The sequence below is a fragment of the Lolium perenne genome, chromosome 7 (assembly GCF_019359855.2).
Source record: "Lolium perenne isolate Kyuss_39 chromosome 7, Kyuss_2.0, whole genome shotgun sequence".
Lineage (NCBI taxonomy): Eukaryota > Viridiplantae > Streptophyta > Magnoliopsida > Poales > Poaceae > Lolium > Lolium perenne.
In genome coordinates this window covers 272,810,135-272,882,223 of record NC_067250.2, presented here as the reverse complement: position 1 = coordinate 272,882,223, position 72,089 = coordinate 272,810,135, and the positions used below count along the sequence as shown (strand labels likewise).

Genomic DNA, 72,089 nt, shown 5'->3' with positions numbered 1-72,089 from the left:
CATGAACTGCGACACCAGGCACGGGCTGGGATCGAGCGACACGCCGTTCATCTGCAATGCCTACTATTCATCGGGGGAGGACAACATCGACATCATCACCCAAGGAGACACCCGAAGAGCGGCACCCCTCCAAGTTTATGTTGCTAACAGGGGAGACGGAGATCGCACCCCCCGTTCTAGCAGGCAAGCTAGTTTTGAGAACAGCGCGAGCAACATCAACATCGACCACACCATCGCAGAGGAGGAGTGGGCAGCAGCCAAGGCAGCCGTGCTTAACAACACACCACTTCCGGCAGGAACCACGGTTGGCACTCTCAACGCTTACCGCTCCATATTGGAGAAAAATCGGGAGCGACTATCCAAGGAACAAGCCACCCTCGATAGACGCCTATCTGCGGCAGACCGATCCAGCGAGCGACGAAGGACCTCGCAAGGAAGCGCCTCTCGAAGTACTCACGGGGGAGGCAAACATCGATCAAGAATATCCAGGCTCTCGGAAGACGATGCTAGAGAAATAACATCAAATCTGACCAAGTCCTTCAGGACCATAGACACCGCAGGCATGCCACGACCAAAGACCGTCGCGGGAGCAACCGCCAATCTCGCTGCATACCTCATCAATCAGCGTCCTGAAGGTTCCATGGCTCAAGCCCACCGAGGTGCCCTAGAAAGTCTCGCGATATTGGGAGACAATCTGGTCCCAAGAAAGGACAAGACCACGTTGCAAGCTAGCGGCTCAAAACACCATGCGAGAGATGCTCGGGATGAAATTACTCAGACCAGGATCGACAAAGCAAGGCGGCGACGCGCCGCCAGAGAGGAACACGACAGTGATTCTTCGGATGAAACCAGCTCAAGAAGCTGGCGTGCACATCTAACGGCTGACGCTTTGAAGGTGCTCAAATCGACCAACCGCCCATCCTCCTCCTTCGGCAGCTCCTTGGACATTTATTCAATATCGGCCTTAAAGCCGTGACCCATCATAAGTTGGAAGGCAAGGACGGCGCCATAGGTACGTGAAGTGCGTTTGAATACCTCGATAACCTCCTTGGTGTCAATCGCGAAGGCGTCGATCAACTGCCCCAGGGTTTTATCTTGACTGATCTTGGGGAATATCATCGAGTGTATCCGCGCCATGGCACCCTTTCCCTTCTCAAGAAGCTCCCGTGTGAGCTGATGGGAAGCAAGGGTCATCGACAAGCTGTTAGATGGAGAGTTGTTTGGAACCTTGTCCAGGGCGTCGGCAGGAATGTTGGCGGCTTCTGCAGAATGAGAAGAAATCATTGATAAAAGGCTGAGCCCATAAGTGCGATGATTGACAGAGGAAAACAAAAGAGATTACCAAGTAAAGCCAAGGAAGATTGTCGAAGGATTTCATCCTTTTCAGCTGCCCGAGCTTCGGCAGCTAGTCTGGTCGCCTCTTCCTCCCTCAACTTCTCTTTCAGCTTGCCCAGCTCCTGCTTGATAGCGTGTATGCACACGTCCGTTGGGAACCCCAAGAGGAAGGTGTGATGCGTATAGAAGCAAGTTTTCCCTCAGTAAGAAACCAAGGTTATCGAACCAGTAGGAGCCAAGAAGCACGTTGAAGGTTGATGGCGGCGGAGTGTAGTGCGGCGCAACACCAGGGATTCCGGCGCCAACGTGGAACCTGCACAACACAACCAAATTACTTTGCCCCAACGTGACAGTGAGGTTGTCAATCTCACCGGCTTGCTGTAACAAAGGATTAGATGTATAGTGTGGAAGATGATTGTTTGCAGAAAACAGTAGAAACAAGTATTGCAGTAGATTGTATTCGATGTAAAAGAATGGACCGGGGTCCACATTTCACTAGAGGCGTCTCTCCCATAAGATAAATAGCATGTTGGGTGAACAAATTACAGTTGGGCAATTAACAAATAAAGAGAGCATAACAATGCACATACATGTTATGATGAGTAGTGTGAGATTTAATTGGGCATTACGACAAAGTACATAGACCGCTATCCAGCATGCATCTATGCCTAAAAAGTCCACCTTAGGTTATCATCCGAACCCCTTCCAGTATTAAGTTGCAAACAACAGACAATTGCATTAAGTATGGTGCGTAATGTAATCAACAAATACATCCTTAGATATAGTATTGATGTTTTATCCCTAGTGGCAACAACACATCCACAACCTTAGAGGTTGCTGTCACTCCCCCAGATTTAATGGAGGCATGAACCCACTATCGAGCATAAGTACTCCCTCTTGGAGTTACAAGCAATGACTTGGCCAGAGCCTCTACTAGCAACGGAGAGCATGCAAGATCATAAACAACACATAGATAATAGATTGATAATCAACATAGCATAGTATTCATTATTCATCAGATCCCAACAAACGCAACATGTAGCATTACAGATAGATGATCTTGATCATGTTAGGAAGCTCACAAGATCCAACAATGATAGCAAAATGAGGAGAAGACGACCATCTAGCTACTGCTATGGACCCATAGTCCAGGGGTGAACTACTCACTCATCAATCCGGAGGCGACCATGGTGGTGTAGAGTCCTCCGGGAGATGATTCCCCTCTCCGGCAGGGTGCCGGAGGCGATCTCCTGAATCCCCCGAGATGGGATTGGCGGCGGCGGCGTCTCTGGAAGGTTTTCCGTATCGTGGCTCTCGGTACTGGAACTATCATCGATGAAGGCTTAAGTAGGCGGAAGGGCGGAGTCGGAGGAGTCACGGGGGCCCCACATGCTAGGGCCGCGCGAGCCCCCCTTGGGCCGCTCCGCCCTGGTGTGGCGGCACCCCGTGGCCCCACTTCGTCTCTCCCTAGGTCTTCTGGAAGCTTCGTGGAAAAATAGGACCCTGGGCGTTGATTTCGTCCAATTCCGAGAATATTTCCTTACTAGGATTTCTGAAACCAAAAACAGCAGAAAACAGCAACTGGCTCTTCGGCATCTCGTTAATAGGTTAGTGCCGGAAAATGCATAATAATGACATATAATGTGTATAAAACATGTGAGTATCATCATAAAAGTAGCATGGAATATAAGAAATTATAGATACGTTTGAGACGTATCAAGCATCCCCAAGCTTAGTTCCTACTCGTCCCGAGTAGGTAAACGATAACAAAGATAATTTCTTAAGTGACAATGCTACCAACATAATCTTGATCAATACTATTGTAAGCACATGTAATGAATGCAGCGATTTGAAACAATGGTAAATGTAATGAGTAAACAACTGAATCATATAGCAAAGACTTTTCATGAATAGTACTTTCAAGACAAGCATCAATAAGTCTTGCATAAGAGTTAACTCATAAAGCAATAGTTTCATAGTAAAGGTATTGAAACAACACAAAGGAAGATTAAGTTTCAGCGGTTGCTTTCAACTTATAACATGTATATCTCGTGGATATTATCAACATAAAGTAATATAATAAGTGCAATATGCAAGTATGTAGGAATCAATGCATAGTTAACACAAGTGTTTGCTTCTTGAGATAGAAGGAAATGGGTAAACTTACTCAACAATAAAAGTAGAAGAAAGGCCCTTCACAGAGGGAAGCATGGATTGCTATATTTGTGCTAGAGCTTTTGTTTTGAAAACAAGAAACAATTTTGTCAACGGTAGTAATAAAGCATATGTGTTATGTAAATTATATCCTACAAGTTGCAAGCCTCATGCATAGTATACCAATAGTGCCCGCACCTTGTCCTAATTAGCTTGGATTTACATGGATTATCATAGCATAGCATATGTTTTAACCAAGTGTCACAATGGGGTACCTCTATGCCGCCTGTACAAAGGTCTAAGGAGAAAGCTCGCATTGGATTTCTCGCTTTTGATTATTCTCAACTTAGACATCCATACCGGGACAACATAGACAACAGAAAATGGACTCCTCTTTAATGCATAAGCATTCAACAACAGATAATATTCTCATAAGAGATTGAGGTTTGTTGTCCAAACTGAAACTTCCACCATGGATCATGGCTTTAGTTAGCGGCCCAATGTTCTTCTCTAACAATATGCATACTCAAACCATTTGATCATGATAAATCACCCTTACTTCAGACAAGACGAACATGCATAGCAACTCACATGATATTCAACAAAGAAATAGTTGATGGCGTCCCCAGGAACATGGTTATCGCTCAACCAGCAACTTATAAGAGATAAGATGCATAAGTACATATTCAATACCACGATAGTTTTTAAGCTATTTGTCCCATGAGATATATATTGCAAAGATAAAGAATGGAAATTTTAAAGGTAGCACTCAAGCAATTTACTTTGGAATGGCGGAGAAATACCATGTAGTAGGTAGGTATGGTGGACACAAGTGGCATAGTGTTTGGCTCAAGGATTTTGGATGCATGAGAAGTATTTCCTCTCGATACAAGGTTTAGGCTAGGAAGGTTGTTTGAAGCAAACACAAGTATGAACCGGTACAGCAAAACTCACATAAAAGACATATTGTAAGCATCATAAGACTCTATACCTTCTTCCTTGTTGTTCGACTCTTACTAGAAAATATCAAGACCTTAGAGAGACCAATTATGCAAACCAAATTTTAGCAAGCTCTATGTATTTCTTCACTAATAGGTGCAAAGTATATGATGCAAGAGATTAAACATGAGCACAACAATTGCCAAGTATCACATTATTCAAGATATTATACCAATTACCGCATGTAGCATTTCCCGTATCCAACCATATAACAATTTAATGAAGCAATTCAACCTTCGCCATGAATATTATGAGTAAAGCCTAAGGACATATGTGTCCATACGCAACAGCGGAGCGTGTCTCTCTCCCACACAATGAATGCTAGGATCCAACTTTATTCAAACAAAACAAAAAAAACAAAAACAAATAAACGCTCCAAGTAAAGCACATAAGATGTGATGGAATAAAAATATAGTTTCACTAGAGGAACCTGATAATGTTGTCGATGAAGAAGGGGATGCCTTGGGCATCCCCAAGCTTAGACGCTTGAGTCTTCTTGAAATATGCAGGGGTGAACCACCGGGGCATCCCCAAGCTTAGAGCTTTCACTCTCCTTGATCATATTGTATCATCCTCCTCTCTTGATCCTTGAAAACTTCCTCCACACCAAACTCGAAACAGACTCATTAGAGGGTTAGTGCATAACCAAAAATTTCACATGTTCAGAGGTGACACAATCATTTTTAACACTTCTGGACATTGCACAAAGCTACTGAAAGTTAATGGAACAAAGAAATCCATCTAACATAGCAAAACAGGCAATGTGAAATAAAAGGCAGAATCTGTCAAAACAGAACAGTACGTAAAGACGTATTTTTTAGAAACACCAGACTTGCTCAAATGAGAAAACTCAAAACTAATGAAAGTTGCGTACATATTTAAGGATCACGCACGTAAATTGGCATAATTTTCTGAGTTACCTACAGAGAATTCAACCCAAATCCGTGACATCAAGAAAATCTGTTTCTGCGCAGTAATCCAAATCTAGTATCATCCTTCGATTAGAGACTTTACTTGGCACAACAATGCAATAAAACTAAGATAAGGAGAGGTTGCTACAGTAGTAACAACTTCCAAGACTCAAATATAAAATAAAAATACTGTAGTAAAATGATGGGTTGTCTCCCATAAGCGCTTTTCTTTAACGCCTTTCAGCTAGGCGCAGAAAGTGTGTATCAAGTGTAATCAAGAGATGAAGCATCAACATCATAATTCGTTCTAATGATAGAATAAAAAGGTAACTTCATTCTCTTTCTAGGGAAGTGTTCCATACCTTTCTTGAGAGGAAATTGATATTTAATATTACCTTCCTTGATATCAATGGTAGCACCAACAGTTCGAAGAAAAGGTCTTCCCAATATGATGGGACAAGATGCATTGCATTCAATATACAAGATAACAAAATCAACGGGGATAAGGTTATTGTTAACCGTAATGCGAACATTATCAATCCTCCCCAAAGGTTTCTTTGTAGAATTATCAGCAAGATTAACATCCAAATAACAATTTTTCAATGGTGGCAAGTCAAGCATATCATAAATTTTCTTAGGCATAACAGAAATACTTGCACCAAGATCACATAAAGCATTACAATTAAAATCATTGACCCTCATCTTAATGATGGGCTCCCAACCATCTTCTAACTTCCTAGGCATAGAAGTTTCAAGTTTTAGTTTCTCTTCTCTAGCTTTTATGAGAGCATTTGTAATATGTTTTGTAAATGCCAAATTTATAGCACTAGCATTAGGACTCTTAGCAAGTTTTTGTAAGAACTTTATAACTTCAGAGATGTGGCAATCATCAAAATCTAAACCATTATGATCTAAAGCAATGGGATCATTGTTCCCAATGTTGGAAAAAATTTCAGCAGTTTTATCACAGGCAGTTTAGTAGTTTTAGCAGTTTCAGGCAGTTTTGCTCGCTTTGCATTAGGAGTGGAAACATTGCTAACACCAATTATTTTACCATTGATAGTAGGAGGTGCAGCAACATGTGGAGCATTAGCATTACTAGTGGTGGTAATAGTCCAAACTTTAGCTACATTATTCTCTTTAGCTAGTTTTTCATTTTCTTCTCTTTCCCACCTAGCATGCAATTCAGCCATTAATCTTATATTCTCATTAATTCTAACTTGAATGGCATTTGCTGTAGTAAATTTTTTATTTTCAATATCCATATTAGGCATAACTTTCAATTTCAAAAGATCAACATCAGCAGCAAGACTATCAACTTTAGAAGCAAGTACATCAATTTTCCCAAGCTTTTCTTCAACAGATTTGTTAAAAGCAGTTTGTGTACTAATAAATTCTTTAAGCATGGCTTGAAGTCCAGGGGGTGTATTCCTATTATTGTTGTAAGAATTCCCATAAGAATTACCATAACCGTTACCATTATTATAAGGATATGGCATATAGTTGTTACTAGAATTGTTCCGATAAGCATTGTTGTTGAAATTATTATTTTTAATGAAGTTCACGTCAACATGTTCTTCTTGGGCAACCAATGAAGCTAACGGAACATTATTAGGATCAACATTTGTCCTACCACTCACAAGCATAGACATAATAGCATCAATCTTATCACTCAAGGAAGAGGTTTCTTCGACATAATTTACCTTCTTACCTTGTGGAGCTCTTTCCGTGTGCCATTCAGAGTAATTTATCATCATATCATCAAGAAGCTTTGTTGCTGCCCCCAAAGTGATGGACATAAAGGTACCTCCAGCAGCTGAATCCAATAGGTTCCGCGAAGAAAAATTCAATCCTGCATAAAAGGTTTGGATGATCTTCCAAGTAGTTAGTCCATGGGTTGGGCAGTTTTTAACCAAAGACTTCATTCTTTCCCATGCTTGTGCAACATGCTCAGTATCTAATTGCTTAAAATTCATTATGCTACTTCTCAAAGAGATAATTTTAGCAGGAGGATAATATCTACCAATGAAAGCATCCTTACATTTAGTCCATGAATCAATACTATTCTTAGGTAAAGATAGCAACCAATCTTTAGCTCTTCCTCTTAATGAGAAAGGAAACAATTTTAACTTTATAATGTCACCATCTACATCCTTATACTTTTGCATTTCACATAGTTCAACAAAATTATTAAGATGGGCAGCAGCATCATCAGAACTAACACCAGAAAATTGCTCTCTCATAACAAGATTTAGTAAAGCGGGTTTAATTTCAAAGAATTCTGCTGTAGTATCAGGTGGAGCAATAGGTGTGCATAAGAAATCATTATTATTTGTGCTAGTGAAGTCACACAACTTATTATTTTCAGGAGTACCCATTTTAGCAATAGTAAATAAAGCAAACTAGATAAACTAAATGCAAGTAACTAATTTTTTGTGTGTTTTTAATATAGCAAACAAGACAGTAAATAAAGTAAAACTAGCAACTAATTTTTTTGTGTTTTGTTTTAGTGCAGCAAACAAAGTATTAAATAAAAGTAAAGCAAGACAAAAACAAAGTAAAGAGATTGGAGGTGGAGACTCCCCTTGCAGCGTGTCTTGATCTCCCCGGCAACGGCGCCAGAAAAAGTATTGCTTGATAGCGTGTATGCACACGTCCGTTGGGAACCCCAAGAGGAAGGTGTGATGTGTATAGAAGCAAGTTTTCCCTCAGTAAGAAACCAAGGTTATCGAACCAGTAGGAGCCAAGAAGCACGTTGAAGGTTGATGGCGGCGGAGTGTAGTGCGGCGCAACACCAGGGATTCCTGCGCCAACGTGGAACCTGCACAACACAACCAAATTACTTTGCCCCAACGTGACAGTGAGATTGTCAATCTCACCGGCTTGCTGTAACAAAGGATTAGATGTATAGTGTGGAAGATGATTGTTTGCAGAAAACAGTAGAAACAAGTATTGCAGTAGATTGTATTCGATGTAAAAGAATGGACCGGGGTCCACAGTTCACTAGAGGCGTCTCTCCCATAAGATAAATAGCATGTTGGGTGAACAAATTACAGTTGGGCAATTGACAAATAAAGAGAGCATAACAATGCACATACATGTTATGATGAGTAGTGTGAGATTTAATTGGGCATTACGACAAAGTACATAGACCGCTATCCAGCATGCATCTATGCCTAAAAAGTCCACCTTCAGGTTATCATCCGAACCCCTTCCAGTATTAAGTTGCAAACAATACTCCCTCTCTCACAGTTTATAAGGCACGCGCGTACCCCTAGGTCGCAAATTTGATCAAGTTAGCATTAGTTATATGTTATAAAAATTATATCATTGGAAAGTTCAGATGTTCTATTTTCTAATGATATAATTTTTATATTATATAATTTAAATTATATAGGTTAAATTAGTGACCTAGGGGTACGCGCGCGCCTAATAAACTGTGAAGGAGGGAGTAGACAATTGCATTAAGTATGGTGCGTAATGTAATCAATAAATACATCCTTAGATATAGTATTGATGTTTTATCCCTAGTGGCAACAACACATCCACAACCTTAGAGGTTGCTATCACTCCCCCAGATTTAATGGAGGCATGAACCCACTATCGAGCATAAGTACTCCCTCTTGGAGTTACAAGCAATGACTTGACCAGAGCCTCTACTAGCAGTGGAGAGCATGCAAGATCATAAACAACACATAGATAATAGATTGATAATCAACATAGCATAGTATTCATTATTCATTAGATCCCAACAAACGCAACATGTAGCATTACAGATAGATGATCTTGATCATGTTAGGCAGCTCACAAGATCCAACAATGATAGCACAATGAGAAGACGACCATCTAGCTACTGCTATGGACCCATAGTCCAGGGGTGAACTACTCACTCATCAATCCGGAGGCGACCATGGCGGTGTAGAGTCCTCCGGGAGATAATTCCCCTCTCCGGCAGGGTGCCGAAGGCGATCTCCTGAATCCCCCGAGATGGGATTGGCGGCGGCGGCGTCTCTGGAAGGTTTTCCGTATCGTGGCTCTCGGTACTGGAACTATCATCGACGAAGGCTTAAGTAGGCGGAAGGGCGGAGTCGGAGGAGTCACGGGGGCCCCACACGCTAGGGCCGCGCGGGCCCCCCTTGGGCCGCGCCGCCCTAGTGTGGCGGCGCCCCGTGGCCCCACTTCGTCTCTCCCTAGGTCTTCTGGAAGCTTCGTGGAAAAATAGGACCCTGGGCGTTGATTTCGTCCAATTCCGAGAATATTTCCTTACTAGGATTTCTGAAACCAAAAACAGCAGAAAACAACAACTGGCTCTTCGGCATCTCGTTAATAGGTTAGTGCCGGAAAATGCATAATAATGACATATAATGTGTATAAAACATGTGAGTATCATCATAAAAGTAGCATGGAACATAAGAAATTATAGATACGTTTGAGACGTATCAGCTCCTCCTTCAAGGAGTCGACTTCTTGGCGGGCCTCGGCAGCTATCTTGACCGCACCATCTAACTTCGAGGAGGAAGATTTAATCTCCTTCTGGAGCCGTACTTTCTCTGCTTCCAGAGAAGTGAATTGGGAAGCGAAGGCCTCCAAAGAGGAGATAACTCCTCACAGGTCCTAAAGAAAAAAAGGGGGTTATTCAATGAAAAATCATTAAGCAAGATACACACCCGAGAGGTTCATGCTGCAATCAAAAGGGACTTACAGAAGGAGGAGTCCTAGTAGCGGCAGTTGAAGGAGCATCCTTCCCTTTAGAAAGGGAGGAAGCGGTCGATATCTGAGCTGCGGGGGCTGCTTTAGGAACCGATGCTTCAGAAGCAGCGACGTCCTGCGGGGTGGCTCCGGGTTTGGCCTTCTTGGTCGGCGGCTCGACGAAACCTTCATCGCTGAGAAGGGAATTGATAAAAAAAAGTTATGAATAGAATGCAAGAGGTAAAAGGATGAAATACGGCTTCAAGGAAAAAGACACTTACATGTCGAAGAGGTCATCATCATCGGCGAAGCCGCCGGTCGATCTCTTTGCTGGTGAAGACCTGGCCCCCTCCACAGCTGCATCAACAAAGGCATCATGATCAGCGTCATCATCACGCACTGATCCTTCTGTGTTGCAAGTATCATCGGCTGGGGGAGGAAGGTTGGCATAGGCAGCTTCCAAATCTATTGGGTTGTCACATTCACCCTCTGGATCTACATGTTCGGCAGTGCGAAAATCAGCAGGGACTGAGGAACCTCTTCCTTCGGAATTGTCATTTGGCGAATCCTGCAAGTTTCCAGAAATTATGGGAACCTGCCGAAGAATGGAGTGAATAAGAACAATGGAAACATGTCGACTAAACGAACATTGTCGAATAAGCAAAAATAGCATATTATGGGTATGAGAAAGCAAGTTACCTCTGGCAGCGGATGGTTGGCGTCAAGAGGAGCATAGGAAGATAACAATGGGATCGAGTCCTCCTGACTAAAGAGAGTAAGGCGACGAACTTCATCAAGCAGCTCCTTTTCCGACAGTTCAGCGACATTAATTCTGGTTTCGTCTTTTGAACCCGTATACATCCACATGGGGCGAACCCTCGCCATGACTGGTTGAATTCGACGCCTCAGAAACACCGCTGCTACCTCCGTGCCAATCATGGTTTGACCATCGGTTTCCTTGATCCGAAGAAATTTGGTGAATAACTCGTCGGCTACTGCCTTTTCGTCAGAGGAAAGAATGTTCCTCCAGGAATCCTTTGGCTTAGCCTCAAGACCATCGACAAAGCAAGGGAGCTGGGACTCGGTTGTCACAGAATCTTTGACATAAAACCACTTCAGTCTCCATCCTTGCACGGATTCTCTCATCGGGAAACTAAAGTAATTAACCTCCGAGCGACACACGAACCCCACACCTCCAATGACAAAGGACCCATTGCTACAGCTGTACCTCTTAACGTAGAAGATTTTCTTCCACAATCCGAAATGGGGCTCGATGCCCAAAAATGCCTCACAAAGGGTGATAAACACAGCAACGTGAAGGATTGAGTTGGGAGTAAGTTGCCACAGTTGGATTTCATAAGTCCGAAGAAGGCAAAGGAGGAATTCATGAGCAGGAAGCGAAAGGCCCCGATGTAGGAATGATAAGAACACCACGGTAAAACCAGCAGGAGGATTAGGCCGAGAGATCGCACCTGGAAGAATCACGTCCCCCTCGTCGGGGGAGATCAACCCAAGCCTTCGAGCCCTCTTCTCATCGCGTTTGGTAATGGAGGATGCCAGCCAATCTCCTGGCTTGGCCGAAGAGCCTGGCGCTGCCGGCAGCGTAGGAGCCGTAGGAGGAGCATCTGAAGGATTCTTCCTTGAGAGGGCGGAGGAAGATTTGGCGGCGGCACCACCAGTCGTGGAGCTGCCGGCGGCGGTAACGTTCTTCTTCTTCACCATTGTCTGGATCTGGGGAAGATTGGAGAAGCAGTGGCGGCGGAGCAACGGCTGCGGAAGGAAGAAGAAGAAAGGCAAAGGCAGATGTGGGAAAAGATTAGGGATTTTTCGCCCTTTGGAGATCTTAAGAGGAGAAGGGTTGCGTAGGAACGTGTCGTTGATGCCACTCTATCAAACGGGCCTATTTTCGATTGATGGTTGCGGGAATCGAGAAGACACCTTGGTAACTGTGCGTAGAGACCAGAAATTGCTTGAAAACAGGACCAGACAAAGAGAGAATGGGCCCAGCGGGTCACGTCTTGTCAGTTAAAATCAAGATAGCGATAAAACGTCATCAATGATTTCATGAAGGTTGCTTGAAGCACTCGAAAGAATGAAAAAACTATCGGATGGTGAACTTGAGTCTAAGCACAGACTACGAAGCATTTGCACTTAGACTCGGGGGCTACTCCCATTGGGAGCGCTGACGCGCACCCGATATGTTGAGGACTCGAAGGAAAAAGAGAAGAAGAAAAAGAGGGTTGTTTAGCTCGAGTCTGCACCCAGTTGCAAGCACCTGTGCCAGACTCGGGGGCTACTCCCATCGGGAGCGCTAGAAACGCTCCCGATAAAATTTTTTGCACTCCAAGATCATGCCCGGGGACTTGATTCTGTGTAGAGTAACGTTGTTTTGCCATCGGTAGTTAACCAAAAGTTGGGCACGTTACTCATTATCCCTTGCAAGCGGAAAATATATCGGAAGACCTATGAAGACCTGCAGAAAACTTCGGCAAAGAAGAATGCTCGAGTGGTACAACTTGAGTCTACGCACGGATTGCAAGCATCCGTACCTAGACTCGGGGGCTACTCCCATCGGGAGCGCTGACGCGCACCCGATAAAAAGGACAATGCTGATTTAAGATGAACAAGGACAATCACGGAGAAGAACATCAATAGAAAACATGCTTCAGTCTCTACCCGAACAATGTTCGGCTAGACACTCGGGGGCTACTGATGTGGGCATTACCCTTCGGGTAACCGATATTGCCCTATCCTGTATTGGCTAATTGGAGGCCCATGAAGACGCCTGGAGGCAATATGGGCCACATGGACGGTGCGCCAGAAGAATCCTTGACGGGCAAGACAAGGAGGCAGCCGAACAAGGAAAGATTACATCTAAAACTACTGTAAACCTAGTCGTACTCGGTTAGACCTCTTGAGACCTGGCTTCCTATATAAATGCCAGGAGAGGGGCTGCCGAGAGACAAAATCAATCGTAGCAACACTAGCCACCAGAAAGTCCAGAGCTAGGTCACCGTAGCACTTAGCCTCTCGACAAGATCTCAGCCGAACTATTCGGCACCCCGTTGTAACCCATTATAATCATAATCAAGAACAGACAGGCAGGACGTAAGGGTTTTACCTCATCGAGGGCCCCGAACCTGGGTAAATCGCTCTCCCCGCTTGTCTGTGAACCGATGTCTCGTGTCAGCTTGCAGGATTCCGCTAACCCTAAGCCCCAAACGGAGGGCATTGCCGAGGAGTACCCTCGACAGTAGTGATTATAGTAAACAGCAGGATTAAAATACTGTAGGCACAAAGATGGATGAACGGGCGCTGCATGGATAAGAGAACTCATGTAACAATCAAGGCAAGGCATTTCCAGATAATAATAAAACAGTATCCAAGTACTAAATAACCATAGGCATGTGCTCCGTATATAGTCGTACGTGCTCGCAATGAGAAACTTGCACAACATCTTTTGTCCTACCAGCCGGTGGCAGCCGGGCCTCTAGGGAATCTACTGGTAATTAAGGTACTCCTTTTAATAGAGTACCGGAGCAAAGCATTAACACTCCATGAACACATGTGATCCTCATATCACAGCCTTCCCCTCCGGTTGTCCCAATTTCTGTCACTTTGGGGCCTCGGGTTCCGGACAACAATATGTGTATACAACTTGCAGGTAAGATCATAAAACAATGAATATCATCATGAATCAATAACATGTTCAGATCTGAAATCATGGCACTCGGGCCCTAGTGACAAGCATTAAGCATAACAAGTTGCAACAATATCATAAAAGTACCAACAACGGATACTAGGCACTATGCCCTAACAATCTTATGCTATTACATGAACAATCTCATCCAATCCCTACCATCCCCTACAGCCTACATCGGGGATTTACTCACACATGGATGGGGGAAACATGGATGGTCGATGGAGAGGCGTCGGTGGTGATGATGGCGATGATCTCCTCCAATTCCCCGTCCCGGCAGGGTGCCAGAACGGAGTTTTTGGTCCCAAGACGGAGTTTCGCGATGGCGGCGGAGTTCTGGATGTCTTCTGGCAATATGGCCGAACCCCCGTGCGTTTTTAGGCTAGAGGCCTTAAGTAGTCCAGAGGGGAGCATCGGGGGGTGGCCGAGGCGGCGCCACCATAGGGCGGCGCGGCCCAGGGGCCCACCGCACCGCCTTATGATGTGGGCGTGTAATATCCTATGTATTGGGGTTACAAAAATAGAGGAAACAGATGTGTGCATTGCATTCATCATAGAAAATCTGGGGAATTTTCGCGCTTTAAAGTAAAACTGTCACAGTAACTGAAGTTTCACTTGACCTTGGTGGAATTGAAGTAGCTCATCAAGTCAAGTGCTATAAACCTCAGTGTGACCTTTGTTAAAACCTGTTTTGGGTAGAGATGATTTGATCTAAGGGGTTAGATCAAATGGAACTAACACAACAACACTTTAATCAATGATCAATTGCTTGATCTTATAAAAGATCATAACATGGTATTCCTTGCCATAACATAAGAACATCTATTCAATTGGAACTCAAGTAACAATAAATGGAGAAACCATTCTTCACTTATCTTTTCCATGTCTAAAACTAATCCATGTTCTTACCATGAACCTCATGGTAATTCTTGAACTAAATTCTTGAACTCAACACCAACACAAGCTTATCATTAAACCCTAGAGATGGGAGAAGCCTATAACCATCAAATAGATAATAATCAAACTCTAAGTTATTAACACTTAAAAGTTAAGAAACTACACTTGGGGTATAATTGAATTCACTTTAAAACTAATTACTCAATATGGTAAAACACAAGGACCTAAGTGCATAAAAGTCACCCATTCTTATTTTAATCATAACTTATTAAATAAGTGGAATATTACAAAACTAAAATTGTTTACATTACGAATTATAGTTCAAACAATTTGAATAAAATAAAATATGAGTACTTTGAAACTCATATGATCATGCCTTGGTGAAATCAACAATCACCATTCAAAATTTGTGGTATAATCCTTGTCTTTGACATTTTTATCCCAATTACAATATAAATACAATCACATATGATATAGTGACTCAACCACAAGCATAAAATCATTCACAAGATATTTAGTAACAAAAGCCACTTGGCTATCTAAAAATAAATCACATGAGAGGATAATACCAAAGCCACATAGGATGAAAATATCTACATAGCTTGCATCCTAAGCAATGCCACCTCATGCTTAAAGGATTGCTATGGATGAGAGCATGACAACCAAGCACCTTACTCATCAAATTAAAACAAGAGTCATCCACCTATGTGTCAAGATATTAGAGCATGCCCAAGACTATAAAAGGAAACCTCTACCACATCCATTTCATCATTTTGCACCATGATACAAGAAAACCAACACATTGAGCCACCCCATAAAATAGTTAGGATCAAGATGAAGCAGCTAGGAGGTGGAGGCATGCCACAAGATGCAGGTTTATCAGAATTCCTGAAGAACAAGCTACAGAAGATAGCAAGGTAGAAATTCTAAGGAAGACCACATATTTAGATAATCACACCATCATTCCTTGAGTAGAACCTTAGATTATAATCCAAGTCCTTGTGGAGTGAGAGGGGTAATTGGTACAACCATATCTAAATATTTCTAGTAATAACTTAGGAAGCCAAACCTTGATCATTATAAATTGTGTAGTGATCATAAACCCTAAGAACTTGAAGTAGAGGATATAAGCCGTAAGAAAAGCTTAGAGTTAAAGACTATAATTTATATGGTGAGAAACCATTCATCCATATAACCAAAGTTAACTATAAAAAGAACCATAACCACTTTAGTTACTTTTAGTGATAAATTAAGAACAAGAATAGAAGTCTATTGGTAGCAGATAAAACCACTTCTCAGATCCTTAGTAACTAAAGGAGCACATGAACTATTAAGCAGGTAACCATTTACCATACAATGGGGAGGTTAAATCCTAGCAAATGCAATATGATGCCATCTCATATCTACAACCTAGAATTATATCTCAACCTAGTTTGTATACCACATGGGTGAGCACAACTAAAACCCAATGAAGCCATATTTGAGTTTCGAACCATGTGTCAGTAAGCACATAGAATTAGAACCCTAGCATTGCACTCTCATGCTTAATTATAAACCAAAAGAGCCACCTAATGTTAAGTCCTATAATTAAACCCATGTGTGGTTAACAACCCTCTAACTTTGTAACCAAGATAAACCATGATTGAAACAATACATACTTAGGTACTCTCAAATATAATTATAGTATTACCCTTAATAGGAGGGGTTATGATAGAAACTATAAAACCCTAATACATTGGAGCTCACATAAAATCATGTACAATTGACAATTCCCTAAATTGAAACCAAGTTTTAATACGACCTTTAAAATACTTTGAGTTGAAAGAATCAACTATAATAATACAAATAATTTGATTCACAAGGAAAAAATAAAAAGTGAGAATATAAACTCATGCCTATTTGCTATTTTGAATAAGCCACAATTATGCAATATAATCCAAGTGTCGATCATTGGATGCGTGCTCACGTATACACCCGGTCACCAGGCTTCTTTTGTATAATCCAATATAAAATATTGTTTCAAATAGAGAATGGTGTAATAGTTATTGCACTACATCTTAATCCAGTTAACATAACAAGAAACCTGAAAATCAAATTAGAATTCAAATCAGGTTCAAATAGAAAATATAAAACAGAAAATAGAAAACAGAAAAAAGGAGAAAAAGCCTACCTGGCTTACCTGCCGCAGCAGCCCAGCTAGGGAGGCCCAGCAGCAGCCCATAGTCCAGCTCCAAGACGCAGCCCAACCAGCCCAAGGTACCCCTTCGCTGTGGATAAAGATGAGGTGGGGGTCGTCGTCTTCGTCTTCTCCTCTGGACGCGCTGGAGATCGACACCGCGACGGGGAGGGCCACGTCCCGCGGTCGTCGCCGCCGACGCTAACCGCCAGCACACGCCGAAGCCCGTATAAAAGGCGCAGAAGCCCTTCCATTCCCCTCTCTTCGTCTCAAACGACCGGATTTCTGAAACCCTAGCTCGCCGGCCACCTCATCTCGCCGCCGATTGAGGCCGTCTGAAGCTCAATGGTGAAGTCCAGGAGGTGCGCCTCGTCTTCTATTCCATCTGGGAGGAAGATAGCGTCCAGGGAAGCCTCCATTCCGGCGAATTCGGCCATCTTCTCCGACCACCGCCGCCATGGCCATGGACGATATCGCCGTCGTCCGGCCATCTCAGGCTCGCCTGAGCATCTCTGCGCAACGAGGGTGAGCTCCCGCGTCTCCCAAGCTCCTTATTTGGCCCCAGCATGCACCATAGCCTGCCACCGCCGTAGTCCGCCGTGCGCCGCCGCTGTTTGTGCTCACCGGAGATACTCCGGCAACCAATAGGGAGCGGCGCCACCACCAAATCGCTCACCGAGTCGTCCCGAGTAGAACCCGCCTGGTTCCCCCTCCACGCGAGCCCCAAATCGCCGCCGTCGTCGTCAACTGGCCGCCGGCCAGGAGCCCCCACTGGCCACGTCGATGATTTTGACCTTGGTCAAATACATGCGTGGTAGATGACTTGGCCGGTGGCCCACCAAACATTGTCTGCGGGTAGAACTCACCGGGTAGCTTTAGTATTTCCATTTAAATTTAAATCCAGAAATTTGCTGCAACTTCAAATAAATCTAGAAAATTCATATAAACTCAGAAAAATGAAAATAACATATCAAAATTCTTAGAAAAGAAAACTCTATCCAATAAAAATATAAAACAAAATTTTTATTTTCAATAAAAATTCAATTATTTAATACTTGTTATTTAAGTCTTTTATTTTAATTCTAAATGCTATTAAAATTCAATAATTAGAAAAACTTTCCAAATTAAATAAAAACAAATAAATAAATAAAGAGAACATTAAAAATAATTTTCTTGATTTGTTAATTTGCTAAATCCTTATTAGAGAGATTTAAAACCCTAATTAATAATTGCCTTAATTATTAGTTGTTTATAATAAGAAAGTGACAAATCCAATATGATTTTTGTTTCTAAGTTATTAATAACTTCAATCTTGTTAATGAAGTTATTAATCCAAGAATTATATGGTAATTAGGAAACCCTAGTTCCATTATAAACAAAGGGCTAACCCCATAATTCTATGTGAAACCCTGGAACCTTAATCCATTTATGAACGAAACCCTAACTCCACTATTTCATGTGAACCCTAAATTGTTTCCAAACCTAAACCCCAAGTATCATGTGATCATATTACTACACTATCATTCATAGATTCATATTTAGGCACTCAATGCTTGTTCAAATCCACATAAAATATAGGAATCCTATCACTACTAAATTAGCATCCCATGTGTTCATCTTAATCAAACCTAGATGATCCAACAGGATCAACCCTAGTCCTTGTTACCAAAGATCTCATCCTTACTTAGCATCACACCATGGTGATGAACCCTAATAGCAACCCTACTTACTATTTTGTACTACATAACCCTGTTCCACTAAACCTACTAGTATTAGATAATTATTAATCATCCTATCTAGGAACCACCATTCCTTACTTAGTAGATCCAATGGGAAACTCTAGACAACCTCAACCTTAATTGATATACTTCTTAATACTTAAGAAGTATGTTCTTCAAAAGTTATTCTTTTAAAGTAAATAAATAATCATCATCAACCCTGCTTATAAGGACCTATAAACCCTAACTAGCTATCACCAACAAAATGCACCAATCTTGATAGCAACCTTGTATAAATAATTTCTTAGGATGCCTTGGCTTAACTTAACCTTACAAGCCCTTGGTGTTGATGAACCCAACTAGGTTGTGATCCATCTAATACTTACTCCAGAAACTAGATGAAACCATAGTCAACCATAGAACCCCACCAACCTAATTATCATACTTGTTCTTTATTAAAGAACATGTTCTTCAAAACTTAATTCTTTTGAATGGTATAATAAGTAATCATCAACCATGCACTATAGGACTTAAAATTGACAACTGCTCTCTACTGATTATACAACTACTATCACTTGGTGTGTATGATTGTTACTATGCATTCTACCACTTGATTATGACTCTAAAACAACACAAACCTGAATAAGAACCTTGTTTGTGAATCACTCTAAAAGTGTAACACACCTTGAACTAATCATTACAACTCACTAATCCTAAATCATCGGGGTTAGGTCACGTTTAGAGAGATTGCATCTCATACTTATGCATTATTGCATCCTTGGCAATCTTTTAAACATCGTCCTTACCGGACGATGATGCTATTTCAGAATTTGGAGTTATTGCGTATCGAAGACCTTGCCTGCATAATCTTGCAGTCAATAAAGGCAAGTTAATCGCTTGCTCATGTCATTTGAGTATTTTTACCAAATTACTTGCAAAGTACTATGTTTATCACTATTGCATAAAAAGCAAAACCACTATTTTCATAACTATGAATATGACTAAGTGGTGGGCAATGGAACCATGGATTGTGTTGATATGGTGGAGGTTCCATTGCAAGGGTTTATATCCATCTAGGATTAAACAACAAATGTCGTCCAGTGATTCTTGTGCCGTAATACCCGTGTTAACCATAAGATCCGGAGTGGGACGGAGTAGTCAAAAGTGTTTCCACCTCTCGTTCATCAACGGATGCGCATGCCGTAGACACTTGTATTCTGTCGGGGGCAAGCGGTAGGCTGGGGAATCCATAAGTTCCCCACGGCATAGTCCGTAGACACTTGTCGCCCGAAGAGCAAGCGGTAGGCTGGGGAAGCCATAAGTTCCCCACGGTATTGCGGTCTATGATGGGTTGCACCTGCCGGCGAAGGAATTTGGTTCGATCCCAGATTGTTGTCGTGGTCGGGGTGTAGGATAACGTTGCATAGAAAACAAAAATTTTCCTACCGCAAACACGAAATCCAAGCCAAGATGCAATCTAGAAGACGGTAGCAACGAGGGGATTATCGAGTCTCACCCTTGAAGAGATTCCAAAGCCTACAAGATGAGGCTCTTGTTGCTGCGGTAGATGTACACTTGCCGCTTGCAAAAGCGCGTAGAAGATCTTGATCACGATCGGTTCCAGCGCCACGAACGGGCAGCACCTCCGTACTCGGTCACACGTTCGGTTGTTGATGAAGACGACGTCCACCTCCCCGTTCCAGCGGGCAGCGGAAGTAGTAGCTCCTCTTGAATCCGACAGCACGACGGCGTGGTGTCGGTGGCGGTGAAGAAGTCCGGCGGAGCTTCGCTAAGCTACGCGGGCAATATGGAGGAGAGGGGGGCGGCTAGGGTTTGGGAGGGGGTGGCCGGCCACTCAAGGGGGTCGGCCAGGCTGTGGTCTTGGGGTGGCCGGCCCCCTCCCCTTGGCCCCTCATTATATAGGTGGATTCCCAAGAGTTGGTCTCCAAGTCTTCGAATAAGACCCGAACCAAAAACCTCCCATAAGAGATGAAACCTAGCCCAACTAGGACTCCCACCCAAAGGGTGGGATTTCCACCTCCCATAGGGGGGTTGGCCGGCCACCTATGGTGGAGTCCACTTGGGACTCCACCCCATCTAGGGCTGGCCGGCCATGGTGGTGGAGTCCCATGTGGACTCCACCTTCCTTGGTGGTTTCTTCCGGACTTTTCTAGAACCTTCTAGAACCTTCCATAGAACCTTCCGCGACATTCTATTTCACATAAAATGACATCCTATATATGAATCTTATTCTCCGGACCATTCCGGAACTCCTCGTGACGTCCGGGATCTCATCCGGGACTCCGAACAAATATTCCAACTTCATTCCATATTCAAGTACTACCATTTCAACATCCAACTTTAAGTGTGTCACCCTACGGTTCGTGAACTATGTGGACATGGTTGAGTACTCACTCCGACCAATAACCAATAGCGGGATCTGGAGATCCATAATGGCTCCCACATATTCAACGATGACATTAGTGATCGAATGAACCATACACATATAATACCAATTCCCTTTGTCACGCGATATTTTACTTGTCCGAGGTTTAATCTTCGGTATCACTTTATACCTTGTTCAACCTCGTCTCTGACAAGTACTCTTTACTCGTACCGTGGTATGTGGTCTCTTATGAACTTATTCATATACTTGCAAGACATTAGACGACATTCCACCGAGAGGGCCCAGAGTATATCTATCCGTCATCGGGATGGACAAATCCCACTGTTGATCCATATGCCTCAACTCATACTTTCCGGATACTTAATCCCACCTTTATAACCACCCATTTACGCAGTGGCGTTTGATGTAATCAAAGTACCTTTCCGGTATAAGTGATTTACATGATCTCATGGTCATAAGGACTAGGTAACTATGTATCGAAAGCTTATAGCAAATAACTTAATGACGAGATCTTATGCTACGCTTAATTGGGTGTGTCCATTACATCATTCATATAATGATATAACCTTGTTATTAATAACATCCAATGTTCATGATTATGAAACTAATCATCCATTAATCAACAAGCTAGTTAAGAGGCATACTAGGGACTCTTCGTTGTTTACATATCACACATGTATCAATGTTTCAGTTAATACAATTATAGCATGGTATATAAACATTTATCATAAACATAAAGATATATAATAACCACTTTTATTATTGCCTCTTGGGCATATCTCCAACAGTCTCCCACTTGCACTAGAGTCAATAATCTAGATTACATTGTAAGGTACCTAACACCCATGGCATTCTGGTGTTGGTCATGCTTTGCCCTAGGGAGAGCTTTAGTCAACGGATCTGCTACATTCAGATCAGTGTGTACTTTGCAAATCTTTACTTCTCCATCTTCGATGTACTCGCGAATCGAATGGTAACGCAGCTTGATATGCTTCAGCCTCTTGTGTGACCTTGGTTCTTGTGCATTGGCGATGGCACCCATGTTATCACAGTAAATGATTAATGGGTCCAATGCACTAGGAACCACACCGAGCTCTACAATGAACCTCTTCATCCATACCGCTTCTGATGAAGCCTCCAAGCCGCTTATGTACTCGATTCTCGTTGAAGACTTCGCCACCGTGCACCGCTTCGAGCTTGCCCAGCCATCGCAAAGACCATTCAATATAAACACGTACCCGTGCACCGTGACTTAGAGTCATCGGGATCGGTGTTCCAACTTGCATCGGTGTAACTTGTTACAACGAGCTCTTGGTCACCTCCATAACAAAGAAACATATCCTTAGTTCTTTTCAAGTACTTCAGGATATTCTTGATCACTGTCCAGTTGATCCATTCCTCGGATCACTTTGATATCTGCTAGTCAAACTAACAGCATGTGCTATATCCGGTCTAGTACATAGCATGGCATACATGATAGAGCCCATCGCCGAGGCATAGGGGATCCGACTCATCCTTTCTCTTTCTTCTCGTCGTAGCCGGACCTTGAGTCTTACTCAAGACCTTGCCTGGTAACATAGGTAAGAATCCTTTCTTACTTTCATCCATTCTAAACTTCTTTAGAATCTTGTCCAGGTATGTACTCTGTGATAGCCCTATTAGGCGTCTTGATCTATCTCTATAAATCTTGATGCCTAATATATACGATGCTTCACCAAGGTCTTTCATTGAAAAACTATTATTCAAATAACCTTTAACACTGCTTAATAGTTCTATGTCATTCCCGATCAATAATATGTCATCTACATATAATATCAGGAATGCTACAGAGCTCCCACTCACTTTCTTGTAAATACAGGCCTCTCCATGACACTGTATAAACCCGAAGTCTTTGATCACCTTATCAAAACATCGGTTCCAACTTCTTGATGCTTGCTTCAGTCCATAGATTGAACGCTGAAGTTTGCATACTTTGTCAAGCATTTTTAGGATCGACAAAACCTTTGGGTTGTACCATATACAACTCTTCCTCAATGTCTCCATTAAGGAATGCTGTTTTGACATCCATCTGCCAAATCTCATAATCGAAAAATGCAGCTATTGCTAACAAAATCCTCACAGATTTTAGCTTCGCTACAGGTGAGAAAGTCTCATCGTAGTCAACTCCTTGAATTTGTCGGAAACCCTTTGCGACAAGTCGAGCTTTATAGACAGTAATATTACCATCAGCATCTGTTTTTCTCTTGAAGATCCATTTATTCTCAACAGCCTTTCGGCTATCAGGTAAGTCTACCAAAGTCCATACTTTGTTATCATACATGGATCCCATTTCGGATTTCATGGCTTCTTGCCATTTGTTGGAATCTGGGCTCATCATCGCTTCTTCATACGTCGCAGGGTCCTCATCATTGTTATCTACAATCATGACATTTAGACAAGGATCATACCAATCAGGAGTGGCACGCTCCCTTGTCGATCTGCGAGGTTCAGTAGTTTCCTCGTTCGAAGTTTCATGATCATTATCATTAGCTTCCTCTGTTGCCGGTGTAGGCGGTACAGGTACAACTTCCGCATCGCGCTACTCGATCAACGAGTATAGATTCATCAATCTCATCGAGTTCTACTTTTCTTCCAGTCACTTCTTTAGTGAGAAATTCTTTCTCAAGAAAGGTTCCGTTCTTAGCAACAAAGATTTTGCCTTCGGATCTGTGATAGAAAGTGTACCCTATAGTTTCCTTAGGGCATCCTATGAAGACGCATTTCTCCGCTTTGGGTTCTAGTTTGTCCGGTTGTAACTTCTTTACATAGGCTTCGCAACCCCAAACTTTTAGGAACGACAGCTTAGGTTTCTTATTAAACCATAATTCATACGGTGTCGTTTCAACGGATTTTGATGGTGCTCTATTTAAAGTGAATGCGGCTGTCTCTAATGCATAACTCCAAAAAGATAACGGCAAATCAGTAAGAGACATCATAGAACGAACCATATCTAAGAGAGTTCGATTACGACGTTCGGACACACCGTTTCGTTGAGGTGTTTCCGGCGGAGTCAATTGTGAAAGTATTCCGCATTTCTTTAAATGCATGCCAAACTCATAACTCAGATATTCACCTCCACGATCAGATCGTAGAAATTTGATCTTCTTGTTACGTTGATTTTCTACTTCACTTTGGAATTCCTTAAACTTCTCGAAAGTTTCGGATTTATGTTTCATGAAATAGATATACCCATATCTACTCAGATCATCTGTGAAGGTTAGAACATAACGATAACCACCGCGCGATGCTACGCTCATTGGTCCGCACACATCGGTATGTATGATTTCCAATAAGTTAGTAGCTCGCTCCATCATACCAGAAAATGGAGTCTTAGTCATTTTTCCCATTAGACATGCTTCGCATCTATCAAGTGACTCAAAGTCAAGTGATTCAAGTAATCCATCAGTATGGAGTTTCTTCATGCGTTTCACTCCAATATGACCAAGACGACAGTGCCACATATAAGTAGAATTATCATTCAATTTAATTCGCTTAGCATCAATGTTATGTATATGCGTATCACTACTATCGAGATCTAACAGAAATAAGCCATTCTTTTGTGGTGCTCGACCATAAAAGATATTATTCATAAAAATAGAACAACCATTATTCTCAGACTTGAATGAATAACCGTCTTGCATTAAACAAGATCCAGATATAATGTTCATGCTCAACGCGGGTACAAAATAACAATTATTTAGGCTTAAAACTAATCCCGAAGGTAGATGTAGAGGAAGTGTGCCGACAATGATCACATCGACTTTGGATCCATTTCCAACGCGCATCGTCACTTCATCTTTCAGTAGTCTTCGTTTATTCTTTAGTTCCTGTTTCGAGTTACAAATATGAGCAACCGAACCAGTATCAAATACCCAGGTACTAGTACGAGAACCAGTGAGATAAACATCTATAACATGTATATCATATATACCTTCTTTCTTCTTCTTGACAAGGCCGCTCTTCAGATCCGCCAAATACTTGGAGCAATTACGCTTCCAGTGTCCCTTCTCCTTGCAGTAATAGCACTCAAAGCATCGTGCTTAGGGCCGTTCTTAGGTTTCTTAGGAGGTGTGGCAGCTTTCTTGCCACCCTTCTTGAATTTTCCCTTAGACTTGCCCTGTTTCTTGAAACTGGTGGTCTTGTTGACCATCAACACTTGGTGCTCTTTCTTGATCTCAATCTCAGCAGCTTTAAGCATGGCGAAGAGTTCAGGTAACTCTTTGTTCATGTTCTGCATATTGTAGTTCATCACAAAGTTCTTGTAACTAGGTGGCAGTGATTGAAGGATACGATTAATCCCCAGTCTGTTAGGAATAACTATTTCCAAGTCACTGAGTTTCTTTGCATGCCCGGTCATGGCGAGCATGTGCTCACTAACGGAGCTACCTTCTTCCATCATGCAGCTGAAAAATTGTTTCGATGCTTCATAGCATTCCACGGCCGCATGAGTTTCAAAAATAGTCTTTAACTCTTTTATCAACTCATGAGGATCGTGGTGCTCAAAACGTTTTTGAAGATCGGCTTCCAGACTGCATAGGATGGCACACTGTACTTGAGAGTACCGAGTTTTCCGAGTCGCGTAAACATTCTTTACTTCATCGGTTTCTGTTTCTGCTGGAGGATCACCTAGCGGTGCATTAAGCACATATTGCAGATTTCCGCCAGAGAGGAAGATCCTCACATGACGGAACCAGTCGGTGAAGTTGCTACCGTTGCTCTTAAGCTTTTCTTTCTCTAGGAACTGGTTAAAATTGATTGGGGACGCCATATCTACAACATATATTTGCAATAGTTTAGACTAAGTTTATGACAAATTGAGTTCAAATTTTAATTCAACATAATTAAAAAACTAGGTGAACTCCCACTCAAAACAATATCCCTCGCATTGTCTTAGTGATAACACGAACCAAATCCACCGCACCTAAGCCCGATCATCACGAGACAAGGTGTGATTTCAATGGCGAACACTCAAAGTGTTCATCATATCATCCATATGATTTATGCTCTACCTTTCGGTATCACGTGTTCCGAGACCATGTCTGTACATGCTAGGCTCGTCAAGGCCACCTTAGTATCCGCATGTGCAAAACTGTCTTGCACCCGTTGTATGCACTTGTTGATTCTATCACACCCGATCATCACGAGATGCTTCGAAACGACAAGTCTTGGCAACGGTGCTACTAAGGATGAACACTTTATTATCTTGAGATTTTAGTGAGGGATCATCTTATAATGCTACCGTCGCGATCTAAGCAAAATAAGATGCATAAAAGGATTAACATCACATGCAGTTCATATGTGATATGATATGGCCCTTTTGTCTTTGCGCCTTTGATCTTCATCTCCAAAGCACGGACATGATCTCCATCATCTTCGGGCATGATCTCCATCATCGTCGGCGTAGCGCCAAGGTCAATGGCGCCGTCTTCGTGATTGTTCTCCATGTAGCAACTATTACAACTACTTTGAAATACTACTCAACATGAAATTTTAAAGACAACCATAAGGCTCCTGCCGGTTGCCACAATACAATAATGATCATCTCATACATATTCATCATCATATCATGGCCATATCACATCACCAAACCCTGCAAAAACAAGTTAGACGTCTCTAATTTGGTTTGCATATTTTACGTGGTTTAGGGTTTTCGAGAGAGATCTAATCTACCTACGAACATGAACCACAACGTTGATACTAATGTTGTCAATAGAAGAGTAAATTGAATCTTCACTATAGTAGGAGAGACAGACACCCGCAAAGCCTCTTATGCAATACAAGTTGCATGTCGAACGAGGAACAAGTCTCATGAACGCGGTCATGTAAAGTTAGTCCGAGCCGCTTCATCCCACTATGCCACAAAGATGCAAAGTACTCAAACTAAAGATAACAAGAGCATCAACGCCCACAAACCATTGTGTTCTACTCGTGCAACCATCTATGCATAGACACGGCTCTGATACCACTGTAGGATAACGTTGCATAGAAAACAAAAATTTTCCTACCGCAAACACGAAATCCAAGCCAAGATGCAATCTAGAAGACGGTAGCAACGAGGGGATTATCGAGTCTCACCCTTGAAGAGATTCCAAAGCCTACAAGATGAGGCTCTTGTTGCTGCGGTAGATGTACACTTGCCGCTTGCAAAAGCGCGTAGAAGATCTTGATCACGATCGGTTCCAGCGCCACGAACGGGCAGCACCTCCGTACTCGGTCACACGTTCGGTTGTTGATGAAGACGACGTCCACCTCCCCGTTCCAGCGGGCAGCGGAAGTAGTAGCTCCTCTTGAATCCGACAGCACGACGGCGTGGTGTCGGTGGCGGTGAAGAAGTCCGGCGGAGCTTCGCTAAGCTACGCGGGCAATATGGAGGAGAGGGGGGCGGCTAGGGTTTGGGAGGGGGTGGCCGGCCACTCAAGGGGGTCGGCCAGGCTGTGGTCTTGGGGTGGCCGGCCCCCTCCCCTTGGCCCCTCATTATATAGGTGGATTCCCAAGAGTTGGTCTCCAAGTCTTCGAATAAGACCCGAACCAAAAACCTCCCATAAGAGATGAAACCTAGCCCAACTAGGACTCCCACCCAAAGGGTGGGATTTCCACCTCCCATAGGGGTTGGTCGCCACCTATGGTGGAGTCCACTTGGGACTCCACCCCATCTAGGGCTGGCCGGCCATGGTGGTGGAGTCCCATGTGGACTCCACCTTCCTTGGTGGTTTCTTCCGGACTTTTCTAGAACCTTCTAGAACCTTCCATAGAACCTTCCGCGACATTCTATTTCACATAAAATGACATCCTATATATGAATCTTATTCTCCGGACCATTCCGGAACTCCTCGTGACGTCCGGGATCTCATCCGGGACTCCGAACAAATATTCCAACTTCATTCCATATTCAAGTACTACCATTTCAACATCCAACTTTAAGTGTGTCACCCTACGGTTCGTGAACTATGTGGACATGGTTGAGTACTCACTCCGACCAATAACCAATAGCGGGATCTGGAGATCCATAATGGCTCCCACATATTCAACGATGACATTAGTGATCGAATGAACCATACACATATAATACCAATTCCCTTTGTCACGCGATATTTTACTTGTCCGAGGTTTAATCTTCGGTATCACTTTATACCTTGTTCAACCTCGTCTCTGACAAGTACTCTTTACTCGTACCGTGGTATGTGGTCTCTTATGAACTTATTCATATACTTGCAAGACATTAGACGACATTCCACCGAGAGGGCCCAGAGTATATCTATCCGTCATCGGGATGGACAAATCCCACTGTTGATCCATATGCCTCAACTCATACTTTCCGGATACTTAATCCCACCTTTATAACCACCCATTTACGCAGTGGCGTTTGATGTAATCAAAGTACCTTTCCGGTATAAGTGATTTACATGATCTCATGGTCATAAGGACTAGGTAACTATGTATCGAAAGCTTATAGCAAATAACTTAATGACGAGATCTTATGCTACGCTTAATTGGGTGTGTCCATTACATCATTCATATAATGATATAACCTTGTTATTAATAACATCCAATGTTCATGATTATGAAACTAATCATCCATTAATCAACAAGCTAGTTAAGAGGCATACTAGGGACTCTTCGTTGTTTACATATCACACATGTATCAATGTTTCAGTTAATACAATTATAGCATGGTATATAAACATTTATCATAAACATAAAGATATATAATAACCACTTTTATTATTGCCTCTTGGGCATATCTCCAACACGGGGTCCATCCTTAATTGGTGTAAGAGGACCGACGAGGACCCAGGGTCGGGGTGTGCAAAAAAGGGTGGGTGTTCGAGGTAGCGGAGGAACATGATTGGCTAGACCTTATACCGGGCCTCACACCAAAGGAAGTGTGGACGAGCCTGCAACTCGGTTGGCACCAAGGTTAAGATCTCTTATGGGTAAAGCAACACACCTCTGCAGAGTGTAATGAATCGTGACCTGTCACTCGCTGTTCCGGGATATGGAACTGCGAACGCTGCCGGAAAGGAACTCCATGAAGTTCTAGTAAACCGGTGAAGGATGACGGACATAGTTCTTCTGAATAAAAGTAACCTTTTGAACAAATGGTTATGAAAACCTGCATTGGTATTAGACTTTCTGGTCTAATGCTATAGCTAGTGCATTAAACACCTCTTTCCTATAATGAACTTGTTGAGTACGCTCGTACTCATACCACTCTTAAATCCCCTGCTTAGATATGGAGGCATTGATGGAGGATCTACAGTGCAACTCGAAGACCGAGGAATCAACAACTACTTCAAGGGACAGGAACCTACCAGAAGAGTCAAATACTACATCCAACAAGGAGAAAACCTAGATTAGCATTAGTAGGGAATTATCTCCCTAATCCTAGCTCCTAATTAGCTAGAATCTGATCAAAGCCTCTATAGCTAGACAAATACTCTATAAGTAGAGTTCGTGGTAAGACTAGACTACGAGTCGTTCTTCTGGAGTTTATTTGCAGTTTTACCTCATTATAAAGTAGGAGGCTGTGATGATCTTATGTAACAGATTCAATGTTGTAATTCTATAGACATGCCTTGGACCCGCATATGTTTCTGTTGTACCAATCTGAGCGATCTAATACTAGTGGAACGGTGTTTCATTGGTGTTATATCAGACTTGCATACTACACCATGCAGTGGTATGCCGGGTCACCACAGTTGGTATCAGAGCAAATGCTTTGACCCTAGGATTAAAACCCTTTAAAGGAGACCTATAGGAAGTTGTCTTAGCTAAACCAAATTCTTCTAATGACTTGAGATGGATATTCACTTGAGAATAATCCTGACACACTTGAGTCAAACCTTCTTACCTATCTTTCCTAAGTGAAGATAGTTAATTAATCCCAAACATATAGTACACCATGAAGTCCTTAAACAATAGATGAGTAGATCACAGTTGGTATACAATACATGGTAGTCCAAAGAGATGATACAACCATAAGGAAGATATCCTATTGGAAGATGTGTAGCAAAACCTGTTAGAGTTAAGTAAGAGTTATCCAGACCTGTAATAAGAGTAATATCAAGTGATAAAGATAAGCAAGATATCCTACTAGAAGATATATACGAAGACAAGTAATTGGAAAGTTAAATTCATCCAAACTTGTAAAACAATTGATAGTAAGTGATACAAATAAGTTATAGGAAATAGTATAGACCATGATGAGTCAATCATGGGAAATAAGGAAGAGTGATAGGAATAATCCATGTCTACTTCCCTGGTAGAGATAGTAATCATATATGATTCATCTAAGAGTCATTATGTGATGGATTAGAATATTACAAATACTTAGGAGAAGTACAATAAAAAGTCAGGTGTTCAACGATAGTGCAAAAATTGTGTTCCCAAAACTATGGGAAGTATGCCAAGCACATCATGACCATAGTCTTATAATAGAAACACTTGAAAGTATAGGAGCTATATTCCAATAGTTATGTGTTTGAAATAGCAATGTTAGAACCAGACATGTCATATAAAGTAGTGCTCAACAAAATGGAAGCTAAGTTAATACTTCCAAAGAACTTTAGGTCAACCACAACTATTCTAGACCACTTTGTTTCAAGTTTATCTCATTGCAAATGTGCAATTAAGATAAATGTTGAGACAAATAGTAGAAATCCATATATTCGTGCTAAGTATCACGATATAAACCTATATTATGTGGTGTTATATACTGCACATTTCAGTCTGATGTTTAGAGATGTCTTACTCAACTATTATATTCAGGCTTATGATGGTGTGTATTATAAGCACAAAGCTGAATCTTCTTGGATTTTATTGGATTTTCATTGTTTGACTAGATCCAATCCAGTGCTCCTGGGCTTTTCCAATCTCTCTTCTGATCTCTCCAAATAGTGGTTTAGTGGCTTCGCCCTTTGAAAGAAAAGCATATTGTAAGTGGCCCGAAGCAAATAACTCTCCGTTGATGATGGCATGAAAGCTTTAATGCATACTGATGTATGCTGGAAGAACAGCAAGAGCTCATCGTGGCGGCGGCTGCCCAACCGTAGAAACGAAAATAGAAAAAGGATACATGAAGTTTGACTTTGATATGCAAGTGCATGTTGCAATATCAAGTTCTTACTTGATGCTATAGATCTAGAGGGTAATGGTATTCGTGTAAGGAAGTGACGAATTCTGAAGATTCTGAAGACAAGATGAAGGTTCATCAAAAGAAGGAAGCAAAATTGTGGGAAGCAACCACAATACCCTGAAGGTAGTGCCAATCAAAATTCATGCTTTACCTCAACAGAGGAGTACTTTAGTACATATGAAGCATGAAGGTGAGAAATATGATGATTACGGAGAAGTAGAAGCAGAACCCTAGTCATTATGGAAGAGGGGATGCATGGGAAATCACTTTGGATACTATATTCATAGTGGTTTTCTTGCAAAACAAACCCTGAAGGAAGGAAGATGACATATCAAATCATAGCGGATATAAGAAGACCATAGTTGATATTAGAAGACCACAGTTGGTATAGGATTAATACTGCGAGATAAAGTTGAGGATATCCCGACCAATTTGGTCAAAACCTATAATAGAATCCATTCTGAGTTAACAAATAGCCACAATTGGTATCAAGTAGTCCACCATTGGATTATTTGTACCAAGAAGTTGTGAATAAATAAAATGTTGTCAGCCCAATAACAATGACCTATAATCATTTAATCGAAGGATTCACAATGGATGTCCACAATTGAGTGGATACACCACAAAGATTCTTCACAAGACCTTAGAAGAATACAAACCATAAGCTAGACCCATACCAATATTCTAACCATAATTCCAATGGTTGGAAGAAAAGGAGTTAAAGAACATAAGTAAACTCTAAGGGGTAGAGTAAAGATTGAGTTGGATGTACAATGACTTAATACTTTAAGGTAGATAGAAGCAGAAGGTCTGAACTGAGAGGAAGTTCGATCTTATTTTTATAAGATTATTGAACACTACTCTCGGAAGGATGTCAGGCCAGAAGCTGAGATTCATACCTCGAGGAAGTAAGAATTGGATTATAACTTGAGAAAGTGAGTAATATTTACTCAGAAGTACGATAGCTCAAGTCAGCTAAGTTTAATGAAGTTGGATGAAGGAAATACCGTAGACAAGATACAGCCCAAGAAGGTCAAAGACCAAAGGAGATTGACTATACCAAAATCAAGGACTAATAGAATGATTCCTTTCATGGAACCTAAAGAACTCAAAATAGTTATAGGTATCAACTATAAACCATGATTGGATGGACTAAATGAGTCTAATCCATTCTTAGGGAAATAAACCATCACGACCATTTCCATGGTAAATACCTTACTAAGTACCATTATTGCAGTTTTGATAGTAAGGGAAAACAAAGACCTATTTACCAATTAGGATTATGTTATCAAATTAGTCTTCAAGTTAAGACTAGCAGCACCAGAAGAAGTCCCAATCATTGAATCTTCAATGAGAAAGTAAACAAGGTTATGATATTGAAAGGAATCATGGAATTGAAGTAAGAAGCCATAGTTCAGCGACAGCCACTACTGGATTCCAGGAAGAATCTGGACAAGGGATATATTCAAATATATCCAGTGAGATCACCACGGAGTTCAACAAAAGATATAGTCTGCACAAGTCAGATCCACACTCCGGAACGCAAGAGAGTTCAAACTTCGAGGACGAAGTTTAGTTTAAGGGGTAGAGACTGTAATATCCCAGGTATTGGGGTTACAAAAATAGAGGAAACAGATGTGTGCATTGCATTCATGCATAGAAAATCTGGGGAATTTTCACTCTTTAAAGTAAAACTATCAAAGTAACTGAAGTTTCACTTGACCTTGGTGGAATTGAAGTAGCTCATCAAGTCAAGTGCTATAAACCTCAGTGTGACCTTTGTTAAAACCTGTTTTGGGTAGAGATGATTTGATCTAAGGGGTTAGATCAAATGGAACTAACACAACAACACTTTAATCAATGATCAATTGCTTGATCTTATAAAAGATCATAACATGGTATTCCTTGCCATAACATAAGAACATCTATTCAATTGGAACTCAAGTAACAATAAATGGAGAAACCATTCTTCACTTATCTTTTCCATGTCTAAAACTAATCCATGTTCTTACCATGAACCTCATGGTAATTCTTGAACTAAATTCTTGAACTCAACACCAACACAAGCTTATCATTAAACCCTAGAGATGGGAGAAGCCTATAACCATCAAATAGATAATAATCAAACTCTAAGTTATTAACACTTAAAAGTTAAGAAACTACACTTGGGGTATAATTGAATTCACTTTAAAACTAATTACTCAATATGGTAAAACACAAGGACCTAAGTGCATAAAAGTCACCCATTCTTATTTTAATCATAACTTATTAAATAAGTGGAATATTACAAAACTAAAATTGTTTACATTACGAATTATAGTTCAAACAATTTGAATAAAATAAAATATGAGTACTTTGAAACTCATATGATCATGCCTTGGTGAAATCAACAATCACCATTCAAAATTTGTGGTATAATCATTGTCTTTGACATTTTTATCCCAATTACAATATAAATACAATCACATATGATATAGTGACTCAACCACAAGCATAAAATCATTCACAAGATATTTAGTAACAAAAGCCACTTGGCTATCTAAAAATAAATCACATGAGAGGATAATACCAAAGCCACATAGGATGAAAATATCTACATAGCTTGCATCCTAAGCAATGCCACCTCATGCTTAAAGGATTGCTATGGATGAGAGCATGACAACCAAGCACCTTACTCATCAAATTAAACCAAGAGTCATCCACCTATGTGTCAAGATATTAGGGCATGCCCAAGACTATAAAAGAAAACCTCTACCACATCCATTTCATCATTTTGCACCATGATACAAGAAAACCAACACATTGAGCCACCCCATAAAATAGTTAGGATCAAGATGAAGCAGCTAGGAGGTGGAGGCATGCCACAAGATGCAGGTTTATCAGAATTCCTGAAGAACAAGCTACAGAAGATAGCAAGGTAGAAATTCTAAGGAAGACCACATATTTAGATAATCACACCATCATTCCTTGAGTAGAACCTTAGATTATAATCCAAGTCCTTGTGGAGTGAGAGGGGTAATTGGTACAACCATATCTAAATATTTCTAGTAATAACTTAGGAAGCCAAACCTTGATCATTATAAATTGTGTAGTGATCATAAACCCTAAGAACTTGAAGTAGAGGATATAAGCCGTAAGAAAATCTTAGAGTTAAAGACTATAATTTATATGGTGAGAAACCATTCATCCATATAACCAAAGTTAACTATAAAAAGAACCATAACCACTTTAGTTACTTTTAGTGATAAATTAAGAACAAGAATAGAAGTCTATTGGTAGCAGATAAAACCACTTCTCAGATCCTTAGTAACTAAAGGAGCACATGAACTATTAAGCATGTAACCATTTACCATACAATTGGGAGGTTAAATCCTAGCAAATGCAATATGATGCCATCTCATATCTACAACCTAGAATTATATCTCAACCTAGTTTGTATACCACATGGGTGAGCACAACTAAAACCCAATGAAGCCATATTTGAGTTTCGAACCATGTGTCAGTAAGCACATAGAATTAGAACCCTAGCATTGCACTCTCATGCTTAATTATAAACCAAAAGAGCCACCTAATGTTACGTCCTATAATTAAACCCATGTGTGGTTAACAACCCTCTAACTTTGTAACCAAGATAAACCATGATTGAAACAATACATACTTAGGTACTCTCAAATATAATTATAGTATTACCCTTAATAGGAGGGGTTATGATAGAAACTATAAAACCCTAATACATTGGAGCTCACATAAAATCATGTACAATTGACCAATTCCCTAAATTGAAACCAAGTTTTTATACAACCTTTAAAATACTTTGAGTTGAAAGAATCAACTATAATAATACAAATAATTTGATTCACAAGGAAAAAAATAAAAAATGAGAATATAAACTCATGCCTATTTGCTATTTTGAATAAGCCAAAATTATGCAATATAATCCAATATAAAATATTGTTTCAAATAGAGAATGGTGTAATAGTTATTGCACTACATCTTAATCCAGTTAACATAACAAGAAACCTGCAAATCAAATTAGAATTCAAATCAGGTTCAAATAGAAAATAGAAAACAGAAAATAGAAAACAAAAAAAGGAGAAAAAGCCTACCTGGCTTACCTGCCGCAGCAGCCCAGCTAGGGAGGCCCAGCAGCAACCCATAGTCCAGCTCCAAGACGCAGCCCAACCAGCCCAAGGTACCCCTTCGCTGTGGATAAAGACGAGGTGGGGGTCGTCGTCTTCGTCTTCTCCTCTGGACGCGCTGGAGATCGACACCGCGACGGGGAGGGCCACGTCCCGCGGTCGTCGCCGCCGACGCTGACCGCCAGCACACGCCGAAGCCCGTATAAAAGGCGCAGAAGCCCTTCCATTCCCCTCTCTTCGTCTCAAACGACCGGATTTCTGAAACCCTAGCTCGCCGGCCACCTCATCTCGCCGCCGATTGAGGCCGTCCGAAGCTCAATGGTGAAGTCCAGGAGGTGCGCCTCGTCTTCTATTCCATCTGGGAGGAAGATAGCGTCCAGGGAAGCCTCCATTCCGGCGAATTCGGCCATCTTCTCCGACCACCGCCGCCATGGCCATGGACGATATCGCCGTCGTCCGGCCATCTCAGGCTCGCCTGAGCATCTCTGCGCAACGAGGGTGAGCTCCCGCGTCTCCCAAGCTCCTTATTTGGCCCCAGCATGCACCGTAGCCTGCCACCGCCGTAGTCCGCCGTGCGCCGCCGCTGTTTGTGCTCACCGGAGATACTCCGGCAACCAATAGGGAGCGGCGCCGCTACCAAATCGCTCACCGAGTCGCCCCGAGTAGAACCCGCCTGGTTCCCCCTCCACGCGAGCCCCAAATCGCCGCCGTCATCGTCAACTGGCCGCCGGCTAGGAGCCCCCACTGGCCACGTCGATGATTTTGACCTTGGTCAAATACATGCGTGGCAGATGACTTGGCCGGTGGCCCACCAAACAGTGTCTGCGGGTAGAACTCACCGGGTAGCTTTAGTATTTCCATTTAATTTTAAATCCAGAAATTTGCTGCAACTTCAAATAAATCTAGAAAATTCATATAAACTCAGAAAAATGAAAATAACATATCAAAATTCTTAGAAAAGAAAACTCTATCCAATAAAAATATAAAACAAAATTTTTATTTTCAATAAAAATTCAATTATTTAATACTTGTTATTTAAGTCTTTTATTTTAATTCTAAATGCTATTAAAATTCAATAATTAGAAAAACTTTCCAAATTAAATAAAAACAAATAAATAAATAAAGAGAACATTAAAAATAATTTTCTTGATTTGTTAATTTGCTAAATCCTTATTAGAGGGATTTAAAACCCTAATTAATAATTGCCTTAATTATTAGTTGTTTATAATAAGAAAGTGACAAATCCAATATGATTTTTGTTTCTAAGTTATTAATAACTTCAATCTTGTTAATGAAGTTATTAATCCAAGAATTATATGGTAATTAGGAAACCCTAGTTCCATTATAAACAAAGGGCTAACCCCATAATTCTATGTGAAACCCTGGAACCTTAATCCATTTATGAACGAAACCCTAACTCCACTATTTCATGTGAACCCTAAATTGTTTCCAAACCTAAACCCCAAGTATCATGTGATCATATTACTACACTATCATTCATAGATTCATATTTAGGCACTCAATGCTTGTTCAAATCCACATAAAATATAGGAATCCTATCACTACTAAATTAGCATCCCATGTGTTCATCTTAATCAAACCTAGATGATCCAACAGGATCAACCCTAGTCCTTGTTACCAAAGATCTCATCCTTACTTAGCATCACACCATGGTGATGAACCCTAATAGCAACCCTACTTACTATTTTGTACTACATAACCCTGTTCCACTAAACCTACTAGTATTAGATAATTATTAATCATCCTATCTAGGAACCACCATTCCTTACTTAGTAGATCCAATGGGAAACTCTAGACAACCTCAACCTTAATTGATATACTTCTTAATACTTAAGAAGTATGTTCTTCAAAAGTTATTCTTTTAAAGTAAATAAATAATCATCATCAACCCTGCTTATAAGGACCTATAAACCCTAACTAGCTATCACCAACAAAATGCACCAATCTTGATAGCAACCTTGTATAAATAATTTCTTAGGATGCCTTGGCTTAACTTAACCTTACAAGCCCTTGGTGTTGATGAACCCAACTAGGTTGTGATCCATCTAATACTTACTCCAGAAACTAGATGAAACCATAGTCAACCATAGAACCCCACCAACCTAATTATCATACTTGTTCTTTATTAAAGAACATGTTCTTCAAAACTAATTCTTTTGAATGGTATAATAAGTAATCATCAACCATGCACTATAGGACTTAAAATTGACAACTGCTCTCTACTGATTATACAACTACTATCACTTGGTGTGTATGATTGTTACTATGCATTCTACCACTTGATTATGATTCTAAAACAACACAAACCTGAATAAGAACCTTGTTTGTGAATCACTCTAAAAGTGTAACACACCTTGAACTAATCATTACAACTCACTAATCCTAAATCATCGGGGTTAGGTCACGTTTAGAGCGATTGCATCTCATACTTATGCATTATTGCATCCTTGGCAATCTTTTAAACATCGTCCTTACCGGACGATGATGCTATTTCAGAATTTGGAGTTATTGCGTATCGAAGACCTTGCCTGCATAATCTTGCAGTCAATAAAGGCAAGTTCATCGCTTGCTCATGTCATTTGAGTATTTTTACCAAATTACTTGCAAAGTACTATGTTTATCACTATTGCATAAAAAGCAAAACCACTATTTTCATAACTATGAATATGACTAAGTGGTGGGCAATGGAACCATGGATTGTGTTGATATGGTGGAGGTTCCATTGCAAGGGTTTATATCCATCTAGGATTAAACAACAAATGTCGTCCAGTGATTCTTGTGCCGTAATACCCGTGTTAACCATAAGATCCGGAGTGGGACGGAGTAGTCAAAAGTGTTTCCACATCTCGTTCATCAACGATGCGCATGCCGTAGATACTTGTATTCTGTCGGGGGCAAGCGGTAGGCTGGGGAATCCATAAGTTCCCCACGGCATAGTCCGTAGACACTTGTCGCCCGAAGAGCAAGCGGTAGGCTGGGGAAGCCATAAGTTCCCCACGGTATTGCGGTCTATGATGGGTTGCACCTGCCGGCGAAGGAATTTGGTTCGATCCCAGATTGTTGTCGTGGTCGGGGTCCATCCTTAATTGGTGTAAGAGGACCGACGAGGACCCAGGGTCGGGGTGTGCAACAAAGGGTGGGTGTTCGAGGTAGCGGAGGAACATGATTGGCTAGACCTTATACCGGGCCTCACACCAAAGGAAGTGTGGACGAGCCTGCAACTCGGTTGGCACCAAGGTTAAGATCTCTTATGGGTAAAGCAACACACCTCTGCAGAGTGTAATGAATCGTGACCTGTCACTCCCTGTTCCGGGATATGGAACTGCGAACGCTGTCGGAAAGGAACTTCATGAAGTTCTAGTAAACCGGTGAAGGCTGACGGACATAGTTCTTCTGAATAAAAGTAACCTTTTGAACAAATGGTTATGAAAACCTGCATTGGTATTAGACTTTCTGGTCTAATGCTGTAGCTAGTGCATTAAACACCTCTTTCCTATAATAAACTTGTTGAGTACGCTCGTACTCATACCACTCTTAAATCCCCTGCTTAGATATGGAGGCATTGATGGAGGATCTACAGTGCAACTCGAAGACCGAGGAATCAACAACTACTTCAAGGGACAGGAACCTACCAGAAGAGTCAAATACTACATCCAACAAGGAGAAAACCTAGATTAGCATTAGTAGGGAAATATCTCCCTAATCCTAGCTCCTAATTAGCTAGAATCTGATCAAAGCCTCTATAGCTAGACAAATACTCTATAAGTAGAGTTCGTGGTAAGACTAGACTACGAGTCGTTCTTCTGGAGTTTATTTGCAGTTTTACCTCATTATAAAGTAGGAGGCTGTGATGATCTTATGTAACAGATTCAATGTTGTAATTCTATAGACATGCCTTGGACCCGCATATGTTTCTGTTGTACCACTCTGAGCGATATAATACTAGTGGAACGGTTACCTTGCCGTGGCCAGTGATGGTGACTGCGTCCGGATCAGCGTCGTCCTCCTCTGGGGAAGGCGGGCGCGTATAGAGCCGTGCGAGAGTAGCAATTGCCTCCTCGAGGCGGTGCTCCATCGCGGCGACCTGGCGCGTGTTCGCCGCTTGCGCAAGCGCGCCGTCCTTGACCGATTCCGCGATGATGGTCATCTGCGCGATGAGGGATTGCTGCGTGGTGTCGATCACCGCCATACGCCCGTGCAGCAAATCGACAGCCGAGCACACCTCCTTGAGCTCTGCTGCCGAGGACGCCGTCGCCTCGCCCATTGCATCCAGGACGAGTTGCGTCTGGGGGGAAGGCTTCGACAGCTTGGCCCTCGCCGTGGTGGCTCCTCACCGGCGGATCCGACAGATCGCACAACGAATTGGGAGCACTCTGCCCGATCCCTTGGATCGAGATCTGAATCTGATACCAATTGTACCGAATGCTAGTATGATGGCTGGCAAATCGGGATGACCTTCGTGAGAAGAAAGAAAGAACAGAGAGAGAGGAGAGATTCGATTTCTTTTCTCAATTCAGTCATAGTTTCGTTCGGTTACAGAAGCAGGCAATATAGCCATACACACAGGCACACTACTTGGCACGCAGGCCCCACTAGCACTTTTACACTTTACCCCTCTTCTTGCGCCTCCCTGTCACACATACCCCTAGGTGGCGCACTTGTGTGTCTAAGGCATGGCAGACTGCGTGACACAATACCGCCCTTCTCTTTGCATCTCAGGCTGTCAGCCATGACATATCGTCGTGAACTCAGCTGCTCCCTACATCGCACAACCTGGTCAATCATAAAGCTGAAAGATCGATATGTCTACACCTGATATTTTCTTGATGAGACCTTACGGATGAAGCCAAATCCTTGGGGGTTCGGTGATGAATCTAACTGGCTAGAGAACAATGCAGGGATTTAACGATATAGGGGTTACTTGCCTTCAGAATTAGGGCGGGAGTGACGGGAAATAAACTCGAATAGGAAGTGGGGGTCAGCGCCACTCTGCAGCCTCGCCGACAATGGCTGATGGCGGCTGTTCAAATTTCCATCGGAACACCTCATCTGTATCCCTCAATCATCCTGGATTGCAAGACCCTGAACCTGAAGATGATGAGATCAAACGTTGGAGAAGGAGATTGGGAAGACTGGATATGGTCATGTTACCTTCTAGGATTCCAGCACGGATAGAATTTTGAAGTTGAAGAAAGGACTCGAAGGCATGCGCGTGGCCACTGAGTACTCTGCTCGATATTGCATCCGACGGAATCTGAGGGGGTCACCCCGATCAAAGCAGTACGGTCCCAAGGAGCGCTGACATCAAAACAACAGGCCGGCCTTGCAATAATAAGGATGCACACATGAGCTTCCCATCGCAGATGAAGAAAAAATTGGGTGGCCGCCGCCCCCGGCAGATCAGCACAACTCGGGGACTGCTTGCAATGGCAGCAAAATAGCTATCCACGTGCTGACTGAAACTTGCGCCGACAGATTATAACTGATCATCGTTCGACCGGCAGGAGAATATTATTTTTTTATTGTTTTCTTCTGATTTTTAGCGAATCGGATGACAATAGGGCGAAGAGTTGGGCTTCGTAGGAGAGGTTGTGCAGGTTAGGCTACTTTATCCATCCATTGGTTGCAAAGTAATCTTTAACTAATCAAACGGTTAAATTTGCAAGTTAATTAGAGATGTGGACACCTCAACGACGCACTATAAACAATAGACGTGTCAAAAAGACTTTTTAAGTTACATTAAAAATTACGACTCTTTACACTAATCCTAGACATAAAATTTTGAATCTAATTGTCTTAATTATTCTAATGATGTGGATTAAGGCGGTGTCTTATGTGATACCTACAATTAGTAAATACTAGGAGGCAGTGGCGCCGCGGCACGCCGCGCCTGTGGAGTCGAAACATAGTACTCCTAGTACATATAATTAGCTTATAATACTAATATTTTAAGATGGAAGAAACTCGGTCGCTCACCGATCTAGTAAAATAGAATGACGTCCGTGTTAGAATTAGAGGAGAGGGCCATCCAACACGATTGTGGAGAGCCATAGACCAAATTGAGGTGGTTGGACAATCGTTGATTCGTCTAGTCATTGGCGCTTAGTTGTGCCACCATCTAGGAGTTGCTCGAGAGGTATGAGTACATGCTTTGGTCGAGCTGTTCAGAGAACGTTGACGTATTTCAGCACTTGGCTGTGGGGCGCCGACGGCTCGGAAGGCGGTGACATCATCCAAGGAGAACATATCGATTGCTTGGGATTTTTCTTTACTTTTTTCATATGAGATTGCACGATTATGAGTTGCAAATGCGTGGAACTTCCTTTCCGCCAGAGTGTGTTCCGCTTAGTGATTTGCTAAGCGCACAGTTAACGCTAGATTAGATCTATCATGACAATTATATTTCATTGATCAGAGCCGATCAGATGGTGCAGGTTGTGTTGTGTGCGTACCTAAAAAATAAATTGTTTACTTATTTAATAGAAAGAGAATATTTGCTTGTTTATCTTGGTCACGTTTGACATGATTTAACTTTTAAAATAATATAAAAACTCTGTTCATTGCAACGGAGTAGCAAAGATTATTGGAAATGGGACACCGGAATATTTTTGTCCTGAGGCCGGCTCTGTTGTTAGTTGCCAGGTGGAAGATAACTGTGGGCGGTGGCTTCTTTTTCTATCGTTAGTTAATGGTAAGTTGTGGAGCTCTGGTTCTATATTTCTACATTGAATGCCACATGGAGAGAGCGGCGAGGCATAGCAGTGGGTATCGCCATGTCGGAGGGGCTCCGATGCGTGTGGGGAGAATCTGCGTCTGGACGGCGCGGTCGCCCAGGAGGAGGGGCAACAAAGAGATGGGGGTAGTGGCAAATTGGAGCGAAGCGGGGCAATGGGGAGGCCGGAGGTTGATTCAAGGGGCTGTGCAGGATGGCACATCTACTTTTCGCTGCCGGCGCCGCTACTCCGTTGCTGCTTCTCTTGATGTCCTCTAATGGTACTCCTCCTACACGCATGCATCTGGTTGTTTGTCCTCTAATAGTACTGCTCTTTCTGCTTCAGCGGCACATGATGTGGGAGAGGATTCTTTCACTGTGTGAGCGGCAGATGGAGAAAGGGGATGAGATGTGGGAGCTAGGAGGTGTGCTCGAGTGAAACGACAGAAAAATTTAGGGGGGAGGTCTCAGCATGGAGCAGTACGCCAGTACATAGAAGCACTCGATAGGACTTGAGCAAGTGCAGATTGAGCTGACAGTTCCTGGTATGTTCCTCCCTGTGTGGTTAATGTGACATAATATATGTTGGAATTCATAAGAACTGTATTCTTGTACACTGTTAATAGCCGTTTAGTTGTTCTGCGCAGATTTGAGTCAAAATTAAAGAACTGCTACTGTAAAGTAACCCCCCTGGAACAATAAAAAAAGCCTTATAAAAATAGAAAATAGGAACAACAGACTTTGATATTTTATTTATGGACTGCTTCCTACTATATGGCTTTTCCATCTAAATCGAGTACATAAAATAGAGCAGTGCAACGGCAATTTGATAAGCAAACACAGATAGAACAATACAATACTTCAGAGCAAGGCACCTAAACTTTCTGGCATGAAAAACTCGAGCATAAAAAGGACCAACAAACTTCATTCTTTCAATAGAGAGTGGATCCTAGATCAAAAGAGCAATTAAAGAAATAATTAATCAACTGAACAAAAAGTGTACATGTATCAAATAATGCAAGAGTTCCAGAGAACAAATACTCACACAAAGAAACGCCATTTCCCAAGCACCATGGTTTATCAACTTTATTAGTCTTTTTTCAGTGCTCCTTCCAGATTGCATGCCCAAAACGTAGGGCATGCTTTGTTGGGAGCTCCCACTCATGCATAAGCTTCGTCAGTATATGGAAAATTTAGAATTTTGATACTTGTTAACATGGTATAAAGAATTCATATTGTCTGAAGATATGGTCCATGCAATTAACAAATCTTAGTGGATTCAGAAGACACATCCTTGCACTCTACCTTACTCCCTGACCACAGCTTCCCTAGTTTCCTCCATTATCCGCTAGTACCTGACTCCTTTCCATACACAAAAGTGGTACATATTATTTAAGTGAAGCACTAACAGTAGCCCTTCGACTGATCAAATGGCAAGTGTTGTAAAAAATAGGCAGAGCATCAATATACAGAGAAGATGATTAATTAAGAAAGCCATAGATTCCACACAGAATCAGAACATACATACTTGTAGTGCCAAGAAAAAACATTCGCATTGGAACAAACAGTACACTAATGGTAATCGCCTCAGCTGGTCGAAGTGCAAGTGTTTTAGAGAAAAACAATTTATTAGAACAGAGAGAAGACAAATAATTAAAAGTAACATATGTGTATCTTACACTTGAGGTCCGAATGTATATGTACCTGAAGTAGAAAAACAGGATGTTCATGTTGTCACAAACAGAAACCTATCTCTTGATATACTATCTTTCTAATTTCAGATATTTCCTCATCTTTTTCATCTTTTGTACGCCGCGTGGTGCTGGTCACACTCGTTGAGGCAAAAGGTAAATACGACAATATAATAAGTAAAATTCTTGTTTATATCATTGCAACTTTGCCAAAAGAGTCTGCAAAAAAATGTAGCAGCAACGTATCATCTTTCGCCATGCAAAATTTATTCTTTGCAAAGAATCTAAACTGCTGTAAGTGGAATAACTTACAATTCATACAGGAAAAGAAAACTTGCTGCATCATCTTTAGCCTAGATAGTCAAAAGAGCAGCCGGAAGCTTCTTGGTCAAACTCCCCACAAGATCTTGAATGTTGCCATCTCTTATCTCTAATTCTTGAGTGAGCTTCAGGTGATTCGCTATCTGAGTAAGCACCAAAAGTGAACAAAAAGAGTATATTATGTGCCAAAATTCAAGCTTGACTCTTGTTGTATAGCCAAAAAAAGTTGGAAACTAAAAATTCAAGAAATAACATGACCTCATGCCTTCAGTTTATTGGGAATATATATCTAACAACCAATCTAGGAGGGGAACATATGAAACAAAAGGCATACAATGGAGTACCATGTCTATATTACTTTGAATTTGTTATGCAATAAACTTTCATAAGAACACATCGCTACCGATACAGTAATCAAAATTCATGGCTTGAAGATGAAAGCTACAAAATAAGAATCAATCACTTAAAAATGTCAGAACCATATACTCAACTGAAAATCATCTGAAAAGAGCTTGAAACAGTATACATAAATAAAATTAACACTGAAAGAAGCCATGAAGTTTGTACTGTTATTCCTGCATCATGATTGAGAGAAATGTCGCCACTCTGCCATGCCCAGAAACCAGAAGATGGCGCAATGCTCCCAGCAGGAGCGAGCGATGCCGCTCTCAGCGCAAGGAGGTGCCAAAACCAGAGCCAATGGCAAGCAGCAACTATTACCTGCCAAAAGCACAATGTCTGAATAACGTACTCAGAAAGAACTTTCTCTAAGGAAGCTTAGAGACATATTGTCTGTATTAGAACACATAAACATATCAAAAACAACTTCTTTGTGTATCTCTATCCATACAAAGGTGAATCATCCAGCACACTTTCCTTGCTCTAGAACAGTGTACACTTGAAGTAGATCTGCACCATTATAAATAGTGATTTTATCTGAGAAGCAGAGGGCAACTTCCTGGTTATTAATTTAATCAACTGCTAACTTCTTAATTACCAACTCCAAACTGAAAAGCATATCCAAAAAAGGATGAAGAACACACATGCTTATTCAGCCTTATCCAAAAAAAAAAACTTATTGAGGAACAAAGAAGTAGTTGTATATGTGATACAGATGAGCATTCTAATAAGCTAGTGTCAGGAACTCTAATACCAATCTTACCTGAGATTGGTATTATTAGTATAGTGTATAACGTTTCGAACACACAATGCATGTAAAATCAGATGGATTGTCCATTGCCCTTGTTTCTTGATCAATATATTCAAGTGCACCGTATGGAGATAATGCTTGCCCCACAACAGCATTCGTCTACATCTGTAGCGGTAAAATTTTCAGAGTGAACCCAAGAGCTCTGACTTTGCAGATACTGTGGAGGATTATTACCCATCAAAGGCCAACCAACAGATGAACCCTGCCCATTGATTAAAGAGAAAGGTCCAGGAACAATTGAACAGTTCACATGCAAACCTGAAAGAAATACAAAAGATGAAAAGAATCAGAAACAAATCAGGAGACCACAAAAAGTAGAACAAATAAGAAACATCTCTTTTTTTCGAACAAATAAGAAGCATATCATACTGCTTAACTTATTTTTCCTATCCATGTACATTTCCGAAAGATATTTATGCTCCTGGAATAGATGAAAAAGAGATATGATGTGTAGTATTTAGTATTTACTTTAATCATATCATTCTCCAAAATAAACTGCTCGAACACAAATTTTCTTGCAGGTATGTAAAAACTATTAGTAAAAGAAAGTCGCAACTATTTTGCAAGCATTTCATTAAAAAAACTGTACTACAAAAACCACGGTGAATACCTTGAGAACACCATATCAGCTCGTGTTCTTGTTGGACGATCACACCACATCTGTGCTGATTGGAATTTGCACCACCAGCACGCTTCTTTTGATTTTTGTTCGCAGACAATCGTCAATCACCCTCCGAGAAAAGGGGATCAGAGAGGGAAGAGCTTGAGCAGGGCAGCGACAATCAGGGAGAGAAGACGCCGGCCTTGGAATGGGGAGGAATCTAGCGCAGTGACGTGCAGCCGCCGTACTACCGCTCATGGAGCTCATCCACTGGTCGAACTAACTCTCGACCAGTTCATCGTCCGCCAAGAGAGAGAGAGAGAGAGAGCTCACCAGAGACGGGGCATCAAGGGGTAGATGGCTAGGTCGGCTCCTCCCATTAACGTGTCACCTTGAGAGAGGGAGGAGGATCCTAGGCCTCCTCCATCCCGCCAGCCATCTCTGGAGGAGAGAACGGCGTTGAGCTCCTCCACCTGCGCCGTCAGCCGCGTTGGTGCTTGCCCTGGTAGGCACCACTAGCCAAGGAGAGAGAGCTAGGGTGCCGGGCTGAGGCGACGGAGGGTCCCTCGTCTGCTTGTGTCTGCTGGGCCGGTGAGAAACAGGGAAGCCGGAGCACAGAGCGCCGCTGCAGCAGTTTGGAAAGGATGATACGCACGGATTTGAGAATTAGAGGATGGAGTCTCCAGAAATTTCCATATAGACGTGGAAGGAGGGCCCAACCCCAAACCTGTGACGGCACCGAACAACCCACTGCTCAAAACGGCAGGGATCGTAATCACCGGAAGCCATCTAGAGAAAAAACGTAGGAACCGGTTACCGGTAATCCCTCCGGTGAAAAAAAAATTATAATAGATCTGATTGACCGAAGCAATGAGCCAAGAGAAAAAAAAATACCCACGCGTCACATAACGATTAGAGCAGCGATAGGATAAATAGCATATCTACAGTACCAAAATCAATCAGGACACGCTAAACAGTTTAGCTTTTATATAGTGTATAATATAAGTCCAAATGCTAAAGAGTGCTCGGAGGCTAGGGAACATATTCGAGCCTCCGATTTCTGGCCGTTCGATGCGCTCTATCGCTCTCCATCTCGCGGCCCAGCGTAGATACATCCCGACAATTTCCCACCTGGGCCCCGACAATACCGGGAGACCCGCTGCTACCTCCGCTTCGCCGTTCCCCATTTCTCTCCCCTGCACCGTGATTTCGCCTGGCGGCCTGGGTTTCGTCGATGCAGAGTGTTGTATTGTGATCCAAATTCATATACTAAAGGGAGGCTAACTTCTGACGAGCGGAGCGAGGCCCGTCGCCGGAGGCTTGGGCCGAAGCGTAGTCAGAAGTTAGCCCATACGTCGTGCCCTACAGGGACGCCTGCGGGGGGGTGCGGGGGGCGGCAGCCCCCGCGGTACGGTACGGATCGTTGGCACCGCCTATATATACATCTTGTAAGCCGCCGGCTAGGGTTTATCAGATTATAAGATAACCCACGGCGTTTGTAAACACCTCCCGATATAGTGAAGTTTTGCTGGCTGGCGCCCGTGGTTTTTTCCCCTTCTGTGTTGGAAGGGGTTTTCCACGTTAAATCTTGTGTCTCCTGCGTGTGTTCTTGTTTCGTTCTTCGTTATTTGCTTGTCGCTTTTATAACAAGTGGTATCAGAGCCCGTGTTTCAATCTAGGGTTTTGCGACATGTCTTCCTTGAAGTTCGATCTACCGCAGCTGGATTACACCACGAGATTTTCTCTGTGGCAAGTGAAGATGAGGGCGATACTTACCCAATCTTCTGATCTGGATGAAGCTCTTGATGGTTTTGGCAAGAAAGATGCCAAGACCTGGACCGACGATGAAAAGAGGAAAGACCGTAAGGCTTTTTCATTAATTCAGCTTCATCTATCCAACAATATCTTGCAGGAGGTGCTGGCTGAGAAATCCTTGAATGGCTACTGTGGTTGAAACTGGAATCGATCTGCATGTCCAAAGATCTAACTAGTAAGATGCACGTGAAGATGAAGTTGTTCTCGCACAAGCTGCAAGAAGGTGCGTCAATGATGAATCACCTATCGATCTTTAAAGAGATCGTTTCTGATTTGCTATCCATGGAGGTAAAATATGACGATGAGGATCTAGCTCTTATACTGTTAGTCTCGTTGCCTAATTCTTTTGCGAATTTTCGAGACACCTTGTTATACAGTCGTGATGAACTAACCCTTGCCGAAGTTTATGAGGCCCTCCCAGAGAGGAAAAGATGAAATCTATGGTGCAGCGAGAGGGTTCATCATCTAAGGCGAAGCTTTGCAGTCCGAGGCGGGACCGAGAACAGAAACAACAACTACAACAACTACAACAGAGATAAGAGCAAGACGGACGAGAGGTCGCTCAAAGTCCAAGGGACGAGATGGTAAGTTCTGCAAGTACCGTAAGAAAACTAGCCACAATATTGATGATTGTTGGAAGTTGCAGAACAAAGAGAAAAGAAAGCAGTACTTACCAACCGAAAAACATCCGAGGGTGATGGTAAGGTCATTGTTGTTTCAAAGTGATAATTACGATGGCGATTGCCTAGTTGTGTTTGCTGGTTGTGTTTCGGTAATGATGAGTGGATCCTTGATTCGCATGTTCGTTTCATATTTCTTTGTAACAAAGACTGGTTCGATTCTTATGAGTTTGTGCAGAGTGGAGATGTTGTGCGTATGGGAGATAACAACCCACGTGAGATCGTGGGCATTGGCTCCGTTCAAATCAAGATGCATGATGGCATGACACGCACTCGACGGATGTGAGACACATACTGGCATGGCCGAAATCGATCTCTCTCGGTACCCTTGATGTTGACGGTACAAACACTCCGGTTCTCGCGGAGTTCGAAGGTATCAAAAGGTTCTCTCGTTCACATGATTGGTGATATGAATTCTGCAAAGTTATATGTTCTTAGAGGTAGCACTTTGTCCGGTATTGCTGCCGTTATTCCCGATGAACCTGGTAAAACTAACTCGTGGCATATGCGTCTTGGACATATGAGTGAACATGGCATGGCGAGAATTGCACGGGAGAGACCCGCTAGATGGCTGCAATTTGAGTAAGTTTGAGTTCGTGAGCACTTGCATTTTTGGTAAGCATAAAAGAGTTAAATTCAATGCTTCCGTTCATACCACCAAAGGGATTTTAGATTATGTGCATGCTTGATGTGTGGGGACCTTCCCGCAAGACTTCTCTTGGTGGTGCAAATTACATGCTTACTATCATAGATGATTACTCCAGAAAAGTGTGGACTTTCTTTACGAAACATAAATCTGATGTGTTTGATGCTTTTAGAAAGTGGAAAGTTATTGTAGAGAAGCAAACGAGAAAGAAAGTTAAATTGCTTCGTGCGACAATGGCATGGAGTTTTGTTCTACTGTTTTCAATGATTATTGCGGTGATGAAGGCATTGTCGGGCACCACACCATCCCATATACTCCTCGAGAATGGTGTGGCGGAGAGGATGAACAGAACCATCATCTCCAAGGCTCGCTGCATGTTGTCTAATCTTTGGTATGCATAGACGTTTACGGGCTGAGCAGCCTCCACACCGTTACTTGATAAACAGGTCACCTTGTATTCCGCTTGATAAGAAAACTCCTATTGAGGTATGGTCTGGTTCACTGCGATTATTCACGGTTGAGAGTTTTCGGTTGCACCGCTTATGCTCATGTTGATAATGGAAAGCTAGAGCATAGGGTCATTAAGTGTGTGTTTCTTGGTTATGGTTCGGGAGTTAAGGCATACAAGTTATGGAATCTGAAACTAAGAAAGTTTTGCATAGCAGGAATGTTGTCTTTAATGAGGTCGTTATGTGTTATAAGAGTTCATCTACGGATGTTACCGATGCCGTTGATTTTTCCGATAATTCGATGATGAACAACGAGAGGATTAGCGTGCGAGGTGGAGCACGTGGAGGAGAAAGAAAATGATGTTGCTGAAATCGATAACATTGTTGCTCAAAGACTCACCACTGTTTTGCGGCAAACAAATAGTTCCATTGTCGCCGATAGACCGAGGCGTAACAAAGGTCCACGTCCTCGTTTAATTGAAGAATGTAATCTTGTTCATCATGCTTTGAGTTGTCTTTGAGCAGGTGGAGCATGATACCGAACCTGCTACATATACCGAGGCCGTTGCATCCGTTGACCGCGTGAAGTGGATTTCGCTATGCAAGAGGAGATGCAATCGCTTGACAAGAATGGCACATGGGATGTTGTGCTCTTGCCTAAACAAAAGAAGGTCATCATTGTAAGTGGATATTTAAAAGAAAGGAAGGTTTGTCTCCTAATGAGCCTCCGAGGTATAAGGCAAGGTTAGTAGCAAAAGGTTTTAGCCAAATTCCAGGCATTGATTATAATGATGTATTCTCTCCGGTTGTGAAGCATAGTTCCATTCGTGCATTCTTTGGTATTGTGGCTATGCGTGATCTTGAGCTTGAGCAGCTAGATGTAAAGACTGCTTTTCTGCATGGTGAGCTTGAGGAGGAGATATACATGGACCAGCCTGAAGGTTTTGTTGTGCCTGGTAAGGAGGATCTTGTTTGCAAGTTGAAGAGGTCCCTTTATGGTTTGAAACAGTCTCCAAGACAGTGGTATAAAAGGTTTGATTCATTTATGCTTGCACATGAGTTTAAGAGATCTAAGTATGATAGTTGTGTCTATATCAAGTTTGTTAATGGATCACCAATATACTTGCTGTTATATGTTGATGATATGTTGATTGCTGCCAAGAGCAAGAAAGAGATCATTATTTTGAAAGCACAATTAAGTAGTGAGTTTGAGATGAAGGATCTTGGTGCTGCTAAGAAAATACTAGGTATGGAAATTACAAGAGACAGAAAATCTAGTGTGTTATTTCTTAGTCAGCAAAATTACATTCAGAAAGTTCTTCATCGTTTTAATATGCATGATGCAAAGTCTGTTAGTACACCAATTGCTTCTCACTTTAAATTGTCAGCAATGCAATGTCCTAGTACTGATGAAGATATTGAGTACATGTCTCGAGTTCCATATTCTAGTGCTGTTGGTTCCTTGATGTATGCCATGGTTTGTTCTCGTCCTGATTTATCATATGCTATGAGTTTGGTCAGTCGTTACCTTGCTTATCCTGGTAAAGAACATTGGAGAGCTGTTCAGTGGATTTTCAGGTACCTTCGTGGCACATTCAAAGCTTGCTTGAAGTTTGGCAAGACTGGTGAGGGACTCGTAGGCTATGTGGATTCAGATTTTGCTGCCGATTTGGATAAGAGAAGATCCCTCACAGGTTATGTGTTCACTGTTGGTGGTTGTGCTGTGAGTTGGAAGGCAACGTTACAATCTGTTGTTGCCCAATCTACGACCGAAGCAGAATATATAGCAATTAATGAAGCTGGCAAAGAATCTGTTTGGTTGAAAGGTTTGTATGCTGAGCTTTGTGGAGATGATTCTTGCATTAACTTGTTTTCTGATAGTCAAAGTGCAATATAACTTACTAAAGATCAAATGTTTCATGAGAGGACAAAGCACATTGATATCAAGTACCATTATATTCGCGACATTGTTGCTCAAGGTAAACTGAAGGTATGCAAGATAAGTACTCATGATAATCCTGCTGATATGATGACAAAGCCAGTTCCTGTTTCCAAGTTTGAGCTTTGCTCAAGCTTGGTTGGTATAACTGTTTAGCCCAAGTGGCTGTTGGCGCCAGCAAGTGTTTTTTTTCCCTTTGTTGTTCAGGAGATTGTTGAAGTTCATGCTACAGGATGGAATTTGTCTCAAGGTGGAGTTTGTTGTATTGTGATCCAAATTCATATATTAAAGGGAGGCTAACTTCTGACGAGCGGAGCGAGGCCCGTCGCCGGAGGCTTGGGCCGAAGCGTAGTCAGCCCATACGTCGTGCCCTACAGGGACGCCTGCGGGGGGTGCGGGGGGTGCGGGGGGCGGCAGCCCCCCGCGGTACGGTACGGATTGTTGGCACCGCCTATATATACATCTTGTAAGCCGCCGGCTAGGGTTTATCAGATTATAAGATAACCCACGGCGTTTGTAAACACCTCCCGATATAGTGAAGTTTTGCTGGCTGGCGCCCGTGGTTTTTTCCCCTTCTGTGTTGGAAGAGGTTTTCCACGTTAAATCTTGTGTCCCCTGCGTGTGTTCTTATTTCGTTTTTCGTTATTTGCTTGTCGCTTTTATAACACAGAGTTCGTCGGAGGTGGAGCGCGCGGCGGAGGGCGAGCGCGTGGCGGAGGGCGACCGCGCGCAAGAGGGCGACTAGCTTGTCACGGAGCAGCTCGGTACTTCGGCGAGATCCGAGTCGACGAGCGAGTTGCGCGGCCGCGGCAACAGGAGCAAGGCGAGCGGAAGTGCGTCGAGATCTGCAGCCGGGAGCGATTCACGCATGAGGGCGGCGAGTTAGTCAGAGGAGGCGAGCTTTGGGGAATTGGGGGCGTCGCCGGGGTGCTCGGGAGACGAGGATGCGCGACAGAGGTGTCAAGGTCGAGTACCTGAGGTAATGTTACGCAGATCTCGATCTGTAAAACACGCGATACGTAATGTTGTACTAGTACGTTTCAGATTTTATGTACGCCTATCTGCTACTGATTTCTTTGCACGAATTATCAAGCTATGATTTGTGGATCCTCATGGCACGGTGCCCATCTCACTGTGAATTAGAAATCTGTAGTACTTTTTTATTGCAATGATGCTTGCTCATATAAGCGTACTGAAGGGGGATTTTAGCCCGAGTCAATGTTCCATATGTCTCAGGGGGATTTACCAAGTTGTTCATCTCACAGGGTTAAACACCAGTATGTTTCCTATGTCCCACCGGTGGAAAAAAGGGCTTTGGTCGCGGTTGGCAACTGCCATTAGTCGCGGTGGCCCAACCGCGACCAAAGTAGCGCGACTAAAGGCCCCCCCCTTTAGTCGCGGTTCCTTACGAACCGCGACTAAAGGCCCGTCCACGTGGGCCGCAGGCGAGCGCCAGGGCGGAGGACCTTTAGTCGCGGTTCTTCTGGCCAACCGCGACTAAAGGCCTCCGCAGGGTTTAGGGTTTTAGCCCCCCTCCCCCTAAATCTGGTTTCTTTTTAATTTGTATTGTTTTATTTCTTTTGGGTTTTAATTTTGAAGGAGTTTCACATATTGTACGGTACTGTATACATACATGCATATGAATGTACAATTTCAAACAAATTTGAAATTAGAACCAAAAAGAATTCAAGAGGAATATACAATATATATTCAATATCGGATGACCATATACAATATATATTCAATATCGGATGACCATATACAATTTTGAACAAGTTAGTTACAAATTCTTGTGCATATAAAGTTCTACGTCATCGTAATAGTGTTCTCCTCTAGGATCGATGACTTCCCTCGCCAACCATCCAGCTAGTTCCTCTTGAAGTGGTCGGAAGCGAGCTTCTGGACTAAGCGTCTTCCGGAGGTTATTCCTGAGGATGTTGTTCTCACACTTCTGGTCCCGCTCATTGCAGTATCTCCGGATCCTCTCACAAACATAGTATCCACATAGATTGGTCCCCGGTGGCTGAATATCCCCAGTCGTCCGCACTGCCATTTTAAAATGTAGCTCTTTTTTGAATTCACCGACCTTGGTATCTACGAACTGTCTCCAAACCCTACGAGGCAAAGAAAATTAAATAAACAAGAGAGTTATTAATTAGTTACTTGATATTAGGAAATGATGAACGAAATAGGCCGATCGATATAGAGCGCAAATGAATGAAAATAATTACTTTTGCATCATTTTTCTCATGTCGCCCCAAAGCGCCGGATCCATATTCAGAGAGTCGTGGACGAGAACTGAGGAGGTCTGAACTTTAATTACCATAAGAATCCAGTGGAACCTGCGGACACGATACATGCACAGTCATGCATAACTCATCGATTAGCCACATACCATGCATGGAGTAAACAAAGGAGAATGTGCTCAAGACAGAAACACTCACCCAAAATGGTAAGGAAATAGAATATCACTTTTATGTTGCTGTTTTTTTCTAATAAACCGCCACAGGTCATCCTCCACGTCGGCGGGGTGGTGTTCTAACACATGTGAATTAACGATGTGTGGGTCAATGAACCCAACATCATGGATGTTCCTTATTCGCATTTCCCGCTTCTTCATTCTGCATAATAGCGTACACAACAAGATAGTTAGGACAAGCAAGGTGCAATGAACGAGATGGGGTAGAAATTAATAAATCACTTACAGAACGTAGCAACTGATGATAGATTTGTCGAGGTCGCGCAGATTGAACAGCTGGAACAATTCACTCAGATGAATTTGTACCCAGTAATGTTTGAAGTGATGCTCATGTCTAACTTCCGCATAGATATACTCTTTGGCGTTTTTATGTTTTATGTAACCCTTGTACCAATTTAGCAGACCTTTCATTTGTCGAGGTAGATCCTCTTCCTGCGCAGGCTCGACGAGAGGGCCATTCTTCACATATGTAAATACTACGTCCTTCATTGGCGCCTCATCAAGGCCTAGCAGTGCACGAAGAGTGATACCTAACTCGGCCGCTTGTTCTCTGGCACTCGTTACAGTCAATCCATGTCTTTGCCGCAGCTGCTATGATATCGGGGGCATCCGGATCGGCGGCTTGCACTATGAGCGGGGCGATCGATTGTTTACTTTGTTCCCCGAGCTGGGCAACTTCTTTCCCCCTTTCTAATTTTGACTCGGTCTCGTCCTCCAAGGCTTTCTTCTCCGCCAACTCTTGGTTCCTCTTGAACGCGAGTGCTTGCCTACGAAGTTCACGTAAATAGTCGTCAGGCAGATTCTTTGCGGCTTGGGACGGTGTGGTCAAAAATGACTTAGCCCACTGCTTTTGCTTGTCAGAATATACTGGCTTGGGCTCGCCCTCTCTTTTCTTCTTGCAGTCCGCCTTCCATTTCTCATGCTGAGCAGCCACGGCCGCTGCATTTTCCTCGACACTAAGTTCCCAAGGCCTCGGGATGAGAGGCTTCAGTGATGGCTCTGGTATCTTTGTTTTCTTAGGTACATAAGGGTCCGGGTTAATAACCCAGGACTGCTTCTGCTTCTTCGCCGGAGGTGGATTGGGGGGCGGTGTCTGCTGATCACCCGCCGGACGAGGACTAGGGGGCGGCGTCTGCTTACCCGCCGGACGAGGACTGGGGGGCGGCGTCGGCTGATGTGAAGGAGGTGTATTAGGTGAAGCACCACCACCACCGCCGCCACCGCCACCGCCACCGTCACCGCCACCGCCACCGCCACCGCCACCACCACCACCGTAGGGGGGTGGACTTGTTGGCGCCTCGCCTGGAAACTTGATAAACTTCTTCTGCCATAGAATGAACTGGCGCTTGACATCTCCAAGTCTTTTCACCCCTTCAGGTGTAGCAATGTCAATGTCCAGGTTCTCAAACCCTTGGACTATCTCCTCCACCGTCACACGAGCATAGCCATCTTGAATGGGGTTGTTGTGGTGGAGTGCTCCAGGTGGCAAAGCACTGCCGATGGCTACCTTCATGGACATGTTCCCGATAGGATAATACAGATGACATGCTTTCATCTCCTTTATATCGTCCACGGGGTAGCGAGGAGGCTCCGGTGCAGTAATTTCGACCACCAGAGGCTCCGGTGCAGTAATTTCTATCGTCGGTGCACCAGCCGGTGAGGCCTCCGTGGAAGCCACGCTGCTTCTTCTCCGCTGCTGGCTTCCGAGATCCATTGGATGATCTTCATGCTGCGCCTGAGATGCATCTCTTTCGGCGACTAGTACATTCACGGTTTTCTTCAATACATCCATTTCCGTTACCAACTTCGCCACAACATCTGCATCCCGATCCATCTTTCTCTTACGGCTTCTGTAACCGTACGGGTCATCGTTCTGGGGGAACCCTACTTTCCACGGAATGGGCCCCATGCCTCGTACACGTCCTCCGTGTTCAGGATTCCCGAGGGCTTTTGTCAGGGCGTCGTTCTCTCTGTTGAACTTGATCCTCCCCTCTTGAGCATCCCTCATTGCCTCAATAAGCTTTTGGGTGGGTGTAATTATTTTGCCCTGATAAACACACTCCCCTGTCTCCGGGTTCAGCGATCCCCCATGCCCGTACCACCAGCTTTTGGCCCTTGGGTCCCATCCCTCCGTACCTGGACGGATTCCTCGCTCCCTCAGCTCGTTCTCCATCTTCTCCCACTTAGGCTGCCAAAAGCGATACCCTCCTGGCCCCATTTTATGATTGTACTCCTTCTTGGCCGCATTTTACTTATTTTTTTTCGATAGTTCAAGGAACTGCTCCGATTTCTTTTGCTTCACAAATTCTGGCCAATCATGTTGCAGTTTCTCATATTGTCCTTTGAAATCCGGAGTCTTGCCCTGGTTGACAAAGTCATGGGCTAGATTTTGCTTGTATTTCCGGAATGCGTTGGCCATCCTAGAAAGAGCGAACTGTTTGACTAGCTTGTGCCTCTTCTTGTTTTCCGCAATCTTGTTACCCTCCTCATCGTATTTGCGGTATTCCGGAGGTAGAACGAAATGTTCCATAAGCTTGTTGAAGCAATCTTTTTTTTCTCTCTTATCGACAAAAGTGAAACCAACACGTGCCTTCTTTGGCTCATTCCACTCTGGCGGGTGATCGAGACGTTGTCTCTAACAACGGCTCCGCATTGGCGACAAACTTGGTGGCGTTCTTGCTGGGCTCCGGCGGCTGCCGGTTGCTTCGTCGACAACATCGATGGTGCATGTTTCTCCTGCTTTCATCGTCTTGGTTGCGCCACGCTTTGACGACGTACTCGATTTTTTCGACGATCCGGCCGAGGGCTAAAATAAGAAAGAGAGTCGCGCGCGTTAGTACACACACATTTATTCAAATCAGTTAGTTGTATCACCAGACGCTCAATATGTATATATATATACCTCGGCGCCAGAGGTGGTTGCTACTTCCAATTGAAGATCGTCGTTTATCGACGTTTCTTCGGCATCATCTGCTTGCTGACGGCGCCCTTCATCTTCACACTCAAGGTTCAGATAAGAAGAGATATCATCTTCTTCTTGTCCGGTCGGCACATATAGAATATCGCCTTTTATGATGCCGAACATATGGTCTTCAGCGTCCGGATCATAGTTGTCCAGAATCGGGTCAGCTCTATCGTCCGCCATATGTCAGTCCTGAAAACATGTAGTCAAAACAAATTAATTGTGTATATGCCAGCATTATCACATCTCTTCTACATATAAAGAGAGAGGGCGACGAGGGAGGCGAGAGGGGGGACGCGTGTATTAGATGTGTATATGCGGACGATCGACCTCGCCTCGCATGCAGTGACCGCGTGACCGAGAGAACGGTGGTGGTGGCGAAAGGGGGGACGCAGTGACCGCGTGACCGAGAGACCGGTGGTGGTGGCGAAAGGGGGACGCAGTGACCGCGTGACCGAGAGACCGGTGTGGCGGTGACCGAGAGGGTACCGATTCCCTCGCAGAAAGTAAAAGAGTTGAGAGTGAGAGACTCCCCTCGCAGAATAGATGCTTTTCTCCTCGGCAACGACGCTAGAAAAAGTCTTTGCTGAGGGCGGTGGCGGTGCCGAGGACACATAACCCTTGCCCTCCGGGCTACCGCGTCCCTGCCGGCTGGAGCCTAAGCGCCGGCGGCGTGCCGGTCCCTCCCGTCCCTCAGGGTACTGCGCGCCGGGCGGCCATCACGAACCACTACTACCTCGACCTCATGCCGGAGCAGCGGATGAATCCCCGCTGGCATCCCGATAACCAGCATACTTGGGACGCCTTCTTCATCAATCGGCGTGAGAGGGCGCTCGCCAGGTATGAGGAGGACGGTCTGCCTCCTGGAAACTTCCACGAGGCCGGCCGTCGGCTATGGTGGTACGGCCGGACTCTGCAGAGCGTCATGGACTACATCACGGCCGGCGATATCCCCCGCCTGCGCTACCCTCAGTTCGAGCCACGAGCGCCGCCCGACGACAGCGACGACAGCAGCGACGACGACGCCGGCAACTTAGAAGGCGACGACTACCAGTACAACGGCGGCGGCTATGAAGACTACGAGTATGCATATTATACGCCTAGGCAGGAGTATGACTAAATCACTCCAAATTTCATGTATGCAGGAGTATGACTTAGTCACTCCAAATTTCCTATATGCAGGAGTATGACTTAGTCACTCCAAATTTCATGTATGCAGGAGTATGACTTAGTCACTCCAAATTTCATGTATCATCAGTGCTATCTCGAGTCAATTGAATCATTCGAAAATGGACACCAAACACATCACGGCCGGTAATATAATTCACATGATTCATTCAACAAAGTTTGGTACAATAAATTATTACACATCATTTCTTCCCTTGTGTCCCTGCCTGCTTACGATTGTGCCGTATCCATGGAGCATCCTCATCATTTAACTTAATGCTTGGGTCAGTGTTCACTTTGAAGGGCGGAATTTCAGCAAACATATTATAATCTTCTGACATGTCTGTCTTGTCCTCCACTCCCACGATGTTTCTTTTCCCTGAATGAACAATGTGGCGCTTTGAATCATCGCATGATGTACTGATCGTTTTCTTATCTTTCCGTTTCCTCGGTTTGCTACTCATGTCCTTCACATAGAAAACCTGAGCGACATCTTTCGCTAGGACGAATGGTTCGTCAAGGTAACCAAGATTGTTGAAATCCACCATTGTCATTCCGTATTGCTGGTCCACCTTTACCCCACCTCCTGTTAGCTTGAACCATTTGCACCGGAACAAAGGGACCCTAAAGGAGGGTCCATAGTCAAGTTCCCATATCTCCTCTATGTAACCATAATATGTGACCTTTTGCCCATTCTCGGTTGCTGCATCAAAGCGGACACCACTGTTTTGGTTGGTGCTCTTTTTATCTTGGGCGATCGTGTAAAATGTATTCCCATTTATCTCGTACCCTTGGAAAGTCGTTATAGTCGAAGATGGTGTCTTGGCCAACATGTGGCTGATCTACAACCTTATTGTCACTCATTAAATGTTTTCTCAACCAAGCCGAAAGTCTCCATGTGGGCCTTCCTAATCCAGGATTCGGGCTTCCCGGGGTTGTCCGAGCGTAAAATATTCTTGTGTTTCTCAAAGTACGGAGCCACCAAGCTGGAATTGGTCGGAAGCGTGTGGTGTGCTTGATCGAGAGAATGGCCTTCCATACATATCATTGATTTCCTTCCGATCGTGCCTTTTCCACTTAGTCTCCCCTCGTGCCGCGATTGAGGAAGACCAATCGGCTTAAGGTCAGGAACAAAGTCAACACAAAACTCAATTACCTCCTCATTTCCATAGCCCTTGGCGATGCTTCCTTCTGGCCTAGCACGGTTACGAACATATTTCTTTAATATTCCCATGAACCTCTCGAAGGGGAACATATTGTGTAGAAATACGGGACCGAGAATGGAAATCTCATCGACTAGGTGAACCAGGAGGTGCGTCATAATATTGAAGAAGGATGGCGGGAACACCAACTCGAAATCGACAAGACATTGGATCACATCGTTCTGTAACCGTGGTAGAACTTCTGGATTGATTACCTTCTGAGAGATTGCATTGAGGAATGCATATAGCTTCACAATGGCTACTCGAACATTTTCCGGCAGGAGACCCTCAAAGCAATCGGAAGCAATTGCGTCATAATCACGTGGCAGTCGTGAGACTTCGGGTTTTGGAACTTTTTCTCCGCCATGTTGATTATTCCCTTTATATTGGACGAGAATCTGACGGGACCTTCATATCGCTCGGGCATTCAAAAAGATGACCTTCTCTTCTTTGGTCGAGCGTAGCCGGCACGACCTTGAAACCGTTCCGGATGCCGGTCATCAGGGGTCTTTCAAACTTTGCTGGTCTGCCGTGCTTCCTTTGTATCATTTGACTTCCCATACACGCCCAAGAAGCTTAGGATGTTCACGCAAATATTCTTCGTAACGTGCATCACGTCGATTGCAGAGCGGACTTCTAGGACTTTCCAATATTCTAGCTCCCAGAATATAGATTTCTTCTTCCACATGGCTACGTGCCCGTCAGCTCCCTTCGGAACCGATTGTCCGCCAGGACCCTTTCCAAAGATGACTTTCAAATCCTTGACCATATCAAATACCTCAGCACCGGTGTGTTCCGCAGCTTCGGCCGATGATCTGCCTTGCCGGTGTAATGCTTGCCTTTCTTTCTTACTGGATGACCTTTCGGAAGAAATCGACGATGCCCAAGGTACACGTTCTTCTTACAATTTGGCAAATGTACACTTTCAGTCTCATGTAAGCAGTGCGTGCATGCATTGTATCCCTTATTTGACAGTCCCGAAAGGTTACTAAGAGCAGGCCAATCGTTGATGGTTACGAAAAGCAACGCTCGTAGGTCAAATTCCTCTTCTTTGTGCTCATCCCACACACGGACACCAGGTCTGCCCCACAGCTGTAAAAGTTCATCAACTAATGGCCTTAGGTACACATCGATGTCGTTGCCGGGTTGCTTCGGACCTTGGATGAGCACTGGCATCATAATGAACTTCCGCTTCATGCACAACCAAGGAGGAAGGTTGTAGATGCATAGAGTCACGGGCCAGGTACTATGGCTGGAGCTCTGCTCGCCAAAAGGATTCATGCCATCCGTACTTAGACCAAATCTTATGTTCCTTGCGTCAGCTGCAAAATCTTTGAACTCTCTGTCGATCTTTCTCCATTGCGTTCCATCTGCGGGGTGTCTCAACTCCCCGTCCGACTTACGGTCCTCTTTGTGCCATCGCAACAACTTGGCATGCTCTTTGTTCCTGAACAGACGTTTCAACCGTGGTATTATAGGAGCATACCACATCACCTTGGCGGGAACCCTCTTCCTGGGTTTCTGGCCCTCAACATCGTCGTCACCAGGGTCGTCGCCTCTGATCTTATAACGCAATGCAGTGCATACCGGGCATTCATTCAAATTCTCGTATTCACCACGGTAGAGGATGCAGTCGTTGATGCATGCATGTATCTTCAGAACCTCTAAACCTAGAGGGCAGACAACCTTCTTTGCTTCGTACGTAGTGGCGGGCAACTCGTTATTCTTTGGAAACATATTCTTCAACATTTTCAGCAAGTTTTCAAATGCCGAGTCAGCTACACCTGCCTGTGCCTTCCATCTCAGCAAATCCAGTGTGCAGCCCAGCTTTTTCAGACCATCATCGCATCCGGGGTACAGCGCCTTCCTGTGATCCTCTAACATGCGATCCAAATTCTCCCTCTCTTTTTCAGTTTCGCAGCGTCTCCGTGCATCAGCAATGGTCCGACCAAGATCATCAACGGGATCATCATCACGTGCCTCTTCTTCACCTTCCCCTTCACCTTCAGCATCCTCCATGAAAGTATCACCGAAATGAGCAAGATAGCTTTCATCGATGAAATCATCCCCTTCTTCATCTTCTTCCATTATAACCCCTCTTTCTCCATGCTTGGTCCAACAATTATAGCTTGGCATGAAACCGTGCCGAAGCAGGTGCATGTGAACATCTCTTGAGGAAGAGTAACCATTCTGATTCTTACATTTAACACATGGACAGATAACAAAACCCCCCTGCTTGTTCGCATTAGCCACTACGAGGAAATCTTTCAAACCCGCACTGAACTCGCCGGAGAGTCGGTTACCGTACATCCATTGTCGATTCATCTGCATTATTATAATATAAAATATATAATTAACCATCATGCATTTGTTAAACTAACTAGCTACAAACAATATAAATTAAACAATGAACTACACACACATGCACATTTTATCAACGACACATCAAAGGTTCAAGTTGCTAACCGCGATCGAGGAGGAAAAAATAAATGAGAAAGCTCAAGTGTGGCTCCAACACTTCATATCATGTTTGTTTCATGCTCTTGGGGCATTTCATCAAACACCTTATGTGCATAAGAGGAACCAAAAGCAAACCTAACACCCACTTGTGAAGCTTGTGAAGAGAATGGCACCAAATGGCTAAGTGTTGGCTGCTGGGTGGGTATATATAGGGGAGGGGCTTTAGTCCCGGTTGGCCTGGCCAACCGCGACTAAAGGCCTTCGGGCACCTTTAGTCGCGGTTGGCCTGGCCAACCGCGACTAAAGACCCCCCACGTGCACCGGCTGGCCACCGAGCGCCCTGGGCCCAGGCCTTTGGTCGCGGTTCGCCACACGAACCGCGACTAAAGACCCCATTAGTCGCGGTTCCTTCACCGTCGCGACTTATGGGGCTTCCCGGAAGCCTGTTTTTCCACCAGTGTCCTGCACCTAGAATTTTTGGCTATGTTTGGTACCAAAGTATCTGAAAAATCAAAGTATTAGAAAACTGTAGTATTTTAACATGTAGGCACCAAATACTACAGTCTTTACATATTAGAGTATTTCGATTGCGAATACTTTGACCTGTTTGGCTAGTGGTGTATTTTGAAACAACTAATAGCTATGCAAAATTTCTGTTGAAAACTCATGGTCACGCCTGCTACGTTCTTCATGCAAGCTCGCCCTGTATAGCTGATAATACATGACGCTAGAAGGCGGAGTGGCCACCACGATGGCAGCGACGACGTGTTGAACTCTGGCCCCTCCGGCTAATCTGCCCATCCATGACCGCAAAGGCCACCGCGGGAGAACTGCGAGCTCCGATGAGCATAACCTCCTTGTCGACATGTCCAGGATCGCCAAGACTTGCTGCAATGGTAGCATTTGGCTGTGTCTTCTAGGTTGGGCTGCTAGTTTCGGTAGCAAAGCTAGGTATATAGGTATCACGCCCTGAATCAATCCATCGACTCCACCGAAATACTTTTCCGGCGAGCCCGACACGGAGAGATGGTGATTCCAGCCTTTAGTAATGTGCTGATCGATTCTGCCTCTACTACACAGGTGAAAGAACATGGAGCCCCCATGTGTGATTTCTTTTGAAAGTAATTGAGTTGTTTTGATAATTATACCTTAGTTGGCTTCTGAAAGTAATTGAGTTGTTTTGATTATTATGCCTAAGTTGGCTTCTAAAAGGTATTGAGTTTTGATAATTATGCCTAAGTTGGCTTCCGAAAGTAATTGATTTTTTTTGATACCATGCTTAAGTTGGCTTCGGAAAGTAACCGAGTTGTTTTGATAACATGCTTAAGTTCGCTTCTGAAAGTGATTGAGTTGTTTTGATAATTATGTATAAGTTGGCTTCCAAAAGTAATTTAATTGTTTTGGTACCATGCTTAAGTTGGGTGTTGATAGTAATTGAGTTGTTTTAATAATTATACTGTTGTTTTCTTTTGAAAGTAATTGAGTTGTTTGATAATTATACCTTAGTTAGGTTCGGAAAGTAATTGAGTTGTTTCGATAATTATGCCTAAGTTGGCTTCTGAAAGGAATTGAGTTGTTTTGATAATTATGCCTAAGTTGGCTTCCAAAAGTAATTGAGTTGTTTTGATACTTATGCCTAAGTTGGCTTTTAACAATTGAGTTGTTTTGATACCATGCTTAAGTTGGCTTTTGACAGTAATTGAGTTGTTTTAATAATTATACCTTAGTTGTCTTTTGAAAGTAATTGTGTTGTTTTGATAATTATACCTTAGTTGGCTTCTGAAAGTAATTGAGTTGTTTCGATAATTAGGCCTAAGTTGACTTCTGAAATGAATTGAGTTATTTCGATAATTATGCCTAAGTTGGCTTCTGGCTTCTGGAAGTAATTGAGTTGTTTCGATAATTATGCCTAAGTTGGCTTCTGGAAGTAATTGAGTTGTTTTAATAACTATGCCTAAGTTGGCTTCTGGAAGTAATTGAGATGCCTTGCAAAAAAATAATTGAGATGTTCTGATAATTATGCCTAAGGTGGTTTATGAAAGTAATTGAGTTGTTTCTATAATTATGCTTAAGTTGGATTAGGGAAATAATTGAGTGTTAGGTTAATCAGTTTTTTTTAATAACACCTGGCCATGCAAGCTACCAATAAACGACATAACTTTATGCATTTCTCAGTACAGCAACCCAGAAAAATCTCTACTAATATAGTTACATTTTTTCAGACAAGCAGTTTGCGGTGGTGTCAGCATGATCAAGGAAACAACTATTCCTACATCGTTGCTAGGACATATATGCCCAAAGTCAGATAATACATGCTTAGTATTCAGAAAATACTAGTAGTTGAAGCTACCGTCTTCTCGAAAACATATTTCTGAACTTAACCTTGTCTGTTAGTACCATGTTAATCTTTTGTCGCACAAAAGATATGTGAGGAAACTACTAGTAGCATGTTCGATTTTGGGGAGCCTCAAGTTTGTGTCACAAGTCCGAACTACTTACTATTGTCTGGTTTATTCACATTGAAATATGTTGGATACACCTTCTCTCTACAAGTTTTCTTCTACTATGTCATGATAAGTTGTGTGTGGGAGTTATGGTTTCTGCAGTTGTACTCCCCTGTAATCCATGATTTTTAGGCGCATGCACGTCCATTTTGAAGTTGCCACAGGTATCTCTACTATATTAAATGCCTAGAGGTGGTAGGATGGTTGGTACGTCGTCCACCTCCCACCAAGAAAGAGGGCCATCGCGTCCCCTTTGAAACTACCTGCCCTCACGATCCTAGCGGTGACCTGCACTTCCGTTTCCATATCCCAGCTTGACCCAATCCCCACGTTCCCACGTCCCCACAGCAGTTGCCCCGCCTGTGCTCCTTCCCCACTTCAGTTCTTGCGAGATTAAGCGCCGCCATGCGTCTCTGCCCTGGAGTTGGTGCCTATTCCGTTTACCTGGTGTGTTAGTGCAAGTGCAGATGCCGATCACAGCAAGATCGAGAAGGCGCTCGGCAGGATCATAGATACGTTGCCTGCTCACTCGTCCTTATGACGTTGTTAGCTTAATTTGCGTTCGTTAATGGATGCAGTTCTTGGGAAGATCAGAGAAGGACGAGTTTGTGCTTGACATGCTCGCCGACACTGCATGGCCTGCAAGATCATCAAGGGTTCATCATCAAGGAGATGAGATCGTCGATCCGCCTCCCCCACCCTCAGAGCCACCCAACGAGGAACCCACGCCGCCGGAGCCGGTCGTCGAGGAACCGCCGACGCCAGCGGTCATGGAGCCAGGGCCCTGTGCGAGCCGGAGCCCGTGCCCCCGCTCCCGGAGCCGGAGGTAAAGCCCCTACCCCTTCTAACCTTTCTCGACCTTCTCGTGCTTCCTCTCCCTGCGGTTCAGAACCGCCTCCGCCGGAGTCCGGATCCACTGATTCCTTACCATGTCGCAGCCGCCCGGCGGCGCGTATTGCGTGAAGGAGGGGCGCCGGCGGCGCGAGACCAGGCAAGAACTACGCGGCCGCAGCGACCAAGGAAGATAGTAGTGCGGGTTCAGCTCGATTTTGTAGGAGGTGATTGTAGGTGAGGGGAAGAACTAGCTGTGGGAGACATGGGTGTACACCATGTCACCATCGTCTTCTCCTTGCTCGTTGCCCTGCTGCATTACATCCGGCAGTCCGGCCTTGCTCTTCCTCTCGAATTATGCCTGCTTCTCCCTCCCTCGAGAAGGTAACGAACCGATTGTTCCATTTTCTTCGATCAGTCCTCTTTCCGGTATGTGTATGACTCATTACTTTATTTATGGCTGCAGTTGAAGCACATAGCTGATTGTGGACGCGAATCAAGCATCATGTTACACAACGAAGCAACTTTTTTTTTAAACTTAATAAAAAAAAAGTTGCTTCGTTGAACAACGAAGCAACTCAGTAACCTGCACAGAAAAAAGGTATTGTTTATTTTCTAAGGTTTCCTTTCTTACAGTTTAGTTGGGAATTTTTCTAGCACCTGCGAGCATTGTAGACACAGTTTGCATTTTTTCACTTCTTTTTTCTTTTCAGATGTATGTGGAGATCTTTATTGAAAAACACAATATGAAATAGTATGATTAACATTAGTGCATGTTTATACGCAATTGCCCAATAGACGGTCATTCACGGTTATATCCAGATCACTCTGCCCATTAGTCATTTGTATCACAGGGAACAGATTGATTCTATCATGATGGAGAATATGTTGTTTATTATTTCCGTACATCAGTACCTCATCCAGGTAGGTGATCCCTGATCCAAATGACTACATTTTTTTTGTACATCGCATAAACAATACCTTGTTTCCTCCCTATACGAAATATGTACCCTGCATATGGCCTGCCATGGCTGCTAATTAACCATGGTAAACCCTCGTAGTTCACTTATGTATACACTCATTGCTTGTTCCAGGATTTATTTGAGTTAAAACGACGTTGGTTTTCAGCTTACATTTTGTGTTGATGGAATGATCTGGTTAAATTTTGGTCTCATCTTAACATTAAATCCGAAATTACTGCAAAATAGATAGTTCTATTCTTAGATTGTGTATGATTCCACTTCAGAATAGTTGGTTGCTAGGTCGTCTACTTTTTTTTGAGTTTTGTATTTCCATATACAAATAAGAAAAGATGTTGCATTTGTGTCAGAATCATTATTACTTCATACCTTCGGATGTGTGACAAGCCTGTCAAATTACCAATGGAGCTAGATAATGTGTTTAGCCAGGTAAAGATCTTTAATCTTCTCTTCGGGGTGGATGCCAATCAATATTGCTTATATCAAGTTCCTGCAGTCAAGAAAACCCCTAGCCACAGCCTGTAGGCATTCCAATTTGCTGAGTTGCTCCGTATCCTTAAATTGGTTGAAGCACTTCCAAGTTTTGATAATTTCCCCGTGGTCAATAAAGCTGTATATGAACATGTACATGGTTCTTTCATGAAGTTCCTATGAAAAACAAAAAAAGAAAGGTGGAACCATGTGCACAACGAGCATATTCATTGTTTTTTTCTCAGGTACTTAGTTTGGAGTATCAGTCTAAACTGCATTTATAATATTGACATTACAAAAGGGTGGAAGCAGAGCGCACGTGGCTTGAAACAATCATACACTTACACCAATGCCCACCATTTACAGACTGACAAAAATGTTCCTCAAGCACTGCCTATATTTTTCATTAACTTGGCACTGTCTATATCTTTTTGTTCAAGCACTGCAACTGAAATGTTCCTCATCTGAAGGTTTATTGCGTGCAAGGGCCCGGTAAAAACTATGACTCAAGCGTCTTTGAAACAGCTAAGTGAGTACTCTGTTTCCCAAAATATTACCATATGCCTCTATTGTTTTTTATGCAAACACAATGTGGTCAAGGGCCCGGTAAATACTTCTACTCAAGTACCTTGGAATCAATTGTGCATGACAAATTAATTGTTTTAACTTTTTCTCTCTATGTCGCAGGCCCACGAAATGAATCCTCCAAAAGATCAGCTAGGACTTCCTATATTTAGATATCACTTCCGAGCATGTATAAAGGGAGAATATTAGGATTATACTATATAGGATTAGTAGAACATCAAATTTCGAAGCAATATTATTTTTGTACGTTGTGTACTGTTCAGATAGTATTCATGTCGAATGGTGATTCACTTGATAAATATTGAATTGTATTTTATCAATGCACTTTCACTCTCAGTTGTGTGTTTTGTTTTGTCTTTTGTGAAGTAAAAATTTTTGTAGAGGAAAAATACATGCAGGTTTATAGTCGCTCAAACCCAGAATATAATATTTGTCTTGATTTTTAGAAATCTGTTTAGGTTGTACCACCGCGTACAAATGTTGCTTGACCTTTGTTGTGACTTTGCAACACTTTTTTACTTGGTTACAAACACATCAATATGTGTTGCATTATATCCTTGCAACGCCGAAAAAACGCAACGTGTGATGCTTGTATCAGCATTTAAATACACATTAGTGTGTTGCCGTAGGGTAGGTATAGTCATGTTGTAGTGTATATGTAAATTTTTCTTATTTGCACAGAATCTCTCTGAATCTTAGTATATTCTAAAGGAGTAAAGAATTTAGAATATACTTATCAACCAAAATCGAGGGCATTCCTCGATGACATTCATATATTAATTTTTAATATTGTGCCTGTTATTCTATGTCAATTACTATATCATTTTCCATTAAATAACCAACACAGATGATTCTGCAAGTATTTCTTACAAAATATGGTACTTCCTTTCATGAATACTTCATTTACTATCTTTCAAATTACCTATGCAAAGTCGAGGTATTGTAACAGCCAGTGTCCATATAATTGTGCAATTGATTATTTGCACATCTTAATATCAACTTAGTATTTTTTATTCTTACTTCATAAAATTACAAAAAAAAATATGATTGGATTCTAAATTCAGTGAGTTGATAGTGATAATGCTTACATATGGAAGCTAATTCCTATAGGAGGAAGAGCGGAAGTGGATGGGAAGTATATGAATTAAATTGGGAATATAAGTTCTTTCGTCCCGAATGGTCAATATAAAAAAAGAAGGTACACAACAAGAAAAAATGATTATGTTAATCATCAAAAAGTGGGAAACACATGAGACTTAGCATGATTGTCACGCTCATCCGTGAAACAAATAGAACAACTTAATCAAGGGTGATTACTTTATTTGGATTACATTTTAAGCAACATAAAACCTTATTATTTTTGCAATATTATGTGGCTATCTTTCGATGTACATATAAATTATCATGTTTATTACAAATAATAATAAATTTTAAAACTCGTGGCAACGCACGGGCATTCAACTAGTGATACTAAGTTGTACATATGTAATCTACTAAGATGCTTTGTGGCTGTAAAAAAGTATTTTCTTTTCCTAGCGTCTCAACTTCGTTAGCAAGTGTGATTTCAACAACAAAAAATAGTTGTGCCAGATATATTTTTGTTCGCACGATCTACTTGAACCTGGTACTTGGAGTTTTTACTACTGCCTTTGATCCAGAAAGAACCCCTGGAGATATGGAGGGGGAAGAAACCAGGAGATAGGGAGGAGGAAGAAAGCTGGATGGATACCGTGGACAGTCCGGCCGACTTGGCAGGCAGGCCACATGAGAACTGCATGAACGAATTGATTAAGGACTGTGAGTACGTGATGATATGATTAGAGGAAGAAATGGATTTGGTGGACATGTGTCGATGTCTTGGCGGACGAAAACATACATCCCTGCTGGAGCGGGTTTTGTTCCGTATGGGGTCGATGGATAGGGAGGACTGGGGTTAGTTGGTTTACTCGCCGAAACAGCCGGGTATAAACGTGATTATCGCGCGCTGTTTCGGTATTTCCTTTTTTGGACATGAGTTAAAGGGGGTCCGGGCTACTTTCCTTTTACGGGGTGAGGGCTGGGTCGGCCTAACCAGCCCCCGGAGACTGGCTAGTCACGTCCATATATAAGATATAAGTTGCTAGAGGTGGATCCTATATTCCAAGAGAATATTTTGCCTTACTGAAATTTCGTTATTATTTACATCGCGATTGTCTTTCTATTTACTTTACTTTTTAGTATTACTTTACACACAACTCTCTTTAAAACATTCTTACTTGGAACAAAGGCAACTTACAAATATCCTTTAATAGATAGTGAAGAGGGCAATAAATACTATAACCAAATAGCTCTCTGTGAGTTCTATTAGTTTTAAAACTAGTTACAATATAATTGTTCACTTGCAGTCATCAATCATCATACGACGAATAACTCCCCTTCCCCGACAAGAAACTCCCCTTCCGACAAGAACAACATTGGGTTTCACACCCTCCTAGGATCCTTTCCGCATCGCACGACGCAAGCACATGTGGAGCTTGCTCGGGCGCCTCCCACGTGGCAGCCGTGAACGAGTTAGACGTGTCGTATGGCCCCTACTCACAAAACAAAACATCTTCTATACAACATGCCACTTCATTGTTCGTCCACATCGACTTGGCAGGGTCATCGGTTAATTGGCACCGTGGATCATCGCCCTCCAAATACGTTGTTACTTTTGTGCTAGATACATTTTTTGGTTTCATATAACTTATATTATATCGGTCAAAGTTTTGCACTAGTAGAAAAAGCTCGTCAGTGGCACACCATTTTGGAATTCCGTGGCGAGGGTGCACCCACTAGTAGAAAAACGCTCATCTATACCGGTTCGTAAGGGCCATTTGCACCGGTTTCTCAACCGGTATAAAAGATCCGGTACAAAAGGCCTCCCTTTTCGTACCGGTTCCTTACGAACCGGTATTAATGGCGCCTCCACGTGGGCGCCCAGGAGAGCGCACGGCGAGGGAGCTTTGGTACCGGTTTGTATTACAAACCGGTACCAAAGGTTGTCTGCCGCGGCAGAGAAAATGCAGAAATCTCTGCCGCGACAGAGAATTCAGGGTTTAGGGTTTTAGGAGGGGTTTAGGGGTATCAGAGCGTTTCGTATCACGTCGATGCACCAGAAACGCGTTTGGGTTTACGTAGTACATGAAGATCAAGGTGATGCATATCAAGTTGGTGCATATAATATAACACACATGTAATTGCATAAGTAGTACTCTTCGATGCATATCAAGTCGATGCACCAGAATAAAGTAGTACATGCATGAAGATCGATCTTCATGCGTAGTGGTACTCTCCGAGGCATACTATCTATTACATGTACCATAGTGGTACACTCCGAGTCGAACTATATATACACAAAGCAATCGAGAAGCGGGAGAAGATCTTTATACATAGTGGAACTCTCCGGATGGTGGTATGACTTCCCGAAGGAAAAATCCCGCCAATTCCTCGGCAATTGCTTTGAAGCGCTCCTCGATTGAGATATTCTCCCGCTTTCTTCTCAACTGTAAAAGAATAAGATACAAATGAATACATGAAACTCAGCACAACTTATGGTAACAAAATAAATTTGTGAATATTGTTTTCGTACCTCTTTATTTCTTTCATTATTCGCTCTCTCGCTGACAATTCTGTGGATGTACTCGCAAACGTAGTATCCACATAGATCAGTCCCCTGTGGTTGTTTCGCGCATTTCTGTACAAGAATATAATTCAGCCAAACAATAATCAAGTATGATAAAGGTGTGTGGACCTAGGTAACTACTACTTACTTTGTTCACACGCCATATCAGCTTCGGTGCCCATTGAAAGGACTGATCTTCCTTGATGAAAGTTTCCCATACGCTGCCCGACAAAAGAAAATGAACAAAAGAGTTATCAATCAGTTGATATCAGGAAATTCACAAAAAAACCGATAAGAATTTGAATTACCTTTTGAGCATAAGAAAACAAGACTTGTATAGTATAGGCTCTTTGGTTAGTGAGTCAAAGACTTCAACTTCTCCTTCGTACATTTTAATGACGATAAGAATAAAGTGAAACCTGCATAAGTTTAAATATGTAGTGTCATATATATAAGACATCAGTTAATATTTTAACATATGGTGACCAAAATAGAATGTGTTATAAGAGAGTAACACTCACTGGAAGTTGTAAGGCCAAAGTATTATCTTTTTGTCACGTTGTCGCTTCAAAAACCTTAGCAAAGTCTCCGGTGTATCCCTGTTATAGAGGGGTTCTTCTATGGTCCTGACATGCATTGTGTCCGGGTCAATGAACCCAATGTCCGTGATTTCATCCCTTTTGCATTCGAGCATCTTCGATCTACATAACATAGCGCACAAAAGATTATAATTTGCAGATAATGAAGGAGCTGAGCTAAAGACTTCTCAAATTATATAAATAAATCACTTACAGACAATAGCAACTGATGATAGATTTGTCGAGGGCCCGAAGATTGTATAACTAGAAAAGCTCGCAGAAGTCAACGCTCACAGAGTATTTTTGGAAGTAGTGCTCTTCCTTAACTCGCACCATGATAGTCTCGATCCCTCCTTTTGTGGCAAGTTGGTACCACGTATGCAAGTTACGCATTCTTGTTGGTAGCTTCCTGAGATTCTCGACCAAATCTTCCCCTTGAACATATTTATATTGTACTTCAGCTGAGGGGTAATCGGTGTATTGTCGAGAACTATGAACGGCCTTCTCGTCATACACCACGAGATGGGGGGCCGATTGAACGGGTTGTTGTCCGAGCTGGTAGACTTGGTGTATCCCTTTTATCTCCTTGACACCCGATTGAACGGGTTTTGTCGCCTCGATCATGTTGCCATACGACCTTTCAATAGAACTCCTATAGTCAGATGGCGGCGATGGTACAAGATCATATAGATTCTCAACGGTACGCACAACTTTCACCGGATCTAGTGTCTTCTCAAAAGGTATCTCTGGCACTTTCGGTGCAAAAAAGGCTTTCAGCTCGGACTGAACGGTTTCCCTGTTTTCCTCTTCACTTTTTTCCCAAGATAACTTCTCAATGGGCGG

At 42.8% G+C, this 72,089-nt stretch overlaps 2 long non-coding RNA genes across 6 annotated transcripts; one reads left to right on the top strand and one right to left on the bottom strand.

Moving 5' to 3' along the window:
* Positions 1 to 42,782: 42,782 nt before the first annotated feature.
* Positions 42,783 to 45,975, bottom strand: LOC127312898 (uncharacterized). Of its 5 annotated transcripts, none has more exons than XR_011748935.1 (6): positions 45,865 to 45,975; positions 44,036 to 45,512; positions 43,737 to 43,942; positions 43,338 to 43,394; positions 43,078 to 43,204; positions 42,783 to 42,981 (listed from the first exon to the last, which is right to left on the bottom strand). It is a non-coding gene; the product is annotated as an uncharacterized lncRNA (long non-coding RNA). The 5 variants fall into 5 exon arrangements; XR_011748938.1 differs by having other exon boundaries at positions 43,338 to 43,387; XR_011748936.1 differs by having other exon boundaries at positions 43,338 to 43,942; positions 44,036 to 44,187; positions 44,389 to 45,512.
* Positions 45,976 to 52,085: 6,110 nt separating this feature from the next.
* LOC139833148 (uncharacterized) lies at positions 52,086 to 64,305 on the top strand. Its single transcript, XR_011748294.1, has 2 exons — positions 52,086 to 52,363; positions 63,877 to 64,305. It is a non-coding gene; the product is annotated as an uncharacterized lncRNA (long non-coding RNA).
* Positions 64,306 to 72,089: the final 7,784 nt, after the last annotated feature.